This window comes from Canis lupus, chromosome 23 (assembly GCF_011100685.1).
Source record: "Canis lupus familiaris isolate Mischka breed German Shepherd chromosome 23, alternate assembly UU_Cfam_GSD_1.0, whole genome shotgun sequence".
In the NCBI taxonomy this organism is placed as follows: domain Eukaryota; kingdom Metazoa; phylum Chordata; class Mammalia; order Carnivora; family Canidae; genus Canis; species Canis lupus.
The window spans coordinates 46,057,631-46,129,719 of NC_049244.1; the positions used below are offsets into that span (position 1 = coordinate 46,057,631).

General features: G+C 43.2%; 1 protein-coding gene across 2 annotated transcripts; it reads right to left on the reverse strand.

Annotated features, from left to right (window-relative positions):
• Positions 1 to 999: 999 nt before the first annotated feature.
• CLRN1 (clarin 1) lies at positions 1,000 to 39,848 on the reverse strand. 2 transcript variants are annotated; one of them, XM_038570193.1, is made up of 4 exons: positions 39,282 to 39,848; positions 16,400 to 16,579; positions 3,111 to 3,403; positions 1,000 to 2,037 (listed from the first exon to the last, which is right to left on the reverse strand). In XM_038570193.1, the coding sequence occupies exons 1-3, from the start codon at positions 39,532 to 39,534 to the stop codon at positions 3,138 to 3,140; spliced, it is 699 nt and encodes a 232-aa protein (XP_038426121.1). In that variant the 5' UTR covers positions 39,535 to 39,848; the 3' UTR covers positions 1,000 to 2,037; positions 3,111 to 3,137. The 2 variants fall into 2 exon arrangements, with proteins under 2 accessions (XP_038426121.1, XP_038426122.1); XM_038570194.1 differs by lacking the exon at positions 1,000 to 2,037 and having other exon boundaries at positions 3,025 to 3,403; positions 39,282 to 39,549; positions 39,667 to 39,848.
• Between the last annotated feature and the right edge of the window lie 32,241 nt (positions 39,849 to 72,089).

Here is a 72,089-nt window from a genome sequence, read left to right on the forward strand (position 1 = left end):
GGGACAGCGAGGCAGTTAGAAAAGCAGGGCAGACGGCTTGGGACTGGTCTTGAAGGAGCATTTCTGTAGCAACCACACTGTCACCTGTCCTGGATCTTACTGGAAGGAGAGAGGCTGAGGACAGCTGAGAAGGAGGTTAGGGCTCCCGGCTCCCAGCCCCCAGTCTCTCCCTTACCTCTGGTTCAGGATCCCGTCACTGCATGGCCCGGGTCAGTGTCCACCTTGACGGCAAGTCATGCCCACCTCCACGTGGTGGAGCCCAACGTCGCCAGGGCAGGCCCATCCTCCCTCCACCAGCCTCTCCTGAGAAATGGGGGGCGGGGGGAGCTGCCCTGAGACCTGTAATGTGCCCGCCCCTGGCCAGGCTGCTCACACTTGAAGGCTCGCAAAGTGACTTGGGAGCAGATGGGAATATGGGAGGGAGCAAAAGATGTTCGGCGGACCGCAAGGTGCGCGCAGGTGAGGTGCCCCCGGCCCCGCAGTCCATGCTGGGTGCACCTGCTTAGCGCTGGAGCCTCCTCCTGTGGCAGCGGGCGTGCCTTGCAGGTTCAGGGCAGGTGTCCCCAGAGGACCTGGGACGGGGACGGCTTTCACAGCTCCTTGCCCTTCTCCCCCCCCTTCCCCACCCATGTGATGAGCACTGATATCCTGGGAGCCAAGGGCAGCTGCCTGCCCCCGACCAGGGAGATGTGTTTGCAGCCCCGGAGCCAGCAGGGGGCCCCGTGTCCCCGAGAGAACGTGCAACTGCTGGCTGCCACCTGGGGAGGGAGGCGGGTCCTGGCATCACGGGTGACATTCCCTGGCGCCTTGGATCCTCCTAGAGCCACAGAAGCTGTCCTGTCCAGATCCCTCTTCTAAAGATTATGCACTGGGTGTCACCCTATGTGTTGGCAAATCGAACCTCAATAAAAATATTATATTTATAAAAAAAATAAATAGAGGTTATGCAGGCCACCATCCCCACACATTTCATCTGAGACCAGAGAGGAAGACGTCGTTAAGTGCCCTCTTCCGAGGGCCCAGATGGTGTCCTGTTTTATTTCTGTGTCTGTGGCACAATTTGCAAGGACCAGCCGCCCTGCCTCTACTTCCCATCCAGGGACCATTGTTAGTCTGCCTGTTAGGTTCTCATTAGATTTTCAGCCGCTGCTGCGAGTTTTCTCTTCTTCCAGAACAGAGAACAACCAGGGACTTGTTTCCTAAAGAAGAAAGCTTGGTGTTAGAAGTTTTTTTTTTTTTTTTTTTTTTTTCAAAACTCTGAGCAGAGAAAGAGAGGTCACATGAGAATGTGGGGACCCGGCCTTCTGGGATCTCACGCCAGTTGCCCACGGCGGGGAAGGTCCTCGTGCCTTCCTGCCCACCCCCAGCTGCCAATGCTTCTGGGTTTAACTGTTGCGTGAAGACTTCCAGCACTGGGCTCCAGCGGCTCGAGCTAAAATAAACGTCCCCCTCGTTGCAAGCCTGACTTGTGATCTTCTAGAAATGGTGCAGGTCTGGGGCTGGGCCTGCGTGGCTCCGTCGGTTAGGCTCAGGTCGGGACCTCAGGGTCATGAGATTGAGCCCTACGTGGGCTCAGCGGGGAGTCTGCTTGAGATTCTCTCTCTCCCTCTCCCTGTGACCCTGCCTGCCAAAATAAATAAAGAAATCTTTAAAAAAGAAAAAAGAAATTTTCCAGGTGTATTTCCTGAATGAGGACTTAGGGACAGGCATCTGGAAACTAACGGTGTGTTCTGATGGCAGCCTGTGGGCCACAGAGCACCAACAGGGCAAGGTACTTATTGGAGATACAAATAGTCATTTGTTTCTCATAAATTGTCCCAAAAGGGAAAAGGTATTATTTTTTTTTTTTTAAATGAGCGTTTTCAGGACCTCTTGCAGGGAGCCTAAGCCCCGGCGGCTGTGATGAGGGTCCTGGTGGCACATTCTGTTCATCATCTGCTTCTTACTGAGCGCTCTCCTGAGGGCAGCAGGTGGGGGAGAGAAGCAGGGGGGGTCTGTTCCAGGTCCAGTTGTGGTCTCTGGTCAGCTGCAGATGAACTTCATGGATAATTCAGGAAAAAAAAGAAGAAAAGGGACTTGGGTCATGGTTTGTGAGAGCCAGACCGAACCCCAAGACGGAGTGATACCATCATAATCCCAGAATGTAATGTCATTTTCATAATTGGGAATTAGCACTTGAAGACACTAAAGTTAGGAACAACAGCCCCAACGAGTCATTTTGCATTAAGTTTACTGGGAAGAATCATTTCTCATGATTCCTCAGTGGTCCCAGCAATTATGTCTGTTGAAAGCACTGCATTTCCTTTTTTTTTTTTTTTCTTTTTTTTCCTTCCTTTACGGGGGTTTGCCAGTTTTGACCAACAGGAATGGAAAATAAGACGGTGCTTTAAACACACTTAAAACAAAGTATGTTGGTACTTTTTCTCCATGCTCATTTAACGCATTGTCATTTTAGGAAAGTGATTCCCACTGTTTTCCTAGTATCCCTGCCAACAAATGTGCGGATATATCATAAATAGTATTTGTATTAAAATATATTCCTCATGACTTTGACTTCTCCCCGACGGAGCGGGCACTTTACACTTGCTGCGCAGATAGGGGAGCAATTTGTCCATTCTACTCAGCTGCCTTAAAACTCAGTTCCCAGGGGTGCCTGGGTGGTTCAGTGGGTTGCGCACTGGCTCGGGGTCCTGATCTCAGGGTGGTGAGACTGAGGCCCACACGGGGCTCCTGGCTCAGCAGGGGAGTCTGTTTGGCATTCTCTCTCCCTCTGCTCCTCCCCACTTGCCCCCTCCACCCTCACACGCAGGTGCTCACACTCTCTCTCAAATAAATGAATGAATGAATGAATGAATGAATAAATAAATAAATAAATAAATAAATAAATAAATAAATATCTTAAATTTAAAAAAAAGAAGAAGAACCCAGTTCCTACCAGGTCAATCAACCTTCTAAGACCTTCCTCTGCTCTCCCTCCTTTCCAGCCTGTGCCCTACGTAAGCATCATTCATAAGCATCGTCACAGAGGGTTTGGGTGCTTTAATTTGTGCATCTGAAAGGACGGACGAAATGCACCCTTTCCAAGGACCAAAGCAGGGCTGCTCCCTTACTTGGAGGATCACAGAGATATCTGCCTTTCAGTACATTAGATCCGCAGCCACATTAGTTGTCTCCGTGTCCTTCGATTTCGCAAAAGGAAACTGAAATCCAGCAAGTCGTATCAGGAGCCCGTTCAACAGGTGAACAAGAAAGCAGATGAAAACAATCCAGAATGAAGTGGTGTATTTTTCACTTTGCGTTTTGTAGGCGTAAGTCCCTTCTTTATAATTTGCAATTTTTTCTGAGAGGTGGTGGATTTTCACTTCGGAGGCAAACAGTATCATGACCAGACAGCCGCAGGAGCCTGCAACGGAAGAACAAACGCGTTGGCACCGATCTGTCCTGATTGCAAGGGGCAGGGGGAGGGTCAGCGTGCAAACTCAACAACGCCTTGCCTAACATCCTCATTTGCGTTCCTCTGTGAAAATACCCCGTTTCAAATTGGTGATCGTGGGGACTCCGTCGGTCAAGCATCTGCCTTCGGCTCAGGTCATGATCCCAGGGTCCTGGGATCGAGCCCTGTGTTGGGCTCCCTGCTCAGTGGGGAGTCTGCTTCTCTCTCTCCTCTGCTACCCCCCCTCTAGCAATAAAATAAAATAAAATAAAATAAAATAAAATAAAATAAAATAAAATAAAATAAAAATAATAAAATAATAAAATAAATAAATAAATAAAATAAAATAAATAAAATAAATAAAATAAAATAAAATAAAATCTGTTTCTAAAAAAGTGGTAATCATGAGCCTGATTCTCCAACCGAGGGCGCTGGGCCAGGGTGGCGGTTCTCACAAAGACTGCAGATGCTCCTCTCTGCCTGACAAGAAGGCTGAATTGCTGGCCTCCTTAAGAGCACAGAGGTGGGATGAGGCCCCAAAGCAGCCACTGCCATGATGCAGCTTGAGGAGAAGAAATTTCTCTGCCCTTCACAGGCCATGCAAGAAAGCTGTCAGTCCCCAGCTCCCACCTGGCCACGGCTGGAGTCTCTGGGCAAAGGGAGTCATAGATGAGGTGTCGAGGCCGACAGTATCTGTCCTCTGCGTTTCTCACAATACAAGATTTTTCCCTGGACGTGTGGCCTGCCTTGAATAAAGGCTACATTGTGTGGTTGGGGTGGGGGGTGTGAGATGTAGGCGCAGCAACGTTTCCTTGAAGTCTGCCCTTTCTCCCCCCATCCACCTCTTCCTCCGTCCTGTAGCTGAAATGTGGATGCAATGGCTGGAGCTCCAGCAGGCATTTTGGAGCAGGTGGCCTCAGAAATGGAAGCCAGGCACTACAGAAAAATAAGAAAGGAGTCTGGATTCCAGATACCTGGAGCTACCAGACCAACCCTGGACTTCAAATTCTAGGTTTTTGTGTGAAAGAGAAATAAACCTCTATTTTGTTTAATCCACTATTATTATTTCCCCCTCATTGACCGATCATCGGTAGCTTAATCGAATCTTAACTGGTGCAGCTGAGGTCTGGGGTGAGCTCTCTGCAGGACAGACAGACTGAGTGGCGCCCGGAAACCCTGATAGGCCCTCTCCCCTGAGGATGGGGAATGGAGACCCCTAGATGAGTGGATGGTACAGGGGGCAGAGGCAGGCAGGAAGATCAGGAGCACACTGGGTAGCCAGGATACCAAGGACTCCCATGGCTAGAGTTGCATCCCAAGCCACCACATCTGGGTTCCAGTTAGTAGGAAGCTTGCTAAGATGGTCTTCTGATTTAGGTCAAACCAACTGGGCTTCAGACCCTAATTCTTCCACTGACTCTGTGAAATTAGACAGTTTTCATCTCCAAGTCTCAATTTTCTCATCTATAAAATGTGGATAATAAGGATGGTGCACGATTAGTATTTGTCAGTACAATTGACACATATAAATGCTTACTAATTGGTAGCTAGTCCTCTGAACTTTATGGATTCCTTTCAAATCTTGCAAGACCTTTATCATAATCCCTTACCCCACCCCACCACACACCCAAACACCTTATATCAAATAGACCACCCAAAGACCGCATTACAGTGCTTTGTTCCTCCAAATACTCGCCCATTAAGTTTAGGACTCCTTTAGGAGGGGTAAGTGCTGTTTGCTCCTCAATTAAAGTTAATTCAAACACCCTGGGAACAGCATTCTAGTGGCTTAAGTTCCCATTCATTAATTCACTCATTCATTTATTTATCCCACTGGTTACATGCCCAGCACCGGGACAGTGGTGGAGATTTTTAAAGAAAATGCATGAGGTTTCTTGCGAGACTCCTAACTCTGGAGAAACGAACTAGGGGTGGTGGAAGGGGAGGTGGGCAGGGGTGGGGGGTGACTGGGTGACCCTCTGAGGGGGGCACTTGACGGGATGAGCACTGGGTGTTATTCTATATGTTGGCAAATTGAACACCAATAAAAAATAAATTTATAAAAAAAATGCATATGGTTTCTGCGCCAGCAGAGAGTATAACCGGATGGGGTAAGACAATTGTAAGCCAATTGCAGTGAGTGTAACCACTAGGGAGGTACAGGTGGCTGTTACCGAGAGGGTGGGCAGCAGCATGGAAGGGTCTTTGGAAGTAGCGGTAGGAAGTCAGCTGAGCAAAGGGAGGCTGGACCATGTGGGGGGAGTGGGCTGGACATGAGCTGGAATGCAGATGATGGGCCCCCCCCCCATTCTTTTCCCAAAATACAGGTTTAGATTGGGATCAAGGGAGAAAATGGACCGTGTGAGGGTGAGGGGTGAGGGGTGGGGTGAGCAGGGCAGGAGAAATCACACTGCTTCCATTTTAGAACGTCACATAGGACTGGCCCAATCAGCTTGATCATCATCATAATATAGCCCCAAATAACCAAATGATCTAGTTTTCTTGAAACTTCACTTTTTACCTGTCTCAGAGCCGTAGTTGAGAATATTCCTTTGTAAAATTTGTCAGCCTATTTTTGTATTCTGAACTTAAAGCCAGAGCTCTCCGCTGGCAAAACCGTATTATTCCTTTCTTGTTAGATCCAACAAAAAGGCTGCAATGCTGTTTTCTCTTTATCTTTTATTTGAAAATTGTGGAGAAAATGCCATTGCTTTTACCAAAAGAGCCTTCTTTGTCTGAGGAGATGGTGGATTTCAGACAGGAGCGAAACACTGCGTTTCCTCCGTGCTTGAAAGGAAAATTCAAGCTTGGTTTCCTTTTCAAGTTGTTAAATATTTTAAAGGCACTACTTTGTTAAGGAGACAGCGTCATAGTAAGACTGTATTTCAAATTCTTAAAGTAAAGGTTGCTTGGGGTATGTTGAGACTCACAGCCTTTTACCCGTAGCTAATCACCCAAGCGTGTGGGCTCCCAAAACAGTGTGCACGGTCCAGTAGCTGAGAGGACGGTCTGGGGATTGTGCTCTGGCTTCTGGAGCTGACCACGAGGTCACCCTTGCCATTGCAGAGACGGAGCATAGCAACTGAGCTTGAGTCTCTGCCACCCTCGTGACTACGAAGAGATGAGAAGGGAAACAACTCATGGTGACATTAGGACGTCTTTGCTTCCCTCTGGCCACGGCTCTAAAGGAGATGTGGGACCAAGGGTGACTATGAGTTATGGCCCAAAAGATACACACGGAGTGTACCTTCTCCTTGTGGCCTGGCTACGAGGCACATGGAGAGAGGTATGTAAGGGATGGGGGTGATGGCGGAAGTAGGGCTCAGCAATTTTCCAATATGTTCTTTAGTCCCCAGCTAGGGGGCTCCTGCTATGGCTCCCCCATTTGGAGGGATGCCTGCTCTCTCTTTTCTAGAGAGACCCCTTCCCACAGGAGAGGAACCCTTCAAGTCAATGGGATGAGCCCATCTTTGGTCCCTGACCCACCTTCCTAGACCATACTCTTGGGGCCTGGGAATTCCTTCCCCAAACAGCTCTGAGCACATTTGCAGAACTGCATGAGCATCTTCTTCCTTGGGTCAGTCCTCCCAAGGGCAGACTTTCCAGCAGGTGGTGCACAGCGCTGAGGCCTGAGGATGGCCAAGGAGGAGCTATCTCGAGGGCATGGGCACGATCAGAGCTTGGATGTGCATGGGGAGTGTCCACACAGGGATACTCGAGGCCCATTACCGTGTGAGTGGAACCGGGCAGGGGGAGGGAAGTGGACAGACACAGACCAGCTGTCCTCCATCACCCCAGTCAAGTCCAGAATTCTAAACCTGAATCTGACCTTCCAGGTCCTTCTGGAGAGACGTTCGTCAAGGCAGAAGGATAAAACACATCTCGTTGGCTAGTTTATTAGCTTGTAACTTTTAAATGTTTAGACATGGGGTATGTGGGCTTTCATTAATACTCTTGCTCAAGGCCTCACAAATGTGAGGATCGGGCCCGCATGCTTCCTTCTTCCTTCTTCAAACTCGGCTGGGGCCGTTTGGACAGATGCCTCACATGGTTGTCTGACCAACCCCACTCCTGCTCACAAGAAAGGGTAGAGCACACTAGGTGTAGGAAAGCCTGCCAAGACTTGCCCCAGCTAGAATTTGGAACGTAACCAGGCCCAGGACCCAGGCTTTGCTGCCTTGCATCTTACTCAAAGACCGGCCATTTTCCTTTATGTGTTTGATTGCCCTGCCATCTGGCTGGTACTGTAATATTTTTTTACCCCTTTAATGACTGATTACTGAGTTAATCCCTGGCTGAAAAGGATAGCTGAGTTATAGGGCTGTCACACAATGAATTACCAGTCAATTAACAAACATTCGTAATGTGCTAGACACTGCACACTCATGACTGTCCCCTGGCAGCTGTCTGGGACGGCCTCTCTCCTCCAGCCCTTACAGTAGAGGGAACAAAGGTCACAGCCAACAAGAAAGCTGCCTCTTCATCCCTGGCTGACCCTGAGGGTGACCACGGCTTTATGGGTGGGAAACATCCTGCCAGGATCCATGGGAGTCCAGGGTACCATGGGTTTCAGTGAAGATGCATCCTTGCAGGTGGAAAAAAAAAAAAAAAAAAAAAAAAAGCTCTGATACATTCTCTTATTATCACTAAGATTGTATTTTGGGAAATAATAAATTAGAATTTCAATTCCATTTGAAGTAATGGCCAACATTTCCAGAAAGCTAGCACGTCATCCTTAAACTCTCTCATAGATGACAAATATTTGAGGCATTCCATTTCCTCTACAGAATGATAAATTGATAATTTCCTTCTTTAAGGAGTCTTGAAAGATGATAAATGGGGGTGGGAAAGCCGCAGCTTTGCAGGTGTAGGTACTAATTTTCTATGAAATCATGCAATCTCAGTAGAGAGCCAGCCAGCAAAGGTGAGGTCTCCAGCAATAATTTCTTCTGCAAATGATAGCAGTTCTGACTCCACCATGCTGGGGAGACCAAGCATGAGCTGCCATCTAGAAGAGGGGCAGAGGGACGAGTAGAGCAAGTTAATACCTAAAAGTAGATTTTGGGGGTGTGATGGGAGCAATTTAGTCACGCATTTCCAAGGAGCAGGTGTGGATGAAGGAACACCACCAGTGTGGTTCAGCTTTTTCTCTTTGTCTTCTGTACTGGAGAGCGGAGGAGCCTACGTCTGGCTTGAGTCTTACAAATAGTGAGAGCGCGGATTTGCGCAAAGAAGAGATGATCTAAAAACACAATCTTCCTCTAATTTGAATCGACTTTCAGAAAAGGAAAATATCCTTTGCTGCCAGGAAATACACAGAGCTGCTTCGGCTTCACTCACTCATTCAACAAATATTTGTTGGGTGCCTGCTGCACTGTTGCGGGCACTGGGATCCAGTCCCGGGTGTGCGGCCAGAAAGCCCTACCCCAGGGAGCTGACGGTGGAAATGTGGCCATAAATGACAAGATAAGCAGGAACATTCCAGCGCTTAGCAGAGTGTGACATGCACTAAAGGAGAATAAAATAAAGCAGGGAAGGGGGTGGCCAGGGGAAGCGTCAGGGAGAAAATGACATTTTAGTGCCTCTTAAAGGAAGTCGGGGAATGAGAAAGTAGATTATCTGAGGGGAACAGCATTTGGGGGGTGAGGGAACAGTCTGTGCAGAGGCCCCAGGTGGTCTGGGCCGAGAGAGGCAGAGAGCCAGGAGAGAGGAGTAAGAGGGTGAGCTGTGTGGTCGGGGGTGAGGGATGGGGGCTCTGGGGTGGAGGGCACAGCAGGGTGCTGGTGGGTGGGCGGGTGGTGCTTTGGAGGTCATAGCAAGGACTTGGGCTTTGACTCCAGATCAAACAGAAAGGAGGACACACGTGCATGTTTTGAAGAGGATGAGAATCCGTTAGAAAAAAAAAAAAAGGTTGGGAATCTATTTGCAATTGTGATAGAACAAGATTGAGCATCTGCTTGCACAGGGTCATGGCTGGGTACGGGGCCCAGTGAGTTAGACAGTCCTTTTCTGGGGGCACCTGGGTGGCTCAGCGGTTGAGTGTCTGCCTTTGGCTCAGGTCATGATCCTGGGGTCCTGGGATCAAGTCCTGCCTCGGGCTCCCCGCAGGGAGCCTGCTTCTCCCTCTGCCTGTGTCCCTGCCTCTCTCTGTGTGTCTCTTATTAATAAATAAATAAAATATTTTTAAAAATAAACAAAAAACACCCAGTCCTTCTCTGGCACCCTCAAGGTGAGTAACCTGGAGTACAGTTCTCTGGCCAATCTGCGGGCCACCTGCGCATCAAAGCAGAAGCCCTGGTCCCTGGCCAAGCCATTGTGGGCCGGCTCATCTTACTTCTTGCCTTCTGCGGCCTCCTAAGATCTGGGCTGAGAGACTAGCAGAATATTTTCACTGCCCATCCTTCCTCAGGTGTGGTGGCGTTGATGCCTGGACATCCCTGCATCTGCTTCTTGGACTTTAGGTAACAGTTTCTTTGTAAGGATGGAAGTGGAAATAAGGCCCAGAGAGTGTGTGACCGCCAGTTGCCGAATCATATGCCCTGGACATATGACAGAGGCCGGGATGGTAGGAGTGCTAAACCTGATGTGTAACGTAAGCCGTGTTCGATTTTTGTGCCCCTCTTTATTTTCCTGTCCATGTGTTTCACTGGGACTGTGCTGATTTATCTTCCACACCATAGTTGTAATTAGCGTAATGAATTAGACCCATCCTAGGAACAACCCCCTTTTATTTATTTATTTTTTAAAGATTTATTTATTTGAAAGGGAGAGGGGAGGGGGGTGGGGGGAGGAGTAGAGGGAGAGGGAGAAAGAATCTTAAGCAGACCTCACGCTGAGCTCGGAGCCCGATGCAGGGCTCGATCTCACGACCCTGAGATCACAACCTGAGCCCAAATCAAGAGTCAGATGCTTAACTGACTGAGCCACCCAGGAGCCCGGGGAACATCCCCCACCTTTTAGAGGAAGACAGTCATTGCATCCGTTTGCCTTGCTTGGTATAACCCATAACATGATGCTACGTGGAAGAGAAGACACAATAAATACAATTTGCAGTAAGTTCACATTTTGGAGGTTCTCATCACCTCTAAAAGGCCCGAGTCAATAGCTTTCATATTGTGTTCAGTCTCCACTGAACTCTCTAGGATGTTCTGTGATTGATCCATGGCAACTCTTCCACCCAGCCCGCTCTCTTTTCTTGCAGACCTGGGACTCCACCATCAACTGGGAAACTTCTAGAATGGAATATAGGAAGATGGACCCTCATGGATCAGCGCCCCAGTGTGAGACTATGGATCCAGTTACTCCTAGGCTCAGCTGCCTCTTCTCTCCGTCCCTCTCTTTCTCTACCTCCTTAAGTTGTGTACATCTCTCTCTCCCCCGCTGCATTACACACCTTGAGGGAAGTGTATCCCACCCTGTTTGCCCCATTCTGCCTTCCCCTCCCATTTTCTCTTCCATTTATGTTTTCACAAAGCTCACTGTTCAGCAATCCTCTTGAAACATCCCTGTCTTAGAGCCTCAGGAACGACATGGCCTCCTGGTTTTCCTCTCTCTTCTCTGGACACACCTAGTCGGTGTCCTTGGCTGGCCACTCCTCAACCCCCAAAATGAACTGACAGTGTTCTTCAGAGATTGGTCCCAGGCCAATTTTTCTCTATCCACATTCTCTCTCTAGATGATGTCATCCATTTCTATTGCTTTAAATAATATCTATATCCTGACAACTCCTAAATTTATGTCTTTTGTCTAGACCTCTTCTCTGAGCTCCAGACTCATATATCCCACTGGCTACTTGCCATCTCTACTCGGGTACCTCCTAGGGCCTTAAACTTGACGTACCACAAATAGAACATTGATTTCGAATGCTAAGCTCTTCCTTCAACTTCTTTCTCCTTGACCGAATCTCTAAGTCTGTTCCTCCCCTTGTCTTATTCATCTTGGTTAATGCCACCCCTGTCTACTTGCTTAAGCCTGCCTGCATAAGGTTTTGGATTTACTCTCAAAATGTTTTTAGAGTCCATCCATCTCTCTCCATGTCCAAGGCAATAGCCTAGTCTCTCACCAGAGAGGTAAATCAACCCTCTGACATCTTCTTAAAATCTTTCACCAGCTTCTCAATGCAATTAGAGTCAATTCTAAAAGAATTACCATGGTTTTTGAAGCCTGACATTAATAGGCATCAACAAGTCTTCCTAATGATTTTTTTTCCCCATTTCTCCCTCACTACCCACCCCAAGGTACAAGGGCCTTCTTCCAGTTCCTATGGCGAGCTGATATATTCCCTTAGGGTGTTTATGTGTCTTTCTCTTCTTCTTGGGAAAGTCTCTGGGAGTCCTCAGCTCCTTTGTATCCTTAGAACTACTTGCTGACCACTGTACTACTTGCTACCCATCCTCCCTTTTCCTTCATTTTCTAGTCTAGCAGCACATTTATCACCCTTATTGGAGTGATTGTCATCTTTAATTACTTAAGTTTGCTTTTGTTTGACTCTCCCACTAAACTGTGGATTCCATGAAGGCAGGACTGTGAGCCGGATGGGTTGTGGTGTCTATCACCAGTGCCTATTCTAATGGTTGACACATAGTGGGCTCTCGGTCAGGGTTTGTTGAATCAGGGAAACATATGCACCTCCATCAGTGGTTCTCAACATGGGTCACACAGTAGAATTACTGAGAGAGCTTAAAAACACACCACTCAGGGGATCCCTGGGTGGCGCAGCAGTTTAGCGCCTGTCTTTGGTCCTGGAGACCCGGGATCGAATCCCACGTCGGGCTCCCGGTGCATGGAGCCTGCTTCTCCCTCTGCCTGTGTCTCTGCCTCTCTCTCTCTCTGTGACTATCATAAATAAATAAAAATTAAAAAAAAAGAAACATCATTTAAAAAAAAAAAACACACCACTCAGACTCCACCCCCAGAGACTCCAATTTAATTAGTGTAGCATGGGGCCCGGGGGTGAGCATTTTAAAAAAGTTCTTCAAGTGATTCTAGTGTAGAGTCCAGAAAGAGAATCACAGCCCAAAATGAACTAAGAGGGACCATTAAGGTATTGCTAACATCCTAACTCGGGGAAAGATTTCTCAAATCTAGTTTACAATCGACAAGATGAGAAAGAGCCAATGAACTGAGTTGCACGTGTCTCACGGACACTGCTAGTGGACAGAAATGCTGCACGAAGAAGGCTGAGGACTATGATGAACCAAACTGGAAGCCCTGAGAAGTGGAAGCAACATCTGGTCCAGGACAGCAACAAGGTTATCCGGTCATTGCATGAGCCAGCTGCAGTGCCTTAAACCTTTGGTGGCCTAATTCGAAGGTCTGTTCCCTTTCCTTCTGTGTCTCCAGGGTCTGGCGTGCACATTGCAACACATAAGGGGATGCTCAGAGCACTGCTACTCTGGGAGTACGAAAGGAAGACCGCTTCTCTTTTCTTCTCCCTATCTTCATGCCTCAGGATGCCAAGCCTTGGGTCCTCATCCAGCAAGGGAGCAGATAGGCAACCTGAATGATCTCAGCACAAGGAAAGGGGTAATCTTGAAGAGCCCAGGGGTGAGTGAGAGGAGAGAAAGGAGGTCCAAGGAGAAAGGAGTTTTGTGCTGACTATGAAGAAGGCCACCTTAGTAGAGAAACAGCAGAGGACACTCAGTGGAAGAGAGCTGCCCCTCCCCACAACCGCCCCCTGCGCCCCGTGGGCCAGGAAGGGGGTCTCCAGTGGAATGACTCACACCGGAACAAAAGGGCTCCCTAATACAAGCTCTCCCTCTTTGTGTGTGGATCTGTTGGCTCAGAGTTACAGGGTTTGTGATAAGGCTATACGTCTCCCTCCCTCCACATTGAGGGTGTAGAGCTGAGGTCTCTGTGAGTATTACAACGTCAGATAACCATTTCCAAGCCTCCAGAGCCTTCTGGTGACTGTACGTAGATTGAAGCAGAAGAAGGTGGTCTGTGATTCAAGAGTGATCTGTTATCTCCAAAGGTCACAAACCATCAGTCCCTTTGACCCCTACACATGTTTTGTAGGCATGCACAGTTTTTTAAAAAGTTATTGAGACTTTTGTTTTGTTTTTTTTAAATAAGAATCTAGAGCTTAAAAAGCAGATCATGTGCAAATACTACGCCTTCTTCTTCTGCAAGACAGACCGGGAGCCGGCTCCTTCTTTTCCTTTCTCCCCTTCTCCTCCTGCCCTCATCCACAAACCTTTATTGAGGACCTGCTTTTGCAACAAGTTCAAAGATAAATAAGATATAACGTAAGCGCGTTCCCGCATACGTTTCTGAGCTCAGGTTTTCTTTGCATTCGACTTGGCCAAGGGCCGAGATAAGATCTGGGACTTGGATTAAATTCTGCATTCTCTGAGTCATCTTGCTTTTCAAATACCGTTAGTTCAGTCGTCCGTTAGAACTGTCAAATAATTTGTCTTCCAAATGGGCTGCTCTTCTGAATTTCATTCAGAAGCTGGAGTGTGAGATGGCTGTGCCAGTTAATAAGCTGTTGTATCTCAGCTTCAAACCCACTTTTTTTTTTTTCCCTCTGCTTTGTGATGCTGGGTCAAGACTACCCGGGCTCCAATTCTGCATTGTCAGCGGCTTCCCTTTATGCTCTGTCAAAGCACAGCGCCGGAGAGGGGAAGAGGAGTGGGATCCAGGCCTGGGCGGCTTCCCCAGCCCTTTCTGCCCCTCCCCGGAGCTGTGACAGTGTCATCTCCTCCAAGGTCTGAGACCCGGGGCCCCCGGCCTCTCTCAAGCATCTAGGTTCTGCTCACTCCAAGCTCTTCCCTCGGTTCTTGAAGCCCTGGGACCGGCAGCTGCCTTCCTGAGATCCCCGTCTCTGAGCTACCTTAGGGTCTCGCTTTCGTGTTGCCCGTCCTCTAACACCTGTTGAATCGGTTCCTGACAACCCTGGCCCTCAAAGCTCAGCTTGCGTCTCGGAATCACCTGAAGGGCTCATTGGACACATTGCAGGGCACCCCCCTCCTTCCGTCTCCCCACTGCCAACTCTGAGTTTCTGATGCATAGCAGGTCTGGGGGGAAGGGGGGAATGGGGCTGAGAGTTTGCTTTTTCTACCAAGTTCCCAGGTGAGGCAAAGGCTGCTAGTCTGGGGACCCTATTTAAGCCACTGCTGAACATTAGATTGCCTCCGTCAAAATAGTGTGTAGTCTGTTTTCTGGCTGGCCTCTGATGGATTTAATGGTCTTCACTAAAACAGATGCCATCCAGACCTACCAGTTTGGTAGGAGGTGGAGGGGGAGCGGGAGGTGATGTCAATATCCACTTCTCACCCAGACCCACCATGACATTGACTCACTGTCTCGCTCTGTCTGTCCATGCCTTGTACCTGTGCCCTTGCTCCTCTGCCCTCACCTCGAAACCCTCAGCCTTCCTGTAGAGACTTCATCCCACCCCTCTCCGGCTCATGTCCTCCTACCTCGGTGGGCTTGCTCTGCTAATCCCATCCATCTGAATTCTGATTTCTCTCAACTGTGCTAAGTGCCCAAGCTAACACCTTCTTCTCGGTTTGCTTTTTCAAGTCCGCAAACATGTATTGAATTGTTTGCTGTTTCCAGAGCCTCATGCTAGAGGCCCTCGCTGGAGGTACCAGGCTGAGCAAGACTCATACTCTGCCCTCCTAGGGTCACCGTTTCTGTACAATTTAAAACTGTGTTATCTGCTCGTGAAAGACATGGGGAAAATATTAGCAGAACCCCCACTCGGGAGAGGACTGCTTTAGTGAAGTGAATTATTTGATTAGCAGGATGTGGATGAGGCAAGACTCCCAGAAGTGTGCTCAAGTACTAGTGGATAAAGGCCGTATCATGCTGCGAGGTGAGGGACCCCCTGTTAACCCAAGGCTCTGTTTCATAGAGAGGGAGCTCTCCAGGTTGGTGGCTGGAGTTGATTTGTGCTGCGGGAGGGGACTGGTGTCCAGACACAGAGGGGCCTGGGGTCTGGTGGCAGCTAAAGGGCAACGTCGGAGGAGAAGGAAACAGTCTAATAGGGATCTTGAATCTACCGTTTGCTGGCGTGGGTTGTAATCTCTCCATGTCTCCCCTGGGATCATTAAGAGAACCATGGATGCCTCCTGGGAATGTGAGAAAAACACGAAGTCTTTTTGCAAGTTCGAGGTGGGGTGAAACCAGAGCCCTCCCATAGAAGAATGGCTACATGCAAGTTATGTGTACAGTTTTGATTTTTCTCATGTTTCTCTTCTCCACGTAAATAGACCTTAAGCACCTTGTGGCACCATCTGGAGTTTATATTCTTTTCCATCAGTAACAGTTTTTGAGTAGGATATGTTTATTGAAGAGCTGATTTTGAGTTTAGAGTTCATTTTTTCTCAGCTATGCCTATCATTAGCCTACCGGTAGGCCTGAATGTGACAACTCATGTGGGCAGAACACTGGCCCTTTACTTTTTTTTCGATGATTTTCATTTATTTTCCTGATGATGAATAAATAAATGCACATTATTGAACATTTGAAAACATTAAATAGTATAAGAAAAAGTGAAAATCACCCATAATTTCACTGCTCAGCGGTAACTACTGTGAACAGTGTGTATCTATATGGAGGTTAAAAGGAATATATGTACAATATAAATATTTATAGTCGAATTTGGCTCATAAAAATCTTAGGATTATAAATCTTACATTTAGCAAATCTTATACGCTGTTTATTCACTTAACCTTTTGATGCAAGCATGCATCCTTTTGATTACATCTTCAAAGATATAATTTAATGCCAGCGTCATTTATTCATATAGACTATCACAATGTACAACTAGAATTCCCTATTGTTGGATAATTACATTTTTCTCTACTTTCACGATCATATATAATGCTACAGTGGACATCCAGGTATATGTACTGTAATTTTCCATGTAGGTAGCCCTGTCTTTTGACACCTTGGAAAGCACATGTCTTTGTGTCAACGTAGAAGTTCTTTGAAATAGAAGTTGAATTGTGTCCTTACCTGAAATGAAGCTCAAAAGATACAACCCTAGTGGACCATGCAGGGTTTCAAAGGGCTTGCCAAAAGCATTGTACATGAAGAAGGCTGTTCCCACCATGGTTAAAACAACCAGGATCGTAGAAAAGAGGATGACGTTGACATGGATGCTCACGGGGATCACTTTGAGCAAATCTGGGAAAACTAAAGATAAAACAAAGATTAGAAGAAATTTCATTAGTGGTAGTCTGCAAATGTAATTTCAAAAATTAAATCCTTCTTTTCAACTTCAAAAATCACTACAAGCCTTCAGATGAATACATTGTCACTTACTAATTTACAAGGGATTTAGAAAAAGGTTTAAACACAGGATTATTTTATAGAACTCACCAGTAAAGACCAACAAAGTGGAGATTGGAGGGAATTTTTTCTGCCCTTGGTTACATATAATTACTTAAATAAACAACTGCTGGCTTTGTAGCCAAAACCTGTACATGTTGATGACCAAACTTCTACTGTCCTTTCTCAGTTGTCTTTTTTTTTTTTTTTCTTTTTTTTTTAAATCTGTCTTGAAATGAGATTTTCAGTTTGGGGCTATCCAGGGGAGTTCAAACATCAAGAAGTATTTCTATTTCCTTTGCTACCAAAAAAGAAAAAAAAAATGTTTCTAGTCCACACCAAGATTTAAAAATGGGATATTTTTCAGTCAACTTCAATATTCTGATGTCACACAAGCTGTGGGAAAGTAATTTCTGGTGATACAAGAAATATTTTCCATTTAGAAAACGTGCCAAATCTATTTCTAGATTTTGTGTTCAGGGCAAGTTTTTCTTGTTTGCAGAAGAAATGAAATATTTTATAAATGTAGGGTTTCTCTTATCCGGTGAGGCATCGGTATGCATAGCATCAGCAAACCTGGCAAGACCAGTCTGGGGACGTTTTGCTCAGTCCATTTTAGTTTCCCAAACATTGATCAAGTGCATCTTAACTTATTTACTGAGCACCTAGTATGTGCCAGGCACTGTTCTGGGCCCTGGAAATAGAGCCATAAAACAAGATTAGACAAGGTCCATTAGACAAGGTCTGTGTTGTCTCGTGGAGATTAGAACCTAATGGGAATAAACAGACAGCAAGTAAACCAATAAATTCCATAGTTTATCTCCAAAGATGGCCACCGTCAATTCCTTCCCTCCTTCTACGTACGTCACTTCCCTTTAGAGGAACTTATTTTCCCCAATTCTCTTGAACCTGGGTTGGCCCAGATACTTTCACAGAATGCTGCTGTTAATGAAGAAACTAAACAGGGTAATGGAATTTTGAGTGATTGAGTGAATAGATGTGGGTGGTCAGCAGAGTTACACCTGAGCTGGAACCTAAATGCCAGGAAGGGAGCGGTTGTATAAAGATCTGGGGGAGAGCATTCCAGGGTTAGGAGCATAAGGTGGGGCGACAGCAAGTTGGTGAGTCTAGTGAGCGAGAGGAGGTGACGTGTGATTGCAAGTCAGAGATCAGACTCTTGCGTCCACTGGGTCCTGGTCTCCTGACCACGGTAAGGAGTTGGCTTTTAATTCTAAATTCACTGGGAAGCCAGTGGAAAGTTTTAAGTAAGAGAGGGACCCAATCTCCTTAATGATGTGAAAAGATGGCTCTGGTTGCTGATTAGCAGGTAGAAGGGGGTAGGGAGAGGAAGGAGGGCAGGTGTGAAAGCAGGGAGACCTGGGTGTGGGGGGAAGAGCATTCCCAGTGGCAAGAGACAGGGGCCTGGCCTAATGTGCAGCAGTAGAGGTGGTGAGTGGATATCAGATTTGGAATGTATCTTGGAGATAGAAGATAGGACTTGTTGAAAGAAGGGAATCAAGGATAAGCAACTGAATAAACGGTGATGCTATTAACTGACACAGAGAAGTAGAAGGTGTGGATTTGAACATGGGAGTGGGAAGTGAGGCAGGTGTTCTGTTTTATATATTTAAAGTTTGAGTTGCAGCTAAGATATGTGAGTAGAGGTGCCAAATAGGATTTATGTGTCCAGAGGTCTAGGGAGAAGGTGGAAGTATTTAGGGAGGTGGAAATAGGGTGAGGCGAGCAAGGTGCCTGGGGCATGCAATTGAAAGGGACCATCACTCCCTGGGTTTAACCTCCTCTTGCATGAGCCCTGAGAGTGAATATCTCTTTAGATTTTATGACATAGGGCTTCCTTGGCCTCCTCCCTATATGGAAAGCCAGAGAAATGGATACCACCTGTGGAGAAACTGTAACTAGAGGAGAGAAGGGCCCTATGGCTCGCCTACATTTACCCGCCAGGGACAGAAGAGAAACCAACCAAGGAGCCTGAGAAACAGAGATTTTTGAGTTAGGAACAAATCCACAGATGGAAGAGCAAAGAAGCCAACGGAAGAAAACGTTCCAAACACGATGACGTGAATCTATGAGAACAGGTATGGAATTATCATCAAAATATGTTCGGGGGAAAAAATAGAAATGCGTACCGTTCTACCATTTGGGAAAAAGCCAAAGGGAAATGTATATAATAACAAATAATTAATTTAAGTAATTCCCTGATTTAATTCTCTCAACGACCTACCTACCTCAGGGAAAACCAGGGCTCAGGGGTGAGGTAACACACCCAAGATTGACTTGCTTAGTAAGTAGCAGAGATTTGAACTCCTGTCTACTCTTAACCCCCGTGCTACAGCAGCTCCAGGGACAGGCATGCTTATCCAGGCAGACACCATTTCTAGAAGGCTACACACAAAACTTATAACATTGCTCCTGCAGAAGGAGACTGAGGGATACGTCATTATGTAGCTTTTGTATTTTTTTTCTACCACCTTGGAAGCATTCTCTATCCCATGAAAACACAAATACCTAAAATGAATGAATGAATGAGTGAATGAATGATTGAAAACTTCTGTGACTTTTCTAGCTTAGAGGCGGCTTCAGAGACTTATTGCTAAAAAAAAAAAATTTGAACAAATGCTTTCTACAAGTCATTTTTGGAGAAAACCAGAGAAAATTGAACATGGACTGAATAGTAGATGATATTACATAAGTATTATTGATTTCGTTGGTTACGTTCATGGTATTGTGGTTGGAATTTTTTTTTTAAATATTTCTTTTTCGTGCTTGTGCTTTTAAAAGTCCTGATCAATTTTGAATGATGTAGATGGGTAGGTTGATGGGTGAAATAAGGAAATTCCTCAGCTATTTGGAGGAATGGCAGAGTGGCAATATAGATCTTAGAGTTTGCAGGTGCTGAGCCTCTGTTCCCCCCCCCAGAACACAGGACGGGGTGTTCTGTGTTCTGGGGGCACAGAGTGAGGTAGCTGGTCTTGTTCTGCGGTGCCCTGCCCTCCTGAGCTTCCAGCTGCTGAGACCATACCATCAACCCAACCTGCTATTCTTGGCTCGAGATCAGCTATTGATTTTGGTTCTTACCAGCAGTTATCAAGAAACCCGCCTCCATTATCTCCCCACCTACTAAAAGCCGTGGCAACCTCCGTGTCTCTGATAGGGTGGCTACCTGGGGGAAGCCTGTCCCAAAACGCAGGCTTGTTAACCAAAACGAAGCAAAGGCAGAAAGAAAAGTTGCACCAATTTGCCTCCTAGATAGAAAAGCCAGGCGGTAAAATAATAGTCACATGGAGTGTTCCCATTCTTAAGAAGTCTCTTCCAATTTCCACTCTGGTGAGAGAGTGACCCAGCGGGGCACTAATCCCTGCGAGTTATACAGTTAACTTACATTTTCTCAGGTTTTTGGGGTGGTTTGTTTATTTTGTTTTAAAGATATTTATTTATTTATTTATTTATTTATTTATTTATTTATTTATTTAACAAAGAGAGCGCAAGCAGGGGAGCAGCTGAGGGAGAGGGAGAAGCAGACTCCCCATTGAGCAGGGCACCCCATGTGGGGCTCAATCCTGGGATCATGACCCGAGCCTCCCAAGCGCCCTCAGGTTTCTATTTCTGATGAAAATCCCCTGAGTCTATACTGACCCCCCAGAACCCTGGTAATAACCCTCCATTTGCCGACCAACGCTCAGGTGACTTTGCTTGGCGGAAGCTGAGAGCAGACCATTGAAACAAACCTGGGCAGGTGTCACTTGAACCCTATGGGCTATGGTGTATCTGGATTGGTTTGGTCTTGTTCTTTTGGGTTTGGGAGGCTATAATGCAGAGAAAGGATTTGAACATTTTGAGCTGGGGAGGGGCTGTCATTAAATCCGGCAAGTCACTTCTGGCCTCCAGAAATTACTTAATTAGCTGTTGACAAGTGAAAGGGAGTTATTTATTGAAGCAGGCAGCCCATGCCACAGTAGTAGGACAGGACTGGCCTGCGCATTCAGAACCAGTCCTCGGCCTTCATTCTCCTATCACGGATTTCCTCCGCTCTCTGCAGGAGGCAGAGGGCCTCCCTCTCCCGGTCTTCAGACACCCCCAGAGCCCTTCTTTTCTGTCCTTTCATCGCCCAACTTCCTCAAAGAACAATGCATGAGTAATGATGATAGGACTCAAGCAGCCAACAATGATACAGCACTTGCTCTGTTCCGGGTCTTTACCTGTATTGCATAGAGACTCAAATCTTTTCATTCTTACAAGATACAGTGAAACCTAAATGACAGACTTAAATCTTCTAATTCTTACGATAGTATAGATTTAAAAAAAAAAAAAAAAAAAACGACACAAAAAACCAACAACAAGCCTGAAGCATCGAGAAGTTAAATTGCCTAGGCACACATGGCGTTGCTTTCTCTGCTTTTGACTCCAACCCCCCCCCCCATTTTTAAGATTCGAGTATAATTAACACAGTAAAAAAATTCTCCCTTTTTAGTGTCTATTTCTAAAAAAATTCTCCCTTTTTAGTGTCTATTTCTGTGAATTTTGACGCTCAGCCCTGTAACCACCACCTCGATCGACACCGAAAACAATTTCCCCATTCCCCAAACTTGCAGCTTCCCCCCTGCAGTCCACCTGCCGCCTCTCCCCCACCAGCTCCTGCACGTGTAATTTTGCAAGAAACTGCCAATTGGTTTTTTCCGAGTGACTGTGCCGTTTCACCCTCCCACCAGCCGTGTAGGAGTCCCCGTCGTTCCGCATCCTCGCTGGCACTTGGCAGCGTTTTAAAATTGTAGCCCTTTAAATAGGTGTGTAGTTTACCTCCTTGGAGTTTTAATTTGCGTTTTCCAAGTGACTAATGATACCGAGCGTCACTTTGTGAGTTTATTTGCCTTCTATATATCTTCTTGGGTGAAGTGCATTCATATCTTTTGTGCATTTTTAAAATCGGATTGTTTCTTATTATTGAGTTCTGAGAATTCTTTACACATGCTGGATATGAGCTCTTTATCAGATAAGTAATTCGCAAATATTTTCTCCAAGTATGCCGCTGGTCTGTTCATTCTCTTATCAGTGCCTTTTGAAAGGCAGCTCTTATTTTTATGAAATCTAGTTTCTCAATTGTTTTTCTTTTATGTATCACGTTATGGATGTCAAATCTAAGAAGTCTTTGCCTCCTGCAAGATCACAAATAGGTTCGCCTGTGTTTTTCCTCTAGACATTTTTTTAGTTTTAGGTTCCCACTTCAGTCTGTGATCCATCGTGAGTTATTTTTTGTACAGGGTCAAGGCTAATTTTCTTTTTTTTTTTTTGCATATGGATATTGAATTGTTTCAGTGTTTAAAAAGCTGAACATAGACTTAACATATGACCCAGCAATCACATTTCTGGATATTTGTCTAAGAGCATTCAAAAAAAACAAAAAAAAAACAAAAACCATAGGTCCACGCAAAAAACCGTATGCAAATATTTACATTTACAGTGGCTTTATTTGTATTTGCCTCAAATTGGAGACATCTTAAATAACCATCAACTGGTGAATGGATAAACAAGCTTTGGCCCGTCCATAAGATAACAGACTTCTCAGTAATAAAAAGGAACAGACTACTGGTACATACAATAACGTGGAGGGATCTGAAATGCATTATGCTAACTGAAATGAACTACACTCAAAAGGCTGCATGTTGTATGATTCCATACGTATGGCATTCTGGAAAGAACAAAATAATAAGGATGGAAAACAGAATCCGCTTTTGCCCAGGGTTGGCCATAAAGGAGAACATTGACCACAAAGGGGGCACAGGGGAAATTTTGAGGGTGATGGAAGTGTTCTATATCTTTTTTTTTTTTAAGATTTTTATTTATTCATGAGAGAGAGAGAGAGAGAGAGAGACACACACAGAGAGAGAGAGAGAGAGAGAGAGGCTGAGACCCAGGCAGAGGGAGAAGCAGGCTCCATGCAGGGAGCCCAATGCAGGACTTGATCCCAGGACCCCAGGGTCACACCCTGGGCTGAAGGCAGACGCTCAACCACCGAGCCACCAGGCACCTGAAGTGTTCTATATCTTGACTGTGATGGCACTTACTTGCCTTTATTATGTATTCGTCAAATTCATGGACCCGTGCACCTAAGAAGGGGGAATTTCACTGTATGTAATCATATGTGTAACCTCAATAAACCGGAGTAAAACCAAAAAAGAATGGGAAGGGTAAGGCCTGGGCTGAGTAGGCTCTTCCAGACGTGAACAGGGGCCTCAGCAACGGTGACCATTTGGCCCAGAGAGGGACGAGCTCCGTAAAAGAGAAGAAAAGTAACACAGGCCCAAGAGCCAGGCGCCGGGGCCTAGTCCACCGTGTGACCTTGAGCAGGTGCAAGGGTTCCTGTTTCTCCTAGAAGACAGAGTGTTCCACGGGGCCACCGGGGAAGGGACCGGGACACTTGGAATGCAGGAGAGCTTCAGACTGCAGCTCCTTTGCTAAGTCTTATACCCTAACCCTCGATTTCCTTGTCTGGAAATGAAATTTTACCTTTCTCTCAACTGTGCAGGGCCTCCGCGGCCTCAGAGCGAGCAGTACTAGCTCAGGGCAGGTGCTGGGTGGACGTCTGGCGGGGTGCCCCCTCCGGGCTGGCTCCGCAGGGTTCACGGTACCTCCCTTACCACCTGTGCAGAGGTGACCCCCCCCCCCCCCCGCCTCATAGTCTCGCCCCTTCTTTAGATCAGTCCCATCAGCACGCAGGTAACTCACTGTCCTTTTCTCGTCTTAAATAAGATGGGTGGCTCAGTCGGCTAGGCGCCGGACTCTAGATTTCAGCTCAGGGCCTGGTCTCGGGGTTGTGAGCTCCAGCCCAGCATTGGCCTTGGCCTCTCCCTCTGCTCCTCCTCCTGCACGCACGCGTGCGTGCTCTCTCTCTCTCTCTCTCTTTCAATCAATAAAATCATAAAAGCAAATCTCACCAAAGCCCTCCAGCTATTACTCTTTTTTTTTTTTTTTTCCTATTTCCCCTTCTGGCAAAACCTCCCCAGGACTTAGCTGCGCTCTGAGCATCTCATCCCCTCCCTCCACATTCCCGCTTGAATCCACTGCACCCACCCTGCATCTCCCAAGGCCCCGAGGAGCTTCAAGCTGCCAGACCCAAGGGGCAGTCTCTGCCCCCCTCTCTGTCCCCCTCTCACCTGATCTATATCTGGCTCAATGGCTCACTCCCTCCTCCTGGAAATGCTTCCCTCCCAGACATGACACGCTCAGGGCTCTGCTATGTCACTGGCTGCTGTCCTGACCCACCTTGTGGGTTTGTCCTCGCCTCTGGATCCCTCTAGAGGATGACTCCGTTCTTGTACCATCTCTCTTCTCCCTCTTGGCTCACTTCCTTGGAGCTCCATCCAGTAGCATGGCTTTTACTGGAAAAACTTTCAGACTGGTATCTCCAGCCTGGATTCCCCTTGAATCCCAAACTTGTAGGTCCTCAAAGTCTTACTGAACATCTTGACAGAGATATGAGGCGTCTCACTGTGTCCCAAACTGCACCCATAGTCTTCCCTTCCTCGCACTTGCTTCCCTCAGCCTCCCTCGCCTCAGTTGCCTTGGCGTCGTCCTGGAGTCTTACTCTTGCACCTCATGTTAAATCCATGAGGAAAACCTGCTGGCACTCCCTTCAGAATCTGACCGCTCCCCTCCATCCCCACTGCTCCATCCCAGTCCAGGCCACCATCAGCTCCCACCCAAGGGCTTCCTGACTGGTCTCTCTGCTTCCACTCCTCCTTACGATCTCCTATCAGTGCAGCAGCCAGAGAGATCTTTAAAAACTGAATGGGTGTATGTCAATTCCCTGCCTAGACCCTTCCAGTGGGTTCTTCTCCATTCAGAGTATAAGCCAACTCATGAAAATGGACCTGTGGTAGGACTCCTTGCCAGACCTCTGACTTTATCTGCTACCCATCTCCTTAAGCAGTGTGCCCCAGCCACTGGCCTCCTTACTGTACTTCAATCGCACCTGGACCATTTCTACCTCAGGGCCTTTGCACATACTGTTCCCTCGGATATTCCCCTAGGTATCCTCATGGCTTGCTCCCTCACCTGCATGCCTTGACTTAAATGCCACTCTGTCAGGAGTGCCTTCCTTAACCACCGTATTTGAAGTTGTCACCTCCTGCCCAGACGTCTCCCCTTTCTAATTCTCCAACCCCTCTCCTTGCATTTCCTTTTCTCCTTAGCAGTTATTAACCACCTGACCAATTCTATATTTTTGCTTGTTTCTCTCATGACTTGTTTGTTGGTCTGTTTTCTTCACTGCTGTATTCCTAGCACCTAAGCATGCCTGGCACAGTGTAGATCAGTATTTGTCAACTTTTTTTTTTAAGATCTTATTTATTTATTATTTATTTATTTATTTTAAGATCTTATTTATTTTTTATTTATTTTTATTTATTCATGACAGAGAGAGGCAAAGACACATGCAGAGGGAGAAGCAGGCTCCAAGCAGGGAGCCCGATGTGGGATTCGATCCCAGGTCTCCAGGATCAGGCCCCGGGCTGAAGGCGGAGCTAAACCACTGGGCCACGGGGGCTGCCCTTTGTCAACCTTTTAATTTCACTATTGCTCATCATTGCAGGAGTCCTTTCAGATATTTCTCCTAATCACCCTTTCCCAGTGAAATTTTAATACCGCAGTTATACTGTGTATTGATTTCTGTGTTGGATTTACACCTGTGCTTCATATACATACACACTTTTTAAAGAGTAAGAGCTTTTTTTCTCACCGCCAAGAACCCATTTTCACCCCCTTAGGGGGATTATGGCAGCCATTGAGAATGAATGATGTAACTGCTGGACACATGTATGTTGGATGGATATATATTGCTTGGAGTAGGATGTGGGGATGGAGTCTGATGTGGTTAGCAGGTCTGGGGTTTCTTGGCAGAAGTCAGTGGTTTCTACTAAGGGAATTAGTGCCACAAAGTCAAAAAAGGGAAGGAAGAAGATGAAGAGAGGACACTCCATTTGGTGACCCAAGGCCAGAGGAGAAGAAGGGGGTTGACTGCTTTAAGTGTAATGGGAATTTCTGGTTATAAACTTGAATTTAACCATAGAGTCAAGCAGTCACCGTTGACCTTGATGTAAGCTGCCGATGGTAATAGAAACTGGATTGAGAGAGTTTTTGGAGAGAATCTGGGGCAATGGAGATAAAATACAGTAGTCACCAGAGGGATAATAGGAACCTTTTTTTTTTCTTTTTTTTAAAGAAGTTGAAAGACCTAGTTGGTAACTGGAATAGAATTTCAAATCTCTTTATTAAAAGAAAAATTTTAATCCAACATATTTGGGGGATTGTCAACCTGTTACATGGAAACTGATGGCTGTTTAATAACAAGGTTTAAAGTTTGGAATTTGTAAAAGAATTCATCTCAACCCTGAACATAGCAAAGCCCTTTTTTGTTAGCAAGGCAGGAGGATTAGGAGAAGATGGACATGCTCCTCACTGTGTTTCTGTTCAAATGTCCAACTATTCATAGAGAAATGTTTAAAAATAAATGAGCAACATTATAACAATGAAATGGAAGTTAAGATAATCCTACCGCTAGAAAAGTAAGATTTTCCTTTATTTTTATTTGCTTCAAATCTTTGTCCATCTTAATATTCATTTCCTATATTATAATAATGCAGTTTTGAGGTTATATTCTGTACTTCCTATATCGAATATAAGCATTTTTTTCATGTCAGGCATGTTGCCATCGTCACTCATGTAGGTACCAATATGGATTTTTCCATCAAACTATAGGCTGCTGTCTGTCAGGCTGTCTTTCCATTGTTTCAGTGTTCTGGCTAACACTGTAGCAAACCTCTCCAAGCACATTCCTTCTTTTTTTTTTTTTTTTTTTTTTTTTTTTTAATCATGGGTGTGGATGATGAGCAGGACCAACTTTTTTGGATGAACTTCCAGGCAAGGAATCACTCGGATCAGAGTGCTTTCTAAAAGAATGCTGTACATGTATTGATAAGACATAACCTCAAGAAGGCGGGTTATATTTTATAACATCCGCATTAAACTCCTGGTTCAAAGCTCGATTTCTCTTCCCTGCAGTCTGCAGGCAGAGATTTCTGACAAGATAGCTATTCAGAAACAGAAACCTAGAAGAAACTAGTCATTGAGGTCACTCTCCTAATAGCAGAATAGAAGGCACCTGTCACAGAAGGGTGGAGGAGGGGGCAGGAAATCCACATTGCATAACCAGCCCAGTGCACAGAGCAAGGCTGTCACACCCTCAGTTCTACAGTTTGCAATTACAAAACCGAGCTAAGTCACAAGGGAATGGCCTGGAGTGAAAACGCAGCCCCAGGGGAGCTCTCCGTGGGAAACATACCCTCCTCCCACAGTCATTTGGGGGTGGCTTCTGTTCTTTGGGCTCCGTCCCTTACCTCTGTGCCCCCATTCCAACCTGGGCCCCTGACTGTGGCCTACCACAGCCCAGCCATTCTGCAAAGTCTTCCCCAGTCTTTGGCTCTTCCATCCCCCGTCAGATATTCCAGGCCTCCTCCGCTCATGCCTCCCTGCCTCCATTTCCTCCCCCCGTTTGTGTGCCTGGCTTACAGAAGGCCCCAAAACATCCAGTGAGTGGAACGCCTCCATTTCAGAGAGAAAAGTGAGGTTATCAGGGGGACTGCCTCACCTTGCAGCTCCCCACTGCCAGTTTTAGGAAAATTTTTTTCCTCTTGTCCATGGTTTGGCCTTCTCCCTGTGTTGTCAGACTCCTCCTTTTCTACCTCATGGGTCCCTCCTCATTCCATTACCTCCCCTGTCTCTCCTCAGCATACTCCTCCCTACTACTTTATCTCCTCAGGATAGACTCACACTCAAGACCCTTCTGTGCACAATCCACGTGGACACACACACACACACACACGGGCATGCACGCATATGTTCCTAGCCATGGGCCTCTCTAGGAGCCTGGCCACAGCCTTGCTCTGAGTCCTTGCCCTCCATTCCCTCCTCAGCTCCTACAAGGGCCTCTCTTACCATCCCTCTATCAGGACTGCTTGAGAAAAGGTCCCCTGTGACCTTACGGTGTTAAAATTCAAGGGACTATTTTCACCGTCTCTTAGTCGATACCTCAGTGGCATTTGAGGCTGCTGACAATTCCTGCCTTCTGAAAGTTTCTCTTCCCTTGGCTTCCCCTCTGCTGGTCCCCCCTGTAGCTCACTGATCCTCCGCTCCTCAGCCTGCCTTGCCAGTCCTTCCTCCTCAACCCTTAAGTATTTGTGTTTTCTAGAACCCACCCCTTTACCTTCTTATTTGATTCGCCTCCCTAGGAACCTCTCCTTGCATTGGAGCTCCTGCTACCACCTCTAATCTGCTGGTTCCCACCTCTCCGCCTCTACTCCAGGCCACTCCCATGACCTTCAAATCTGCCCAACTGACGGACATCACGGGTTGCTGGCCTATACGTGGATCTCACTAAATATGACCGAACACAATTTCATCTTCCCTCTAAACCTTCTGTATTCCTGATCTCAGGGAGTTGCTACAGCTCTCTATCCTGCAGAAAGTGGGGCCCATCTCCTATCACTAAGTTCTGTTGTTTTGGTTTTTTTTTTTTGTTTTTTTCATCTGATTATTTTGGAAATATTTCCCCTCCTTTGCAGCCCTCTGGCAATGCTTTGGTTTGGGCCACCAAATATTGGATGGAGGAGCCTCTTGACTGGCCTCTTCACTTCTCTTTTGGTCTTTGAATCCATCTTCTGCTTCATCACATACCCACTTACTTCCCTTGAGTGGCTTCCCATTGCCTACAAGGTCAAATCCAGTGCCTCGGGACAGCAAAGTCTCTCCTGTTCTGGTCACCACCATCTCCCCAGCCTTGTCTTTCTTCTCCTTTCTCTAGTATCCTCTGTACTCCGGCCGCAGTAGGCTCTTCGTAACTTGCTCATGATATTCCTTTGCTCAGAATGGCTTCTTCAATGCCATCAAGTGAACTCTACTTCTAATTCTGAAGAAGTTTCTTCCAATTTCCCTGTGCCTTGCCCTGACAAAGAGTAATTCTCCTTGTTGGAGCTTCCTGAATAAAAACAATAATTGCAATCGTAATTAGTGCTATTCAACCTTCTACAATTCCGGTTCTTTCCCATCCGGAGCTCATGATAGGATTGCACATCCTGGCCCCTTTGCAGTTAGATGTGGCTGTGTAACAACCTTGCCCAATAAGGTATCAGTGGAAGTGGCATGGGTCAGTTCTGGGTCAGAGGATTTAGTTGCCAGAGTGAGAGCCTCCACAATCCTCGGTCTCTGTTATAACAACTGGCGACATTCCAGATGGTGGCTGCATCCTTGAAAGGACCGGCAGCTGATCTCTGATGCATATGTACTATGAGCAAGAGATCGATCTTTGATTTCCCCATGACGTATGAACTTACTTGTAATTAAAGCATAACGTAGTCCATCTTGACTGACGTACCTGTGTGGCTTTTACAAATTGTCAGTTATTTAAAAACACTCTTGCTACATTCTTCATTATTTATAAACAAGTACCCTCTTTCACTCCCTTCATATCTGCAAAGTCTGGAATGCTTAGGCACATAATAGGCCCCAGTGAAGTTTCCCCGCCTTGGGGTGGTAAGGGCACACATACCCTAACTTACAAAGAATTTGTATAAAGTCATGCTGTTTTCAATAGATCATTGGAGAGTAATAAGAATAAGATAAAAAAATCATTTGTTTTTACAAACTGCTAAGTATGTTCCTTTATTACTTGCCATTAATCCATGTTTTATTTGATACCTCGAAATGTATGGCTTTCATTTCGGTGGCCTTAAAATTTATTTCTATCTGCTGGGTTCCTCTGTTGTATTTTATCCTGAAACTTTGTTCCCATTTTTAGCCATTACTGATTCCAGTCTAACAGTCACATTTTTAAATTTCTTAAATAGGAATTTAGTATGTCCAATCTAAACCCGTATTTGGGCATTAACCAAGAGTATCAGGTAGTTGGAATATCATGCAATGCCAAAGCAAGAAGAATGGAGATGCTGGTGGGAAGAGAGACAAATAGGCATTAGCTGAAAGGCCACATGGCAGGTTAAAAAACAAACAAACAAACAAAAACATAGCATTTGGAGTTAGGAAAGTTGGGGATTAATCTGGTTTTGCCATTTACTTCTCACGTGGACCTCTGTATGCCTCAGCTCCCTTATGTGTAAATGTGAGTTGCGACAGAAATAAGTCACAGAACTTTCAAGAGACACAAGTGAAGTCATTTATATGGATGCTCTATGTAAATTGTAAGGAATTGCATAAATATATTTTTTAACATGATTAGAATGGCAGGGGCGTTGTATTTCCACCAAGAGCAACAGGAGATCTAAAAGCCCAATGCTGTGAGAGTGTCAGCATTTTCAAATCTCATGATCAGTCATTGGGGGTAGGAGGGACTCCTGTGGCTCACAGGTGGTCAGAGCACTTATCTATTCACTGAGACCAAAGATCCCTCCACAGGAGTCCCTAGATACATGGAATTCAGGCAAACTTTCTACCTTGTAGCTCAAATTTTTACTTTTTCCTTCTCTCCCTGACCAGGCGGTGACTATTTCTGTACATAACCCAGGAACTTTAGATTTATAGCTAATTACTTATTTGGTACCTGTCACACACTTTCCTCAGCATCTGATATACCTTCTCATTCTCATTTCTATTTCCCTTGTGCAATTCTTGGGCATTCTCTGTAATGACTTATCTTGAATGATTTTTAGGCTGATGGCACACCTCTAAAGAGGACCCCTGATATTCTCTTTGGAAGGACCAGAGCCATTTCACAGAAGACGGGCAGGTAAAGGTCAAAATGTTAGCTTTATTTCTGCTAAAGTGTTGGAAAGTGTGGCTTAGATCTTCCATCAAGTTCTTTTGAATTAGGCAGCCTCATCCACCCAGGCATAGGAGGGGCTGGACAGTTTTTTTTTTTTTTTTTTTTTTTTTTTTTTTTTTTTTTTTTTTTTTTTTTTTTTTTTTTTTTTTTTTTTTTAATTTTTATTTATTTATGATAGTCACAGAGAGAGAGAGAGGCGCAGAGACACAGGCAGAGGGAGAAGCAGGCTCCATGCACCGGGAGCCTGACGTGGGATTCGATCCCGGGTCTCCAGGATCGCGCCCTGGGCCAAAGGCGGGCGCCAAACCGCTGCGCCACCCAGGGATCCCTGGACAGTTGAAAGCCTCCCAGTCCAGGGCCAACCTGCCTCCCCTATCCCTCCCCTATAGCAGGCTCCTATAACTGGTGGGCAGACTCAGAAAGAGGGGAAGCCTCTAGGGCTGAGAGCCAAGTATGTGATTTCTTACTCAAACTCATCGATCACATCTCTGATTCCCGCTGAGGCCAGGAAGGTGTAAGGAAAGTGGAAATACGCAGCTAAAGGAGTAAAGCTAAGGATCCCCAAAACTTAGCATGTGTGGAAACCATGCTAAATACCTCTGCTCCTTCCTGCCCTCCTTCTGGTGGTCTTGCCCTTCCCTAATGTGGAGGACTCCTGACTCCTCACCGACTTCCACCCGTCTTGGCCATCATCCACCTCAGTAGTTCTCAGCCTTGGATACACATTAGAATCACCCGAGGAGCTTCTAAACCATTCCAATTCTCATGCCCTCTGCCCCTGCCCCAAGATCCTGGTTCCATTGGCCTGGGATGAAGCCTTGGCATCATAGTTATAAAGACTCTCCAGGTGATTCTAAAGCGCAGCCAGGGTTACGGACCATTGACCTGATGGTGTAGGTTTCATCAACCCTTTTCACCTTCAGCTGGCCAGATGTAAAATGCAGGTAACACCATCTGGGAGGCTCTCAGAATGAAGCCAGCCTCTGATAATGATGCCAGCAATGGTGCAGCAACTTATTCCTAGATTAAAGCCATATGGTAGCTTCAGAGGTCCTGTTTTCCTTCTCAACTTGTCCTCCTCCACATAAAAGATGTGTAAAAAGAGAAGTTGTATTTGGCCCCTTGGTGCTCAGCTATTCATTTTCTTGAAAGGGAATAAGAAGGAAGATTTCTTTCTTCTTAACAGAAATGCTCTTGATCTGACTTTGCCCTCAGCCCATCTGCAGCCAGTCATTATGAAAATCCAGTAAAAGACATTCCCTGACATAAGCTCAATGCATCCACCTCCTTTAATATCCCCCATAATCTCACACCCAGGTATTGAGGCAGGCTTCCTTCTGACGGCTGCATAGTCAGGGAGAATGAAATCCGTGACCCCAGCACTTCAGAGGAGGAGATGTGATGGCAAGATAGAACCGTTTAAAATACCATTTTTTTTTTTCCAGTATCTTGCTCGAATTCCTCTCAGCCAAAGTCTATCTACCTGACTCAACCCGATTCAGAGGCAGCCCCACCAGTGAGTCTTAATCACCCATGGTGGCTGCGGGACGACAGCTGCTTTGGTGCATATGTGTCTCTGATAACAGAACCCATTTAACTGCTCCAAATCCACAGGGTATGATTACGTTGGGGTAATAACTCCCGAGAATGGCTTTGCTACAGTTATAACATGCTGAGAGGGAGCGAAATACGAATCCTGCATAAATTAGCCTGCCAGGTACAGTTTGCTATTACTCAGCTCTATCATACCTGTAATAAAAGTGTATCATCTCCCAACCAGCCTGGGTGTTTAGGTGCATGACTAGATGAAAGGCTAATTTGTCACTGTTTAATTTAAATAACTTCTGTTTTAGAAAAAGGTCTTTAACTTTATGAAATCTCTGATCTTCTTCAGAGATAAAAATGAGCTTTTTCATTTTTTTTAATGAGATTTTAATTTACGCTGTAATTCTAATCCATTGGCTCAAAATAAAACACCAGATTCTGAAGTGCATCAAATGCTGCGTACCTGCTTTTCTTTTTGTTCCTGCCTGTTTTGAAACCACTCATGACAACTCTGGTAAGAGCCTGCCATTTTGGTCACTGCTGCGGAAAAATAATGGTTGCAGTCCAGGTAACTAACTCTGAAGATCATACCATGAAGATTTTCACTGGCAGTGAGCTTACATCAGCTAGCCACATGTGTCATCAGATACCTCCACCTCCAGCATGAATTATCAACATTAATATGCTCACATAAGCCAAAGATCAGCCATAAGCATGTGACCCACTCAACCTAGACTTTTTTTTTTCAACCTAGATTATTAAACAGGCTTGACTTGATGATTTTACCTTCCAAAGGTCAAAGATTAGGGCTTAGATAGACATCAGGGACACGGAAATGAACTCAACTCATAAAGCCAAGTGCTAGCACATGGATATACAAGATCCAGCTGCTGAGAAAATAGCAGCATCATTGTCTAAATAGCTGGTGCAACTGAAGTTTACTCTTACGCTTTTTCATTTCTTTGCATCCTTTGTGCAGATTGTAAGGAGACAGATGTCATACACATCCTATGTGTCTGAATTTCAATCTCAGGATGGCTACCTACTTGATCTGTGACTTTGAAACAGTTGTGACCTCTCTGAGTTTATGGTTTCCATTTTTATTCAAGAGGAATAGCATCATTGCACCTCCCACTTAAGGGCTGGAGATGATCTAGGCACCATGCCTGGCACCTCTGAGGCACCCAGTAATTGGGCAGCTGAAATAAGTATTTTTTCCTTCTGAGTTGTCTGAAAATCCTTGGGGAAGATAAATTACTCTCAGAGATTAGAAGAGAAAGCACAGCAGCAAATTGTAAGAATGATTTGGAGTCCTCCTCCAAGGGGTGAAGTTCACACGTACCAGGCTTAAGTTCCAGAAGCTCCATGCTTCATGTCTCAGGTGAGCCCAGGTCAGTGACTTAATGGCTTTTAGAGTAGAGAGTAATTTCGAGGTACGGAAGGTGTGTGCTTGAGTGTGTGTGTGTGTGTGCACATGCATGTGTGCATGCATATTTGCAAAACTATAATTGTCGAACGAAGCTGATTCTGTGAGGAATTTTTCCTGGTAAGGCTACCGGAAGTAGTTGCTAGGAAGGAAGGAGAAAGATCTTTTCCTGGCTGAGACAAGGAGAGCCAGAAGTTCCTTTCCTCCGTGGCCTTTTCCCAATATTTCTCATGATTTTGAGGACGATGTCTGCTCAGTTCCTCCTTTGGGTAAAGAAAACCCTGAGTGTTAAACATAGTAGTCATTCTTAATTTCTTGCTATTATCAGTTTATGAAATCAAATGCAGGAAAGAGGAGTTTTTCCAGTGAGGATAGAAGAGAAGTTTCCAGGAAAAAATGGAGGAAGTAGAAGGTCAGCCTCTCCCTTGTATTTTGACCTTCTCTTTTGCTTTCTGAATGATACCATCTAGACTATGTGGGGGTTTATGGCTGCCCCTGCTCTCTGCAACCCGCTAACCCACGTCCCTAGAATTCCAGAACATTCCATTCTTCATTTTCTCCTCCTTTTACCTGTGGTTTCCCACACAAATAGTAAAAGGTTTGGATGGGGAAGAAGAGAAGCACGCGCTTTGATAATAAAATTCATTTGGGTCCTGATGAATGGTGGGCATTTCAGAATACTTTAAAAATCATGAGCTTTGAGGACCAAAGAGTAAAGGCACACAAAACTCACCACTTCAATGATAGTGGCTGGAATCTGTCAGCAGAAGCTTCAAGCGACGGAGCAGAAGGTCAAGTGATTTTAAAGCTGGAAGGACCTTGTCTAGGACAGATGGCCCCTCATTATATATAGATCATAAAGCATTTGAACTAGAAGAAATGTTAAAAATCACCTAGTTTCACCTCCCATTTTACAGATGCAAGAACAGAAAACCAATGAAATGTGATTTGTTCCGAGTCTAATCCCCAGTGAGGCAACACAGACCTCCATAGCTTCTGTTGACCCAACATTTACTGAGCACCTCTTTGTGACATGCACTGTGCTAGGTCCTGCCTGAGGGAGTTCTAGAATGAATAATACCCAGCCCCTGCCTTCTGAGGGCTCAGGATCTCCTTGCAGAGAAATACACATTCTCAAATACTCATAATCCAAGGTGACTTGAAATAACAGAGTAAACATCAAGGTCAGTGAAGGACAAAGTAGGAGACAATTATTTAGCTGAGAGAAGTTGAATATTTTTCTCTTCGTGTTAGTGTTCCTCAACCATTACTATCTTTTATCCCACAATTACCTCCTCCCTCCCCCCCCAGTGGAAGGAAAACAAAATCTCTATGTGCTGGACTATTTGAATGGGTGAGTGAGACTAGACAAGAGGATCCTGAGCTAAAAGGCAGGAGGGCCCACATTAGCTAGGTGAAATGACGAGACCATCTTTCCCCTCTCCTCCCACCAGGGAATCAGTCTTCCCTGGTGAACTCTATAGGTTCTCCTCCCACTAGACCACCCATTAAGGAAGGGAGGAAGGGCAGGCGGTGTTATCAGAAGGGGTACCTAAAGACCTGGGGTGACAGCAGAGAAGAGGATGTGCCGGATGGTGACAGGGCAGGTGGCGGGGTCACGCTCACCGGAGACCGTGGAGGTACAATGCCAACTCTCGGTGGTGGTGGCAAAGACCCCAGTCCCAACTATTCTACCCCAAAATATGTTTGAGAAGCTACCTGCTTGCTGACACAAGTAGTTTCAACATCCCCTGTGTAATCTGGGTGAGGTACCTCATTTGGTAAAGAAAGCCTGCTTTTTAAAAATATAAAGTAGGCTAAATCTCTGTTAAGCTTTTTTAACACATTTTCAATCATAAGGTCCCAATTAAAATGCTTTAGAAGCATGACTAAAGTTGTAAGCTGTGACACACGATTGGTTAGATTTTAGTTTTCACGTTTCAAAAACACACACACACACACACACACACTCCATATGTTTTTACCAGCTCATTGAACTATCTTGGCAATAAATAGATCGGCATATCTAGGAATGATTGATGCCATATGATTCCTGGGTATCATAGTTGATGTTCTGCGGTGTTTCAAACCACCAAGACGGAAACCCACCCACACATACCACGCTCAAAACCGGCAGTTTTCTGTCTTGATGGCTACAGTTAGAGTTTAAACAGCATCATTAAAATTTCACAGGTGACATATCAAGAAAAATTAAGCCCACCAGTTGGGTTTCCTTGAAAGGAAAACAGTCCTTCATTATAACGAATGAAATTGTGCGCTAGGTATGAATGCGAGTGACCTCTAGAAAATGAAGCGCTGACCCATAAATGGATGAGAATCAGCCAGAGTAAACGAGGCAAACGTTTTCCCAGCATAACTGTGCATGCTGGCAGAGAAGATTCTTGTTATAATTAAAAGAGATGGAGTGGTCAACAGGGAACATTTAATAGGAACAAACATGACAACATTGCCTAACTATCTTTCTGGTCCATTCTTTATCCTCATGTTATACTATGTGTCTGGGTTTTAGAAGTGACACATGCATTCCCCATAAAAATAACACATAAACTTGTACGGCAGAACCAAGCAGAAATTCATTTAGAATATGGATATGGACACGGTCAATGCCCAATTTACTCAGAGTAAATCTCTAGCTAAATCGGCGCTGTCCGGTTGTGAGCTGTTAGCCACACCGAAATGGCCAGCGAGCATTTGAAATGTGGCTAGTTTGGATTGAGAAGGGTTGTAAGTGTAAAATACACACTAGATTTCAAAGACTTAGCATCAGAAAAAAGAACTAAAGGTAAAATATCTCCTATCTTATATTGCCTGCATGTTAAAATGGCATCTGGGTATCTTGGGTTAAAGAAATGGATCAGGGGATCCCTGAGTGGCTCATCGGTTTAGCGCCTGCCTTCAGCCCAGTGCCTGATCCTGGAGTCCCAGGATCAAGTCCCACATCAGGCTCCCTGCAGGGAGCCTGCTTCTCTGTGTGTCTCTCATGAATAAATAAATAAAATCTTTAAAAAAAAAAAAAAAGAAAGAAAGAAATGGATCATTAAAATTCATTTCACTTGGTTCCTTTTACTCTTTTCTTCTAATACAGCTCCTAGACCTTTTAAAGTTTCTCATATGCGGCTTGCATTTTTTGGCTCGCGTTGTATTTCTGTTGACCAATACTGATCTAAGTGAAAACTTTGGTACGCAAAGTAGCATTTAGCCATTCCACAGAACTGAAATGTAAATTCATATCAACTGACAATAACACGACAACATGAAGAAAACTGGCCACGAAGTGATTGGGGCTTTGATGAGTTGCCTTTTCCATTCCTCCTACCCTGGAAAGTTTCTTAAAATCCACATGTTTGCTTCATAACCTTCTAAAGGGAAAATGAGAAAGGAGGACATTCTGGGAAATGAGTTGGGCCCTAATAATAAGTTGGGCCCAAGAAGTAGAAAATCTTCTTCCCTGAGCAATTTGAGGGCCCGGGATTTTGCTCAAAGGGTGCTATTATTGAGAAACGGGGTTAGGCCTCTCCTTCTCTCATATTAATGAAGTCCTACTTTTCTCTCGGGGAGATAATCAGAGGGCTCCCTTCCTTCAAGAATATGCTGTTAGAACATCACTGGAAGGGTGATGGCATTTCGAATGGGAAGATATGGACCACGAAGCTATCTTGCAATACGAGTGTAAACTTGGAGGGTGTGGTGTGGAAGCTGTTTATTTAAATGAACATTATGCTTTTTAGGGAATCCTTTGGATGTATTCGGTTTTCCCCACTTTCTCTCCTGTTCCACTGAAAGAAATACTTCTACGCTTAGGCAGAAAAAGTGATATTGTAAGTACACCTTGTTAGGTCTCATTGAAACTAATGAGGCTTTGACAGGCCCAGCACCTAGAGAGGGTCTATAGAGAGGCTGTCGTTACAGAACCAACAAACAAATGTCAGATCTTCTTCACAAGGCTGGGGGGAAATGTTCAGAGTGTCATAGGGACGAATGAAATTCTGTGGTAGTGGGGCTTAAACCATACCTTCACCTGACTCTGAGTCCTCACAAAAGCAAAGGGAAGGACACCTGATTAGAACAACTGCATCCCAGACCGAGCCAGCAGAGAACACAGACATAAATAAAAAAGTCACACATCAAACTGCTGAGGAATGTAGCTGTGTGAGGATTAAATAAGACAAAATATGTGTAGTAAGTGTTCGGAGAACATATTGTTTCAAAACCTGTCCTGTGGTATGAGTAAAGTTCATCTCTATTTCACTGTACCAAATGCAAAAGCTCCTGAAAATTCACTGTCTGTTCCCTGCTTTTGTCTAAACTCATTTGTGAGAAGCTTTACTCGCGCTTTAGCTGCCAATGACTCATGGTTAAATCATTTCACTCATCTTTTTTCCTTTTTTATTTTTTAATACAGTTGCAAATCATGTGATAGTCTGCTTTGTTCTCTTCCCCCCCTAAGGAAAGGGAAGCAACTCTAACAGCCCCATTACCTTAATGAACTAAAGCCATTCAGTGAAAAGAGTTGGTATTCATTTCATCAAATCTAGGGATGATAATTTTTTGAAAAGCTGAAGACTAATTCTTGGGGATTTTTGTGGAGCCCTGTGACAATTCATATCACCTAATAACCAACGTGAGTGAAGGCTGGTGTCCAATGACTGTTAAGAAGATACAAGGAATGTTGCAGAAATAGAAATAGGCCAGCACTGAAATTTAATTAGACACTGCATAGGTTAATAATAAATTCAATTAATTTAGCTTTCTACCTATGCTAGAGAAAAAAAAAATACCCAGGCAAATAATAATTCATTTTAAATGCCTCAATTGGTAACCTCCTTTCCTGAAGAGTGATTTATGCAGTAATTTACTGGCTGTTTCTTCGTAAGATTGTTCCAAACCAGCCCTTTTGAAATAATAATAATTTCTGAATGTGTGTTGTGAGAGATATAACAAATGACTTCTTATTAATTTTCATTTAATGGGTTGCCTATTCACATGGTAATTTTTAAAAATTCCCTTCTTAAGATAAACAGGTTATAAATACTGTGGGTAACACTTCCATTTCACAAAAATTGAACAGGAGAATCTGTCTCATAGTACCTACATGATTTGAAGGTCAATCAGTTGCAAATTTTCTATACTAAATAGGCATCTATTTCTTTCCCAGTTAGCATAGCAGATCATTTTATATTTCTATGGCCAAGTGATTCAAATTGGTTAAAAAAGGAAAAAAACAAACAAACAAGAATATTAGCAGCAGGAAAGGTCCTAGCAGAGATCATACAGAGATAGACAGGGTACAAAGTCATGAGCAAGGTGGAAAAGCAGCTACTGAGCCCTTGACACTGATTCTTTTTTTTTTTTTTTTTAAGTAAAAAATGAAGCTCGTCTCTCCTAGCTATTCCTCTAAGTTGCTTCTCCCCTTTTAAAATGACACCAAAACTTCTAGCATAAATATTGATGTTTCAGAATTAAATTGCTTATCCTTTCAAAGTTGAATTCCATAGCGGCTCATTAACCATATGCTGTCATGATAAAAACAGAATGAAGTAATTAATAAAAACAAAATCATAAAAACCAGGGAGAGGAAATTGCTTGGAAAAGACCTGGGCATTTCCAAAGGTTCGTGTCTGTTTTAGAAGGCCTGTACTAGACAGGGCCAGGCTCTTAAAAAGATCCCTTGCAACCGTGGAAAGAGTACGCCTAAAGTATTAAATAATTCAAATGCAACTGTTACTTACGTGAGAACCGAAAGGGCCTGGCTCCCAACCCGCACTGCCTGATGCCCTCTCCGTGGAAAAGCCCGTACTGCATTTCACCCATGAACTTGTCCAGCTCCTGCCCGGAGGCATTGACCAGCAGAGCCCCCGTTTTGCACAGGAAGGTGGCTTTGATCCACAACGGTGTCCCCAGGGCTGTCACCACTCCGAGGGCGCACACGAAGCTTAGCACCCCAGCTGTGCAAAAAACGACTTTCTTCTGTTGGTTTGGCATGATGAGAGATGGCTTCTGTGAAGGTGAGGTTCAGAAACGAGACCTTGGTGACTGATGAGAAGTGACTGGCCCTTTGGCTGCATTTATTAGAGTGGCTGAAAGGACAGATCCCAGCCCCATAGGCACCCTCACCGTCGTCGGTGGTTCTGGCCAGGAGAACGCCAGGAGGATGGAGGCTGCTTCATCACACTTCCTTGACTTTTCTCCTTTCCTGCTGCTGTTTCTCTCTAATTTGAAATCTTTGGGCTAAGAATCTGTGAAACAGAGTGTTCACACTGCCTTCGAGTATCTCTTGTGTCACTTGGTAACAAAGGTCTAAGATAGCAGATGGAATCCTCCCTGTAACTTGATAAATGCCTCCCCTTTCCCCAGCCTTTTGTCTGATTGGGTGAGTTGAGACTTTCAGAAACAGGCTTGGCTCTGATGGTAAATTTTCAGCCACTCGAGCAGCTCATTTATTGACATATTTTTTTGTCTTTGTTTTTGGTGGGGGGTTGAAGAGGAGTTTGGATGGAGGGAGGATGATCCGATGTCTACTTATTGGCAATTAATTGATTTTGAAAAATGTTCATTGTAGCAGGATAAAATCTCAAACTGGGGTAGACCAACCATCAGGGCTTGTCATCCTAACTTCTTTTCTCCCAGATCCATGATTTAGAATCAGTGTGTCAATAGAGAAGTCGATTCCAATTTTTCCTGGCACCCAGGTGCAAATATCTAGATTTCTAAAAGCTTTCCTTCACAACGCTTGGCTGCTTCAGGACTATCGCAAGGAAATGAGGTTCTGGGTCTGAGAAGTATCAGAACCTATAAAGAAGACAAGAGCATTGTCATGGAAAGAAGAGATTGTGCTCAGATAGCCGGCTCTAAGAGTTCATCACAGAAAAGCAAGGATCCCAGCAGAAATCATGAGTTAGGGAGACAAGAGACAAAGTCATGAGCAAGATTAAATAGCAAAATGAGTCCGGTTACATTGTCAAGATCTGAAAACTAAAGTCCAGAATTTAGTAATAGCTCTTTATTTTTTTAAAAAAAGATGTTATTCACTTATTTGGAGAGAGAGAGAGACAGGAGGAGGGGCAGAGGCAGAGAGAGAATCTCCAGCAGACGCCCCACTGAGCATAGAGCTCTACACATGGCTCTATCTCATGACCCTGAGATCATGACCTGAGCGAAATCAAGAGTCAATGGTCAACCGACCGAGCCCACTAGGTGCCCCATAACAGCTTTTTAACTCAATATTCTCAATAAGATCTTTCCTTCTGCAGATACAGGTTGTGTGTGTGTGTGTGTGTGTGTGTGTGTGTGTGATGTATGTTGAATATCTATCATATGCCACATTATTGTGCTAGGTTCTGACATACAAAGTTAACTTTTAGTGAGAACTTGGTATGTATAGTACATTGTTAAGTATTTTACCTAAATCATCTTATTTAGTCCTCACACCGTACAAAATGATGATGAGAAAGGTGAATGGAAAATGATCTCTCCATTTTATAGATAGGAAACTGAGGCTCAGAGAGACCAAGCAACTTGCCCAAGAGAGTACTGGAGCTGGGATTCAAATCTGGATCTTCTTCTTTTTACTTTTCTTTTTAAGTTTTTATTTATTTATTAGAGAGAGAGAGCACAAGCAGGGGGAGAAGCAGAGGGTAAGGGAAAGGAGGAGGAAGATGGAGGGGAGAGAATCTCAAGCAGACTCCACATTGAGCTGAACACAGAGCCTGATGCAGGGCTCCATTTCCCAAAGTTGAGATCATGACCTGAGCTGAAACAAAGGGTCAGACCCTTAACCGGCTGAGCCACCCAGGCAGCTCTCAAATCTGGGTCTTCTAATTTTGAGGTTTATGCGCTATTCTAAGCAAAGTCCTTGGCCTTGAGGAGAAGACTAGCTCTTCATTTAGGGTTGTGTTGGCCTGGGAGTAATAAGGGCAGAGTAGCCCATTATTCACCGTGTATCTTGGTGCTTAGAGAATATCGACATCTGCAAACAGAACTTTCCCAGTTGGTCAAAAGCACATATTGTCTCTATTCACTTGATCCACCTTAAGCATGTCTGCTTAAGAGAAATTAGGTGCCAAAGTATGTCTTCTTAAAGATAGACAATCAAGGGATCCCTGGATGGCTCAGCAGTTTAACGCCTGCCTTCAGCCCAGGGCGTGATCCTGGAGACCCGGGATCGAGTCCCATGTTGGGCTCCCTGTGTGGAACCTGCTTCTCTCTCTGTATATATCTCTGCCCCCTCCTCTCTCTCTCTCTCTCTGTCTCTCATAAAGAAATAAAATCTTAAAAAAAAAAAAAGACAACCAAGTATAGAACTGATCCCCAAATACCAATGTCCCTTCAAAGGAAAAAGGGGGCAACACTAACCATGACCACAGAGGAACAGAACACACCCTAGATTCCAGATGGGCACCCAAAATTAGGTTTAAAATATAGGTAAGTTTTTGGTTTTTTATGTCATGGCCCTTGAGACGCACAATAAGCAACTCACCACAGGTTATCTGCTTTCCAGTGAAGTCTCCACTGGATTTAGAATAATTGCCATCATTGTCCACTAGCAAAACAAGGGAGCAGCGATGGCCCCAGTAAATAGTTATCTGGGGATGCACATGCTGTACCCCGTCCCGAAACCTTAGTTTAAGATGTCTGAGAAGAGCTATGCTAATTAAATCAACATATTCTGTAATTGGAAGAGACCAAACACTTCTAAGCCTGGGAGCAGAAATCACAACTTAATCGATATTGTTAGTATGTCTACAGAAAGGACATGGTAAGAGAGGAATCGTTGACACAGGACAGTGGATTAATGAACCAGACCCAGCCACGTGTATGTAAAGAGGTCCAAGAAAAAAAGCCCTGCCTCTGGGTGTAGAGAGCAGTTCGATCATACCAGTTCTGTGTGCATCAGTCGGTGACGTTTCCTGGGATCTGGAGAAACGTGAGCAAAAGAAATATAACATAGTGAGTTCTTTTATCATAAAATTGTGTCCTTAATTTTTGTTCTTAAAATTTCTTGAAGCAGGGAAGGGTTCGTAGCAGGTTCTCTGGGGGATGAAAGGCAGGCATGTTGGGTTTCTCAGTAGAGGGATGAAAGGAGCCACAGCCTTGAGGACATGAAGGCTGGTTGCCCAGGTTAGGGCATGAAGGGATGTAGGGGACGAGTCAGGACAGGTAAGCCAGAATCAAATCATGGAGGTCATTGATGTAGCTATAAAAAGTTGGACTTCATTCAGGGGACAAATACCCAGCTATAGAGAGTTTTTGAGGGGCACCTGGGTGGCTCAGTGGTTAAGTCTTTAGTTCAGGTCATGATCCTGTGGTCCTGGGATTGAGTCCTGCATCAGACTCCCTGCATGGAGCCTGCTTCTTCCTCTGCCTCTGTGTGTCTCTCATGAAAAAATAAAATAAAATAAAATAAAATCTTTAAAAAAAAAAGTTTTTGAGCAGAGGAACAGCTGGCTTAGGGTTGTGCTTTGAACTGATAAATCTGATTTTTTTAAAAAAAATCCCTTCTTTAATGAGATAGTAATAGTTGAATTTTTAATATCCTTGCTTGGCAAATTAAAAAATTGCAAAGCCTATCTGTTCCAAGTTTCAACATCCCACTGGTTGCAAAGGCATGGACTGTTGTGTGGAAAGGATGAGTTCTCAGGCTCTTGGTAACTGGATGGATGGCCTCTACTCTAATCCAGTGGTTCTCAGACTTGGGCGTTCATTGGAATCACTTGAGGAGATTTTAAAAATACTAATGCCTGCATCCTATTCCTTGAGATTCAGATTTATTTGATTTTAGAGTGTGGCCTAATGTTAAAATACCTTAGGTGATTGCAATGGACAGTCAATGTTGAAAACTGGGGCTCTTCTCACACAGCTGCCTCCTAATCACTAACTAGGCTTTGTAGGCATCTCGATCCTGGAGTGCATTCAAACATGAACATCCAGGCACTAGAGAGGAATATTCTTATTATAAATTAATAAATTGGTGCTACCATTTATAACTCAAATCTCCTGAATTTTGTTCCATACCAAGAGCATGATCTTGCCAAAAATGCCCTGATGGGCCAGGTCTCAGCATATCTAAGACTAAAAACTAGGCCCTGGACCATAGATTTACCCCCAAGTCACCATGAGAATGTCAACGGTGATGTGTCCGGGTTGTGAAGCAGCCCCTCTTGGGTCTTACGCCCCCACCCCACCTCCTCTCTGCATCTTCCTTTCAAACTTCAATATCAACCACCCACAGGCTGAATAGGCTGAATAGTAGTGTGTGTGATCCACCCTCTGAGAATGATATAATAGAACCTGGCAGTCATTATGCTTGACAGCCTCCTTTTGAAATTTCATCTTAAATGTCTTGAATGACAGTGATGACACCATTTTCCTTGCAGTCTCTCTGAGAATTTGAGTCATTAATGTCAGCAAGTTTTCACCAAGTATCCTACTGAAATCTTTACTTCTCTCAATCTTAATAGCAATACATTTGGTGACATAAGAAAATGAAACTAGGCCTTTCTACCCTCCTTCATGACCCCCTTCAGGTGCTAGCTGATGATATGATTCTTCGGTGTGGCTGGAAACAATATAGACAAAGGAATGCAACTGAAGATTATGCTTTTACTTTCAACATAACATTTATGCCTCTTCTCATACTAATTTGGCTTCCTTGGTATTTTTTCCTTATGGTTGTTCAAAAACAAAAGCAAATAAATAAATAAAAATAAAAACAAAAGGTTCAAATCCAAAGGTGTGGGAATTCTCACCTGATTTGCTCCCCAAGAGTAAGAGACAGCATGGTGCTGTAAGGAAGAGCACTGGGGAGAAAGATGTGACCCAAGGTCTGGTTCCACATCCAACACTAAGTTAGGAATTCCCTAATTGCCCTAGCATTCATTTTACTCCCTTATGAAAAGAGAGGTCTTGGCTACATAGGCGATTCTTGAATTATTTTTAACCAGAGAAACCATTTCCTCAACTGAACTTTTGGGTAGAATAAGAGATAAAAATTGAGCTTCTATACTGGAAGGGGCAGGGATCAAGTAGCTGTGCTATGGGCTCCCCTCACTCCTTTTTCCCTACAAGCCCCCATTTGCAACCCTAAAGTCAACTCTGAGCTGCACAATGATAAGCATGGGCCAGATGATCCTTAAACTAAAATTTTTTTTGCAAGTGATAAGATTTCAAATTTGCCCATTTGCTAGATTATTTCTCTTTTTTTCTTTGCTACACTAACCTGGTCGCTATTATAGAACATTGTATTGCTTAGAGATACTAGATGGTTGATTATTCCAATTACTAATTTTTAGATTTTTTAAATGAGAATTTCTGGGGTTTTGTCCAATTTGTCACCGGTAATACTGATTTTGATTTTCTTCCAAATGGATCATTATACTCCAAGGCCTCTCTAAGAGGGATTCCACAAGGGTTTATCAAGCTTCCTATTCGAAGACAAGAGGCCTTTGTGAATCTCTTTCATTTTTCTCATCTTTAAAGCAAAATCTGGCAAATTTGATTGACGTTTCTTGACTAATTCAAGTTGCTGGTGATCCTCAAGTAGCATTGTAATTCTCTAATGATTGTGAGGGGTAAAAAAAAAAAAAAAAAAAAGAAAAAACACTCCACAGAAAGAATTGATTGATTTATTAGGGGGAAAATTACCACATGTGCTAGACCTTGATTGCAGCTAATATTTGTAGAGCTAATTGCTTGAACTAGAGGATTAAAAGGGTTGAGAGAAGGGAAGAAAAAGAAAACAAAGTTCTTCTGGAATACAGATGAAGCTACTGTGGATTTGGACTGAGCGGGTGAATTCAGTGCAGGGATTTTCAGAGTTGATGATGATTGTGAGGACTTTTAAAGTAAGTGCAGGAGCTGGGCTTTCCACAACAGAGCAGCCACGAAGAGAGCCGAGGTGGAGGAAAGCTGTCATCCCCATCAAAGAAGATCTGTGACACCCTCTGATTTTTCTAGGTTTCTTGTTGGTCTCTCATGCAGAGGCTCTGGAGATTCTTAAACTTTAATTACCAGCATCCTGACAAGAAAGAGGGAAAAGTTACCTAAAGAAGGAGAGAAGGAAGTCACCATGTGAGACGCCTCCTTTAACAAAAATAGATAAACCAGGGGCCCAGGGTGGCTCAGTGGTTGAGCGTCTGCCTTGGGCTCAGGTTGTGATCCCAAGATCCTGGGATCAAGTCCTGCATCAGGCTCCCCACATGGAGCCTGCTTCTCCCTCTGCCTATGTCTCTGCCTCTCTCTCTGTGTGTCTCATAAATAAACAGATAAAATCTTAAAAAAAAAAAAAAAAAAAGGATGGCCCAGATTCCTAGTACAGGAAAATTGATAATCTTCCTCATTGATACAGCCTGGGGGAGATGTGTTGTGATGGCAAACTTTGGAGCAGTTTGATTCCTGTCTCACTATTATTGTATAAATATTGTCTTTTGTGTGGGTGCATGACACTTGAAATACTGATAATTTCTTTAATTACTTACATCAAAATAATAGCAATATTAACAAAAACACAAACCCTATCGAGGTTTACTCAATCCTGTGTGCTCTCCATGTATCAACTCATTTCTTTTCAGACACACCGGGGCAATTATTGGGTTTCCTGCCCCTCCTCTGTTAAGATGTACGAGGCTGTAGGATGGCTTAATTTTTAGTCAGATAGATTACAAAATTTCCTAAAATATTCCCGTGATGAAGAACTGAATAATAGCACAATGAGGCAGATTTATATCTCATCAAATCTCTGGAAGCGAGGAGTGTTGACTTACAGAGCTATGCTAGCTAGAGCCATCTTTGGACCGATCCACCCGTGCATTATTATCAGTGACTTATAAAAATAGAACGTGTATCTCATACAAAAATTTAGCTTCCTATCAAACCTTTATTTGAGCCCTGACGATGGGCAGAGACAGTGAAAAATAACGGAGGACCAAAAGGAGATTCAAGATTGTCTTCATGTTCCTAAGGATCAAAGCAACAAGATGTCTTCAGGTTTAAAAATGTAATTGCCTGGGGGAATCTGGGTTGGCAGGCCTTCCTGTGAGAAGACAATTAGCTAGACAATGAGCTCGACAGGAGCCAATAGTGTGAAGTGACAATTGCCAAGTGTTACTACAGGGAGATATCCACCTTTGGGGTGATTGCCCAGCCCTAGGTCCTTCCTTGGTGAAATTCCTTTAATACCCCCAGATAAGGGCTCTGTGGCAGCTACCTTTGTGCTCTAACTCATGCTTCCCAGCCTGCTATGGTTAGGAATGGATGTCTGGGCCATTCGGAATCCATCTCCTGAAGGTTGACAAGTGATCCTGAGAGACGCAAGGTCAAAGCACCTGGAGGCCAGTCTGCAGAGAGGAGGAGGAGGCAGTGTCTAGTCCCAGAGAGAAGGCCTTGAGTTGCTCTCTCTTCCCAAGCTGTCTCCTTCAGGTTTTCTACCCGCTGTCACCCTTCTCCTTCCCAGAAGTCAAATGTAGGGCTCTGCTTTCGAAGCATTCTTACTCTCTTACCTGTTTGTTTTCTGAACAAAGCTCCTGGGAAGCATCGACTTCAGTTCTTCCTGCCATCTGGTTGTGGGTGCAGTGCACCAGGTGAGGCTAGCTGGACAGTCATCTGAGCAAAGGACACGGGCTGGCTGCCTCGGACCCCACGTGTGGTGTGCAATCACATGCATGTTGGTGCCACCTTCCCCAGTCCTGGGGGATCTGTGTCCACCACTGCCCTAGCTGTGTGGGGAGCCTCCACTCAGGCTGGTCTTGTCTGCGCCCTCCTTCGTCAGGCATGGGCACGCCCCTATCTTGAGGTCACTACCTCACAGGTCCCCAGGGCCTCACCCTCCCAGCGTAGAGGGATCACAAGGCTCTGGACTGCTGAACTTCCTGGGATTGACTTTAGGAGAGGAATGGAGGGGAGGCGGAGGGCCCAGAGGAGTCCTGGAGCACAGATAGGCCAGACTCCTGTGTGTCCAGTGCTGGCAGCGTGCTGGCTGCTGTCCCGTGGGGGCCTCATTGGCCTCTCTGAGAAGGACTGCATAACAGTGTGATTATGGGACTTGACTGCCATTCTGGGCCCCAGCTCCAGCTGATGCTCCCAACACACCTGAGTATTGTGTCCCTCCCTCTTCTTCACCTTCCCAGACAACAGTGTCCTTCAGCAAATCTGCAAGGGGTATGCAGGCCCTACTCAGATCTGACTCTTTCTGCCCCCACTCAGGGTAGATCACACATGAATGAATCCTTCAAATATTTTCCCTTCTCTCTGTCACTCTCTTTTTCGGTCTTTCTTCCCTAGTTTAGTCAGCAAAAGTAAATATTTCATCCATGCATGAGAAGATCCTGAATGAAGTGGATATTTATGCACCTTAGAAAAAACACTACTGTCCCATTGGATGGTAAAACCTAGGCTGGTCATTAAGGCATGAAGTGTTAAAACTAAACATTATAAACCTGGTGGCCAAGATGTTTCATTAAGTACTTATAAAGCAGAGCAAAACTTCAAGATTAAAAATCCCTTTCCAGGAAATTCAGATTGAAATGAACGTAAATCTTTATTAATTTTCTGACTCCTCTCTCTATATTCTCTGTGCATGGTCCTTATTTGAGAAAAATAACAAAGGCAAATTGCAGACAAAACAACGTAGAGAGCTATGAATGCTTTATCTTTAAAGTCTCTTTCCAGGGGTACCTGGGTGGCTCAGTGGGTTAAGCGTCCAACTCTTGATTTTGGCTCAGGTCGTGATCTCAGGGTCCTGGGATTGAGCCGTGGGTCAAGCTCAGGGCTCAGTAGGGAGGCTACTTAAGGATTCTCTCTTTTCTTCTCCCTCTGCCCCTCCCCCGGCTTATACTCACCTTTCTCTCTCTCAAATAAATAAATAAATCTCAAAAGAAAAGAAAAGAAAAAAGACAACCACATTGTATCAAAAAATTAGAAATTTATTATAGATCCCAGTGTAAAGCCTAAACTATAAAACTTCTAGATGGAAACAGGAGAAAATCTTTGTCTGAAGTAAAATATAAATAAAATTTATTTTAATTTAACTTAAAATCTTTGTGAACTTAAGGTAGGTAAAGAGTCTTACACAAAAAGAATATCAACAGTAAAATTTTTTTAAAAATTGATAAAATTTCCTGCTCTTTGAGAGCTACTATAAAAAAAATGAAAAAATAAGCCATAGACTGGGATAAAATACATTAAAAAATACATATGTGATAAAGGATTTGTGTACAGAATATATACAAAAAACCTCAAAACTCAGAAAACACCCCAATTTTTAAAAAGTGGACAAAATATTTTAATAGACACTTCATCAAAGAAGATATATGGGTGACAAATAATCCCGTGAAAATATGCTCATTATCATTAGTCAAAATAAAACCACAAGAGAATACCACAACCCACTTATTAAGATGATTTAAATTAAAACAAACAAACAACAACCTGACAATACCAAGTCCTGGCAAGAATGCAAAATAACTGGAACTCATGTTGTATGTTGATGGGATGGCAAAATGGCACAGCTGCTTTGGAAAAGTTTTAGAATTCCTTAAAAATGTAAACACTCACTTATAATATAACCCGTAATCAGACTTCACATATTTACCAAAGAGAACTGAAAGCATATGGCCGTGTAGAAACATATACACAAATGCTTATAGTGGTTTTATTTGTAATTGTCCCCAAATGGAAATAACCCAAATGCCCACCAACTGTGACTAGATAAACAAACCGTGGTACATCTGGAATACTACTCAGGAATAAAAAGGAACAGGGGCACCTGGGTGGCTCAGCACTTGAGCATCTGCCTTCGGCTCAGGTCGTGATCCCGGGGTCCTGGGATAGAGACCCGAGTCGGGTCCTTTGCTCAGCAGGGAGCCTGCTTCTCCCTCTGCCTGCGTCTCTGCCTCTCTCTCTCTCTGTGTTTCTCATGAATAAATAAATAAAATCTTTAAAAAAAAAAAAAGAATAAAAAGGAACAAACTACTAACAAGCACCAAAACGGATGAATCTCAATTGGTTTTGCCAAGTGAAAGAAGAGACTCAACTGTATGACTTCATTTCTATGACACCTGGAAAGAGCAAAACTATTGGGATAAAAATTATATCAATAACTATCAGAGACTGGGACCCCTGGCTGGCTCAGTTGGTTAAGTGTTGCCTTCGGCTCAGGTTATGATCTCAGAGTCCTGGGATGGAGCCCTACTTGGGCTCCCTGCTCAGCGGGGAGTCTGCTTCTCCTTCTCCCTCTCCTTCTCCCTTTGCCCTTCACCCTGCTTGTGCTCTCTCGGTCTCTCTCAAATAAATAAATAAAATCTTAAAAAAATAATAAACATCAGGGGCTGGAAAAGGGACTGGAAGGTGTTGACTCTTAAGGGGCAGGAGGGAACTTCATGGGGTGATGATTGTTGCGGGGTTACATGCCTGAAAACTTCTGTTGACTTTTGTTAAAATTGGAACTGTGTACCTAAAAAGAGAGAATTCTACTACATGTAAATTAAACCCTAAAAAAGGGAACACCATTTGAATATCTTGCAATGCCAACACTCAGCATATAGCTCTCCAGATATTTTCTCATGCAAGAAGTTAAACGTGAATTAACCTCTTTCTTAGAATAGAAAAACAGGATATTCTAGTCAACTTAATATTTTGCTTAACAGAGTTATTGTGTATACTACTATGCACAGGAATCACTGCTTCCAAAAGAATTATAATTCAAGAAATATCTCTTTCAAAATTTGTTCTGCTATAAATACTGAATGCGTTTTGGCAGACGTGGCACAGTCAGGAGACCTGGGTTGGACTATGTAGGTCCTGTGACCATGGGCAAGTAGCTTTCCTCTTTGGTGTTTATTTTTCCTACTTTCCACAAGTAGATTTGACATGATTCATACTTTTTTTTAAAGGTTTTATTTATTTGAGAGAGAGAGCATGAGTAGGGGAGAGGGGAGAGGGAAAGAGAGAAGCAGACTCCCCACTGAGCAGGGAGCCCAATGCAGGGCTTGCTCCCAGGACCCTAAGATCATGACCTGAGCTGAAGGCAGATGCTTAAGCAACTGAGCCACCCAGGCGCCCCAACATGATTCATATTTCTTAACCTTTCCTCTTCCTGTATGGGTGCAAATAAGGGACACTCTCATTGGGAAGAGCTTTCTTCTGCTCAATCCTGAGCCTTTCCCTTCTCGTTAATGGCACCCCTGTCACTGTTCAGATCAGGCCAAGACTTAAAGAGTTGTTCCTGATTTTTGCCACCATCCCCTACTCCGCCACAATCTATCAGCACTTTCTTGCAGTGCCACTTCCAAATGTACCCTGATCCTGACCATGTGTTACTGCGTCTCCTGCCATCACCCTTGTGTTGATCACTATTGTCTCTGCCCTGGACTCTTGTGTTTGCTTCTTAACATCTTCCCCTTGTGCAATTCATTCTCAATTCAGGAGACACAGTGGTTCTTTATAAATGTAAATGTAAATCAGATCCCACCCCACCCCTGATGGATGCATTCTGGTGACTTCCCATTGCACTGGTAATGCAATCTGGACTCTACTATGGCCTACAAATCCCTCTGTGGTCCACCCCATCTACTCAAGACATCTCCTCTTATCACTCTCTCTCAAGGCTCAGCACATAAGTCTACTTTCTGTTTTGGGACTCTATGTTTAGGTCAACCTCAGGGACTTTGCCCTTGCCCTTCCCTCTGCTAGAAATCATTGTCCCCCGGAACTTCCAGTAGTTGGTTCCTTCTCTCTTTGCAGAATTCAGCTCAAATAATGACCTCAGAGGTTCTTTCTGGATCACCCTACCTAAACAGCACCCTACCTTGACCAGCTGCTCTCTATCCCATTGCTCTGTTTTATTTTCTTCATGTTGCCACCTAAAATTGTATTATATGATTGATTTGTTGGTCAATGTGACTACTGTCTTTCCATGTAAATGTGAGTTCCATGAAAACAGAGAACTTTCCTTATTCCCCATTATACCTTCTGGGCAGGGGACAGATATCTCCTGACACAGGGTAGATCCTCAATATCAATAAATACCATTAACTGCCAGAATAAGTGAATGTATATATGCAAACTGACCCCTAAAGACAAAATGTTTCTCCAGATCAGAAGTGAGAAGAGCAAGCAAATCCGGCTGTAATAGTCTGTCTAAAGCCTTTGCAGAGTAAATGGCATTAACATGTCTAAAGAGAATAATGTGTCAATCAGACGAAACAGCAAAAAAAAAAAAAAAAAAAAAAAATTGAAGAGACTGTCAGAAAGAAAAAAGTTAGCAACGTACATTCAGTTCCTGGGAGAGGGAGCTTTGGGTCCCTAAACCTGATGTATTGGGTCCCTGACACGGGGATGTCTGGCTGATGGATGGCTAGATCCTTTAAATAAGAGACTCAGCAAACTCTGTTCTCTGACCACACTTGTCTGTCCTGGTAATCTAGTGTATGTGTGGATTCTTCTGTTGAGTAGAAGGTGCTGTCCAGCACAGGCGATTGGTGTGTCCCTTTGGAAGTTCTAGTCTTTTTGCTTTGAATAAGGAACCTGGTGTGTTGATTTTATTCTTCAGTCTTGTGTGATCTTAGTGGGAGTCTACCTGTATTCTCAAAGCCCTAGCAAAATCAAGCTAATGTATCGGTAGTGCTGAGGACCTGACTCTGGAATACAGTGCCTTGGTAAATCACAGCTCTGGACCACCGCCTTGCACATTTATTTTCTTCTAGTTATGACTCTTTCCCTCTACTTTCCTCCCTCCTCACCCTTTCTTTCTATTTTCTACCTATCTAGTCTATCTATCTATCTATCCATCCTATCTAATCATGATCATCATCTGTTTCTTAGGGTCTCAGAAGGAATCTTTGGCTCACTCAAATATAGTCATCTGAGCAAGAGACTTTAACAAAGAGAATTTACAAAAGTACGGGCAGGGTTTAGGGCAATGACAAGGGATGATGCCATCTGCTCTGAGAACTGAAAGGGTCCGAGGAGGATACAGTTTTTAGAATCTACGGATAGAGAAGGCCATGTGGGGAGGGCCACCAGACAGCAACTGTGCTCTTTTGCTGACTTCTGGAATCTGCCACGATCCCACAGGAAAAGGGATGGGACAATAACTATTTTGCCTTGACTCTCTTCCTTTTCTGTCCTCCAATCTTCTAGTGCTCCCATGGGCCAAATCCAACTGGAAACCAAGGGTTAGCCTCTCAAGGCACAGGGAAGGTTGGAGAAGAGTAGAAAATGGATATGAAGGGGCAAATGTAAGAAATCCTGCTGACTATCAATATCTATCTATCCATCTACCTACCATCTAGCCTACCTGAAATAGTAAAGCATATAAACGGTTTATAAAATTAAGTGGTAAAAGTATAAAGAGGGAAAACCAATTATTCTCCTATCCCTGACCTTTAGCCTCCCAGGCTCTCTTCTGCAAGGTAATTTCTTTTTTTTTAAAAGATTTTATTTACTTATTCATGAGAGACACACACAGAGAGAAAGGCAGAGACACCGGCAGAGGGAGAAGCAGGCTCCATGCAGGAAGCCTGATGTGGGACTCGATCCCAGGACCCTGGAATCACGATCTGAGCCAAAGACAAATGCTCAACCACTGAGCCACTCAGGCATCCCTGCAAGGTAATTTCTTATACAACTTTTCTGTTATATCCTCTGGCCATCTTAGCATAGATGTAAATACATCTTTCCTCTACCACCTGCTTCATAAACCAATGGTATATGCCCTGCAAACTCTTCTACATCTGACTTTTCACTTAATAAAATGTCTTTGTGAACATTCTAATGGAAACATCCATATGACTGAATCTGATTGTTTGACAGTAACAAGTTCAATTTTTAATAGCTCCATTTGGAGTGGGATCTCATTGATGATGCAAGTGCCCTGTCCACACAGGTAGCCACAGTCACCTACTGCACCTTCCCAGGATGTACCCATTCTTTCCTTAATCCCAGACCTAGAAGCAATTCTCCTCTGCTTCCTCATTGGACACCCTCTCCTGGCAACCACCAGTCCAAGATACAAAAGGCTAAAATTTCTAGGTTTGGACTCTCCAAACACCTGGGGGTGGAACCAAGAGCTTACGATCTACTTTGTGCTATAACCAATCTGGGCAATTTACTCTCAGCTATGGAGCAGCTCCAAATATCTGATTTGGACAAGATTTTCTTGCCTAAATATTTTTGAAATCATTCAGTGTCCTGTCACTCCAAAGCAACACCCTGGTTAAGCAGTCCTTGAATCTATACTACCCAATAGGAACCAGAAGTCAGGGAGGGTCATATGTTTAACATGGGAAATAATAGACTGTGCAGGTGGAATGGGATAGTAACATGAAAACCTTGAAAAAGTGCCTAGCACATAATAAATGCTCAAGAATGTTAGCTATTCCTTATTTAATAATTATTGTTCATATTACTTTCTGAACTGGGGAGATGCCTCATTGGAAACAGTTAAAACATGAAGCACATTTTAAGAAAAACCAATAGACCAAGAATTAACATTTGCTACATATTAGTTTCTTTTTTTAAGATTTTATTTATTTATTCATGAGAGACACAGAGAGAGGGAGGCAGAGACATAGAGGGAGAAGTGGGCTCCATGCAGGAAACCTGAAGTGGAACTCGATCCTGGGACTCCAGGATCATGCCCTAAGCCAAAGGCAGATATTCAACCACTGAGCCACCCAGGTGGCCACCCAGGTGTCCTAGTTTCTATCTTTATATCAAGTTAAACATATTTAACGTAGACCTACATTTTTGAAAGACCTTACTATGTGCAATATGATGTATTTTACCTCCCTGAAAACAAGGTAGACTGTTTTTCCTCTAAAAATTTGAATATATATATTTATATTTATAATATATCATATAATATATATTTATATTATTTATATTATATTATATATTTAAATATATATATATAAAGTTGTGTATGTGTGTGTGAGTGATTCTATTCAGGTGCAGTTGCATATGCCATCAAAATCATCTCTTCACATCCTGTAACATATGTCTTATTTTTAATTTGTAGAAGTAACATTAGCCAGGTGACAGGAGAAAGAAAAATTTCTGTAGCTAATTCTCCACGGAAAAGCTGATGCACATACGAATAGTCCCGTTGGCATTTCCAGGGCATTGAATACCAAAGAGAATATATTTTATAGTTAACTTTGGGGATGAACGTACCTGTATTATAGGGGAGTTGTTAACAGGGTAGGTTTATCAATTTCATTGCTGGTACATTAATATTGCGATGTTGGGCAGCAATTTTTTGGTTTCTATGAATGACTGTGCTGCATGGCTCTGTGACAGAGCCCAGAATGAACTCCCGGAGATGTGGTTTTTGGAAGAAGTGTCATCACTGAAACTGTCCTGCTTCCTGAAACTTTGCCCAGTGCTGCAATACTCATGGTTGATTGCAAACATTCTCTCTAGAATCTTGAATGATTTGGCAAGATGTCTTGTAGCAGAAGTGCTCTCTGTGTTTAAAAAATTAACTGAGTTGGGCATGAGCACGGAGGACCATCTGAAGGAACACACCAAAATATTAACAGTGTCTTTGCCTCGGGGAATGGCACTGGGGGAAAGGGGGAAGAGGAGAAAGGACTTTCACTTGTTACTTCTTCTTCTTCTGCATTATTGAATTGTTTGCGACCTGCATCTATTCCAGAAAAGAAGTGCTAGTCTCTACCATGGTCTCTATCATCCACTCTGTTGGCCAGCTCAAAACCAGAGAGGCAGATTTGCCTTTCTTTTTGCTTTAAATCCCCTCATCTGATCAGTGATTAAGCCTTATGGATTTCTTTCCTAAATCCCTCTCAAATGCACCTCAGCTCCTCATCACCACAGTCCTGCTTAAGGTAGGTGCTCCTGAGCTCTCCTCTAATGCAGCACGCTCTGACCCTGACTCCTTGTAACTCCATCTAGTGTCCTCTCAGCATCTCACAGGCACCCCAACCTGGCCCTACCCCAAGAGCAAATCTGACCAGGTCCCTTTAATGTTTAAAATCCCCTGCTCGTAAGCCTACCCTACTCTAACCCCTACTCCACTTTTACAATTTTGATTTGTTGGGGCACCTGGGTGGCTCAGTGAGTTAAGTGTCTTGACTCTTGATTTTGGCTCTGGTCATCTCAGGGTTGTGGGATTGAGCCCCAAGTCAGGCTCCATGCTCAGTGGGGAGTCTGCTTGAGATTCTCCCTCTCTCTCTGAGCCACCCACTCTCTCTTCTCTTAAAATTTTTTTCTGATTTGCTTCCAATGATAAATCTGACCAAGAACACCTGTGCTGCCAAAAATGAATTATTCCTCAGCCTGGCATGAGAAATTCTTGCGACCCTGTGTGCCCATCTTCCCAGCCTCACTTTCTGCAACCAGACTCCTGCAGTTCCCCAGACGCTTCACCCGCTGTCTCACTTGTCTTCCTGATGGCTGTTCCATGACTTGGCTTCCTTTGAAAGCTCCTGCTCTTCATTCCCATGTGAAGTCTTCCTCCCTCCATCTGGGAGATGGAGTTGACTCCTCCTTCTCTAAGTGACTGATTAGTGTATTCTCACACTCTATGATAACGACTTAACCCCTTCTCCCCAACACTGTTGTGTCTTGTTTATTTTGCTTCTATGTTTATATTTTTAATTTTGGCATGCCTAACATTTCCAATGGGATGAACTCTTTCTTTGGAATGCTGATGCTGAATAAATGAATGAGTGAATGAGCGAGTAAAGGAATGAATCTAGACAGCATAGACTAGAAAATACTCGATATGTGATCTAGTTTCATTTCAAATATTCTGGCTTAGGTCTTATTTTTCTCTCACCTTAATGGCACATTGGACACTCCCAAGGTCTGTGATTCTAACATAATTTTCCAGCTCCTAATTTCATTAGACACCATGTTGTGATCATGGGGAGTCTAGGAGCAACCCTGGAGGCCAGTGCCACCACTAATGCTTTTTTTGCTCCATTATTGTCTTCATCTTCGTGATGGTTCCACTTTGAGAGGTTGCCTAACTTCTCTGCACCTTAACTTCTTCTGCTGCTGCAATAAGAGATGCATAATGTGGTTACCTCATAGAGTTTTGGTGAGACTTAGATCAGATAATGTATGAGACTTTTTAGAACAATGCCTAGCATATGGAACATGTAATAAATGTTCAATAAATATTGATGATGGTGATGATGTTTCCTTGACATTATTGAGTGCACTTGGCACTTTTCTGCATAGGAGGAGGGTAAATTATGAGGCCTACTGTGAACCGCTATATTCTATAAAGATTAATAAAGTACTGTATCATTGTGTTACATGATCAATATAGAGGTTTATAAGCATAGACAAATTCAATCGTCTGCAATGAGTTAAGTTTCAAAAGCAGTACAGTGAACCAAGGCAAATTAAAATATTAAGTGACTACGCTCATATGTCTAAAAAAATTCCATCACTAGAAATGTTATCATTATTGGAATACTTTGTCCCTTTGAAATGTTAGATGTTCTAACAACCAGAAACATACAAGTCACGTAAACCTTAGAATGAGTGACTTAACTACATCCTCTCCTGAAAGCAGTGACGATGGGCAGAATGTTGGTGCTGGGGGCCTATGGGACAGAGGCAGAATAGAAGAGTGGCCTGCAAGGAATTGTCAGATGTGACAATTCAGGGAATGCAGCCCTTTTTGCAAGGCTGCAAGCTGGGCCAACTTTTTAAATTGCAGACTGGCCTCAACCAGCATTCTGCTCAGGGACAGCATTATTATGGTTGCTGAAGGCTCATGCCCAGGACTGCTCGTCTGGGTTGTGACTGCCTAGCCACCCACTCTCTGACCAGCTGTCTTATTTTCCAGATCAGCAAGGATCTTAGTTGCAAGTGACGGAAATGCCAATCAAACACTGGCTTAGGCATCAAGGGAATTGTTTGGGCTCATATAAGTGGAAAGATCAGGAATAACGATGGCTTCAGGGTTCAGAAGAACTCATCCTGGCTCAGTTTCACTCCATCCCTTGTCTCAGCCTTTTACCGTGTTGACCTCCATCTCAGGCTTCATGGCTACATGATGCCAATCACTTCAGTCTCTCAGACATCCCCTCAGGTTCAAGGGACATGGGAATGGAGCTCACATTTGCTTCAGAAATCTCAAAAAAAAAAAAAATTCTCCTTGTGTCTCATTGGCTCAAACCAGTCAATGTGCCCATCTCTGAAGAAATTGCTGTGCCCAGGGGAAATACAAACTCTGTGGTCCACAAATAAATGGAAAGACATCCTGTGTTCATGGAGTGGAAGACTTAATATTATTAAGATGTTGACACTGTTCAAAGTGATTTACAGGTTTAATGTAATTCCTATGAAAATCTCAAAGGCATTTTTTTCAGAAATAAAAAATTTCATCCTAAAATGTATGTGGAATCTCAAGGGACCTTGAATAGCCAAAAGAATTTTGAAAAAGAACAACATTTGGAGGACTTACACTTCCTGATCTCAAAACATATTATGAAGCTATAGTCATCCAAATAGTGTGAAATTGACATAAAGACAGACATATAGACCAGTGAAACAGAACAGAGAGCTCAGAAATAAGCCCTTGCTTTTGGTCAACTGATCTTTGACAAGGGTACCAAGACCACACAATGGAGAAAGGAAGTCTCTTCAACAAATGGTATTAGGACAATCGGATATCTGTGTTTTAAAAAATGGAGTTGGACCCTTATTTTACACCCTATACAAAATTAACTCAAAATGGATTTAATCAACAGAGTAAAAAAGCAACATAGGGAATGGGAGAAAATATTTGGAAATCATACATCTGATAAGAATTTAATATTCAGAATATATAAAGAACTCCTACAACTCAACAATAATCACAAAATCAAATAACCTGATTTAAAAATGGCCAAAGACTAGAATACATAGTTCTTCAAAGATGATATATAATGGCCAACAGGCATATGAAAAGATGCTCAGTGTCACTAATCATCAGAGAAATTCAAATCAAAACCACAATGAGATGTCTCTATAATTCCTCACACCCATTAGGATTTCTACTATTAAAAACAACAACAACAAAAACAGAAGCAAAAAACCAAAACTATCTAGAAAATAGCAAGCGTTGTCAAGAACATGAAGAAATTGGAAGTCTTGGGTCCTGTTGTTGGGAAAGTAAAATGGTGCAGCCACTGTGGAAACTGATACGGAGTTTTCTCCAAAAATTAAAAATAAAATATATGATAATATATATGATCCAGAAATCCCACTTCTGGATATATACCCCCCAAAAAATCCAAAGCAGAGTTCTGAAGAGGTATTTGCACACCCAAATTTATAGCAGCAGCATCCCCGATAGCTAAGAGATGGAAGCAAACCAAATGTCCATCCAAAGATGAATGAATAAGCAAAATGTGGTCTATGCATACAATGGAATATTATTCAGTGTCAAAAAGGAAGTAAATCCTGTCACATGCCATCCTATGGGTGAACCTGGAGGACATTCTGCTAGGTGAAATAAGCCAATCATAAAAACCAAATATTGCATGATTTCGCGGACATAATATTTCTGAAGCAGTCAAATTCGTAGAGACAGAAAATAGTAGAGCGATTACCTACCAGAGTCTGGGAGGAGGGGGGAAAGGAAGTTGTTTAATGGGTATAGAGTTTTGGTTTTGCAAGATGAAAAAGTTCTGGAGGTCTGATTCACAACAATGTGAATATACTTACCACTACTGAAATTGTACATTTAGAAATGGCTATGACGGTAAATTGTGTTTTCTACCACAATTTTTAAAAGTACCTGTCCTGAGTCCCATATTAATTAAATCAGTAAGGTGGGGATAGGACTTCGATATTCTGTAAGGACTCCCTGGATGATTTGATGGTACAGTCGGGTTTGCCAAGTAGCTGCCCTATTCTCTAATCTTGAATCTAATCTGTCAGCCCAATTCTTCCTCTTTAGCCAGTTACTGCGGTGGGTAGGCTTTACGCTTCCACGCAGAGTAGTATGGAGTCAGAAATTTGCTGAGCACCTTCATTCAGAGCTGGCCTGGGATGCCAATTCTAGAAGGGCCACCAAATCATCATCCTCGTAGATGAGACGTGGGGCATTAGTCACCTCCGGTTTCCATACACAACCCTTTGTGTAACTTCTAGGTGACCCAAAATAGGAAATGCCTGCTGTAGCTTCAAAAGAGATCTCAGGCAACAGCAGGCTTTCCCTTAGGGGTTATTAGCAGAAGGAAGAGAGCAGGAGGAGAGAAAGAGACGGTGGTAGCCCAGAGTGCTGCCCCAAGAATGGAAGCCACAGTGGGCAGCAGGAGAAAAGTGGCCACTGTGATGGGGTGGTTAGGGTAGCACAGAAAGTCCCAGAAGCCAGAAACAGAAAGCTTCAGGATGGGAAAGGGGAGACAATGTAATTCCTTTTTGTCCCAAACTGGACCTATTTCATTTGTTTTTAAATAGCATAAAAACTGCTGGGGTGAGGGTTAGGGAAGAAGAAACCGTTTTTATTGGGATGAGAGTAGGGAGCAGGGAATGGAGTTTTTGTGCAGACAACAGTAATCAATATTCAAAATCTTACTTCTTAATTCACCGATGGATTAAATTCAGACTTTAGCATAATTTAATTAAATGGACTATTGTTTTTCTTTCTCACTGGTTTTAGTGAGAGCATTACAAGTATGAGGTGAGCAGGATTAGGTTCTATAATTGAAGCAGCTCTATCTGCCTCAAAGCCAACGAGGCCTGTATAAACAGACCGAGAAAGCTTTTACATGAGTTTCATATTCAGCAGGGTGTGGGTGCACAGATGGGTGCACATTACCTGCTTGCTTTCCAGTTTTCAGAAAGCCGGGGGCAAAATGTTGGACGAGTTGTAAATTTTTTAAATTATGGTTGGGTTTGTTCATAGGACACATTAGCTCGGCGGCGTTGGAACGTGACTATGTAATTTGTGCTTCTGCAAGACTTTCTTCCAGAAAATGTGTTCAGATTTTATTTTCAATTGAAAAGAGGACTGATACTAACTGTCTGTTATGTGATAATAGGCTAAGAGTTTCAGATAGACCATCCTATGTTAATTCCCACAGCAATACCCATTTTACAGTTGAGGAAACAGAGACTTGTGATGATTTTTGTACATTTTTCAAGGGCGCTTGGCTGATAAAAAGCCAGTTATTTCTGGCTCCAATGCCAATATTCCTTCTGGTGGTTAACCCAGATTTTGAAGGCAGTGAAGCCAAGGCGTATAATTCCTTTGATTCAATTTTCACAGAGTCACATTTAGATACAGATAGAAATCTTAGTCCTCAAACTCAGAGGTCCGATCACTTCTATACATCAACTTAATCCTATGTTAAGCCTCCATCCTGATAGGCATTCTGCTAATTTCTGTTGAAGTGCTCACGTCCCAGGCCAAGTGTGTCCCGCAGGGACACATGCAGCTATTTCCATACCATGCTTTGGCCTTGCTGCCCCTTGGCACACCATGGCTGAAGGTTGGGGCCCCACCACTGAGGTCTGCTCCAGTGCCTGGGGCCTTTATTCTAAGCAAATCCTTCTTTAATCATGCTTCCCAGGAAAGTAGTCCTCTCTCACCTCAAATTTTGGTCTCGACAAGGGGCTTAGGCTTTTACAAATAATGGTCAGAAAAGATGAGTGATGGCTACCTCAAAAAGTTGCTGTAAAGACTAAAGAAATTATCTATTAATGCTCAGCGCAGTACCAGAATGCATGGTACATGCTCATAAATGTGAAATGTGATTACATATTTTGGAATATATTTACATGTATATTTTTCTCTAGTTTTTGCCGAGGTGGCTTACAAAATACATTTAAATACATTGGATTTGTAATCACTTGCGTGTAAGCAGAGCTGATACTGTTTTATGCCCCACAGGAACAAAATTTTACTATTCTGTTTCACACAATTCCCATCAAAAAAGAGGGGGAAAGTATGATGATGCTACAATTGAATGCAATGAATTACACACTATATTCTTGCCTCTTCCATTGTGTCTAGGCATCGCTGAGAATTCAATCCTCCCCTTACAATCTTACACATATGACGACTGGAAGAATTTTCCGGAAACTAGCCTTGGCTCCGTTTCTTTCAACCCTTGTTTCTCCCCAACGGCCACATCTCCAGTGTGATGTGTTATAGGTCAGTGTCGCATCATGATCTGATCCCTGTCCCTGAAGATTTGTTCGTGATCAATCAGCACAGTGGATAGAAGGGGCGTTCCCGGAAGCCTTTCCTACACCAGAATGATTGTAAGCCACCCAAAAATATCCCACTGGCTCCAAATTAAGTGTGATCCCAACTCAGCTTCTTATTAGCCAGATCCAGAAAATTCCCACCGATCACTAGTGCCCCCTGATAAGAAGGGAAACGTGATGGTAAGGAAGTTTGAATGGAAAGAGATACTAATCTGAATTAAGGTCAATATATCTTAACATTTGCACATTTTTTCAAAAGTATGAGTTTTGGAAGGTTCCCCCTAAGGAACTTGAAAGATGTCTCTGCAGGTAAGAGGCTCTGAAGCTTCAAGCTGATTATTTTCATAGTAAATCACAAGTATTGCATGCTGTGCTTCCTGCGGAGGACAAAAGACCGTGCCTCACCCATCCAACCAATGATAACCGCTGTTGGCGGTTGAGTTGCAAGGCAGGTGGTAGAGACACCTGTGCTGACTCCTGTCCACATGCCCTCTCCGACTCACCCACACCTTCTCCACCCTTCTCTGACTTGCTGCACACCCACGAAGCTGACCCCTATGTTTTGTCCTTACACACACACTTCCTTGCCCTGGCTTCCTGGTGGCTTCGGCCAGCACGAGCCATTGGCAGGAGTTTGGTGAGTAAGAAGAAGGACAGCCTGGGATTCCTATCACCCTCCCTCCCCCCAGTTTTCTTCTGGTGCTGACCCTTCTGCATACACCTAGAGCTCCTCGGGCTGCGGAGCTTGCTGGGTACCATGATGCCACTTCCACCCTCTGCTCTCATCAGGCCTCAGAGGAGGTACCAACTTCCTCCTGCCGTTGGCTCCTTGTTAGGCTCACTCTACCCTGTTGGTTTCCTTCATCTGTTCACACGTCCATAACCAGGCCCTTCACAAAATCCTTTGAGCCAGTCCTTCTGGGTATCTGTTTCCTGCTGGATTCCCAATGGATGGATACCTTGTTCTGACCCCAAATACTATGGCCGATGGTCGTGTGTGGCTGTATTGCTTTCTCTTTCCCCCTGGTGCCCTGACATAGAAAGTGTTGCTTATTTTCTTCACAGAGTCACAAAAACTGTACTTAAAGTCCTTCGCTCCTCCCGTAGCTCATAGCACGGTCATAAACCTGTATGGGCTTGCTGTGTCCCTTGCAAAAGAGCTCTGCTTGTTGACCCTGCTGTGAATTTCCCCTGGGGGTGACACGTCCCTCGGAGTATTTAGCCTCTCTTTAAAGTTTCCATATGTGTTTATGTAACCACTTAGCTCTGTCCTATGTAGCTCTAGGGAAATTTGCTGCACTCATTGGAGGTTGAATTGTCCCATCATATTACATAAGATGAAAACCTGACCCCGTTCGACTGCCAGAGCAATAGCCAGAGAAGACATTAAGGGAGAACTGATTTTCAATCCAGAGATCCCTTTCCATTCATGAGTCCTTTAGGGTTTCACCAAGGCTGCACAGATGGCTGTTTTTCAAAACGAATATAGTGTTTTCTACCCTTAGGAAATACTTAATCTGGACAATAGAAATGTTTCTGAGAGTGGGGAGGAACACAGGAAAAACACCAGCACTTGTTTATCTTTATTAGGAGAAGGCGGGGGGCAGGGAATGAGCAGATATAGAACATTTTTATGTCTTCTTCTTCCTACAGCTGCAGGTGAGATCTCCAGAGATCGCCTTTAAAGGGCACTAGGCCAGGACTCATTATGACAATACTGCCTTTGAAAAACACTCCTTAGGTTCTTGCCCCATCGACAGTCATGGCCACTGGTGGAGACGATGCACTCCCTGAATATTCCAAGGGGGTCGGTCTAGGCCTAACTGTTGATCGTTTGTCTCTCCAGCCAGTATTCGTTGGTACCTGTGATGGGGGATGCCCTGTTCAAGCTGCTAACGATCCTGAAGGGAATATGACAAGCCCCTTACCCTCCTTACAGAGGAGCTCACATTCCAGCAGGAGAGACAGAAAAGTAAACAACTAGGCAACTAAGAACATATATATATATTATATTATAATTTTAGTGATTAGGGCCCCTAGGATCAGGATCGCCAAGTCAATTAATTATAACCAATAAATATCTTCATGAGGTTAGTGTGCAGAAAATAATTACCATAGGGGCACCTCGCTGCCTCAGTCTAAAGAGCATGGGATTCTTGATCTTGAGTTTGTGAGTTTGAGCTCCACGTTGGATGTAGAGATCGTTAAATAAACTTTAAAAAGGAAAGAATTATCGTAGCAGGTCTGAGGCTGCCACACTTAGAAAGACCTCTTGCAAAGTGAGCCGTTGGCTGGTGTCTAGGAATTAAATGGTAAACTGTTCTCTACGCTGATGGAAAACAAAGTGGTAAGAGTAGCCCGGTAGGCCTCCACTGTCTGAACACCTGCTTTCCCTCTGGTGGTCTAGAATTTCGGTATGTGCTATGCATGGGGTGGCTATGTGACAAGCTGCTGGTGAAAACCTAGACACTGAGTCTCTGACGAGCTTCCTTGGAAAACATTTCACACTTGACGTCACAACTCATTGTGGGAGGAATTAAGTGCATCCTGCGTGACTCCACTGAGAGAGGTTCTTTTGTGCCTGGAAGATTGAGCCTGCTTTTCCTCAGACTTCACCTCAAGTGCCTTTTCCCCTTGCTGACTTTGTATGCTTTCACTATCATCAACAGTAGCCATGAGTGTGATTATTTGCTGAATTCTTTGAGTCCTTCTAGTGAATCACTGAACGTAGGGATGGTCTTAGAGACCCATGACATGATTGAGAACTCCAGAGTTTCTAGAAACAAGGGGATTAAGGAAGTAGTCAAGTTGAAAGATGGTAATAGGGTAGCTAAGAGCACCATGTAAACACTGGGCGGGGGTGTGTGTGTCTTTTTTTAAGATTTTATTTATTTTGAGAGAGAAGAATGCATGTGCTTGCTCGTGAGCTGGGGGAGGGGTAGAGGAAGAGGGAGAGAAAAGCTCCAGCAGACTCCATGCTCCAACTAGGGGGTAGATCTCAGGACCCTAAGATACAACCTGAGCTGAAATCAAGAGTGGGACACTCAACCGACTGAGCCCCCAGGTACCCCTAGTTTGGGTCTTAATAAAGCTGTTCCTTCAAACAAGCAAACAAAAAATAACCACAATAAAGAACTGGGGTAAAGTCCCAAGAAATATTTAGAGGAAGCTATCAGCATCCAAGCCAACGGACACCCTGGCACTATAGCCACACCTCATACTCAGAGAAGGTCATTTTTGTAAAATGATGAGATGAGCAGATTCTTATTTACGGACTTTTTAAATCATATTATTTTGGTTTTATTCCATCATGATAAGTGGTGGGAAAACTGGACTCTTTAATCTCCACCTCTGTTTAACCCATCCCCCACCAACCTCCCCTCTGGTAATCGTCAATTTGTTCTCTGTAATTAAGAGCCTGTTTCTTCGTTTCTCTCTCTTTCCTTCCTTTGCTCGTTTGTTTTGTTTCTCAAATTCCACATTTGAGTGAGATAATTTGGTATTTATCTTTCTCTGACAGAGTTATGTTCCTCAGCATTCTACTTTCTAGCTCCATCCATGTCACTGCAAATGGCAAAATTTCATTCTTCTTTATGGCTGAGTAATACTCCACTGTACGTGTACACACCTGTCCTTTAGCCACTCATCAGTCGATGGACACTGGGCTGCTTCCAGAGTTGGCTATTGTAAATAATGCTGCAATGAACATAGGGGCGCATCTATCCTTTTGAACTACTGTTTTTGTATTCTTGGGGTAAATACCCAGTAATGTGATTCCTAGATTATAGGGTAGTTCTATTTTTAATTTTTTGAGGCACCTCCTTACTGTTTTCCAGAGTGGCTGCACCAGTTTGCATTCCCACCAACAGTGTGCAAGGGTCCCTTTGTCTCTGCATTCTTGCCAACACCTGTTGCTTCCTACGTTTTTGATTTTAGCCACTCTGGCAGGTATAAGGCGATATCTCATTGTACTTTTGATTAGCATTTCCCTAAAGATGAGTAATGTTGAGCACTTATTCACGTATCTGTTGGCCATCTACATGTCTTCTTTGGAGAAATGCCTATTTATGTCTTCTGCCCATTTTTTAATCGGATTATTTGTATTGGGGGTATTGAGTTGTATTCGTTCTTTATTTTGGATATTAAGCCCTTATCAGATATATCATTTGCAAATATCTTCTCCCAATCAGTAGGTTACCTTGTAGTCTTGTTAATGGTTTCCTTCTCTGTGCAGAAGCTTTTTATTTTGCTGTAGTCCCAATAGTTTATTCTTGCTTTTATTTCCCTTGCCTCAGGAGACGTACCTAGAAAAATGTTGCTACAGCCAATGTCAGAGAGATTACTGCCTGTGCTTTCCTCAAGGATTTTTATGGTTTCAGGTCTGACATTTAGGTCTTGAACCCATTTTGAGTTTATTTTTGTGTATGGAGACAGAAAGTAGTCCAGTTTCATTGTTTTGCATGTGACCGTCCAGTTTTCCCAACACTTTTTGTTAAAGAAACTGTCTTTTTCCCATTGGATATTCTCTCCTCCTTTGTTAAAGACGAATTGACCATATAATTATGGGTTTATTTCTGGATTTTGTGTTCTGTTCCATTGATCAATGTGTCTGTTTTTATGCCAGTACCATACTGTTTTAGTTACTACAGCTTTGTAATGTAACTTGAAACCTGGAATTGTAATACCTCTGGCTTTGTTTTTCTTTTTTAAGATTGCTTTGGTTGTTCAGGGTCTTTTGTGGTTCCATACAAATTTTAAGATTCTTTTTTCTAGCTCTGTGAAAAATGCTGTTGTTATTTTGGTAGGGATTGCATTAAATCTGTAGAATGCTTTGAGTAGTATGGACATTTTAACAATATTTATTCTCCTAATCCATGAGCATGGAATAGCTCTCCATTTGTTTGCTGTTTTGAATTTCTTTCATCGGTGTTTTATAGTTTTCAGTATATAGCCTTTCACCTCTTTGGTTAAGTTTATTCCTAGATATTTTATTATTTTTGGTGCAATTGTCAGTGGGATTATTTCCTTAATTTCACTTTCTGCTGCTTCATTATTAATGCATAGAAATGCAACAGATTTCTGTACATGGCTTTTGTAGTCTGTGACCTTATTGAATTTGTTTATCAGTTTTAGTAGTTTTTTGGTGGAATCTTTGGGGTTTTCTGCATATAGGATCATGTCAACTATAAATAGTGAGAGTTTTACTTTTTCCTTACCAATTTGGATGCCTTTTATTTATTTTTCTTGTCTGATTTCTGTGGCTAGGACTTCCAATACTATGTTGAATAAAGGTAGAGAGAGTGGACATCCTTGTCTTGTTCCTGACCTTAGGAAAAAAGCTCTCATTTTTCCCTATTGGGTATGACATTTGCTGTGGGTTTTTCATATAAAGCCTTTATTATGTTGAGATATGTTCCCTCTATACCTACTTTGTAGAGAGTTTTTATCGTGAATGGCTGTTATACTTTGTCAAATGCTTTTTCTGCATCTATTGAAGATATCATGTGCTTTTTATCCAGTCTCTTATTGATGTGATGTATCACGTTGATTGTTTTGCAAATATTAAACCATCCTTATAGCCCAGGAATAAATCTCCCTTGACGATGATGAATGATTTTTTTAAATGTATTATTGGATTTGGTTTGCTAATATTTTGTTGAGTATTTTTGCATCTATATTCATGGGACATGTGGGCCTGTAGTTCTCTTTTTCTGTGGTTTTATTATCTGGTTTTGGTATCAGGATGATACTGGCCTCGTAGTATGAATTTAGAAGTTTTCCTTCCTCTTGTATTTTTTTGGAATAGTTGAGAAGAATGGATATTAGCTCTTCTTTAAATGTTTGGTAGAATTCACCTATGAAGCCTGGTGGTCCTGAACTTTTGTTTGTTGGGAGTTTTTTGATTACTGATTCCATTTCATTATTGGTCAGTTCAAATTTTCTATTCCTTCCTGCTTTAGTTTTGGTAAGTTATATGTTTCTAGGAATTTGTCCATTTTTCTTAAGTTGTCCAGTTTGTTTGCATGTAAGTTTTCATACATTCTGTTACACTTGTTTGTACTTCTGTAGTCTTGATTGTTGTTTCCCATTTTTCATTAGTAATTTTGTTTGTTTGGGTCCTCTCTTTTTTTTTTTTTAATGAATCTTGCTAGAGGTTTATCAATTTTGTTGATCTTCTCAAAGAAGCTGCTCTTGGTTTCACTGATCTGTGTTGTGTGTGTGTATGTGTTTAGTTTCTGTATCACTTCTTTTTGCTCTAGTCTTTATTATTTCCTTTGTTTTGCTGGGTTTGAGTTTTATTTGTTCTTCTTTTTCTAGCTCCTTTAGGTATAAGATTAGGTTGTTTCTTTGAGATTTTCTTGTTTCTCAAGATAGGCCTGTGTTGTTATAAACTTCCCTCTTAGAACCACTTTTACTGAATCCCACTGAATGATTTTGGACCATGTGTTTTCATTTTCTTTTGTTTCAATGTAATTTTTTTATTTCTTCTTTGATTTCTTAGTTGACCCATTCTTTGTTTAATAGTATGTTATCTAACTTCCATGTATTTGTGCTCATCTCACATTGTTTCTTGTGGTTGGTTTCTAGTTTCAGAGCATTGTGGTCAGAAACCAATGCATGGTATGACTTTGACTTTTTTTAATTTGTTGAGACTTATTTTGTGGCTTAATATGTGATTTTTTCCTGGAAAATATTCCATGTATACTTGAAAAGAATGTGTATTCTGCTGTTTTAGGATGGAATGTTCTGAATATGTCTGTTAAACCCATCTGGTCCAGTGTATCATTCAGAGTCACTGTTTCCTTGTTAATTTTCTATTTGGATGATCTGTCCACTGATGTAAATGGGGTGTTAAGATCCCCTACTATTATTGTATTACTATCTATTATTTCTTGTTATTAACTATTTATGTATTTGGGTACTCCTATGTTGGATGCATAAGTATTTACAATTGTTATATCTTCTTGTTGGAACATTCCTTTTATTATTATATAGTGTTTTTCCTTGTCTTTTGTTACAGTCTTTGCTTTAAAGTCTATTTTATCTGGAGGCCCCTGGGTGGCTCAGTTGTTAAGCATCTGACTCTTGATTTCAGCCCCGGTTATGATTTCAGGGTCATGGGATTGAGCCCCACCTTGGGCTCTATGCTCAGTAGGAAGTCTGCTTGAGATTCTCTCTCTCCTCTCCCTCTACCCTCTGCCCCCCACCCCCACTTATGTTCATGCTCTCTCTTTCGCAAATAAATAAATAAATCTTTATAAAGTCTATTTTATCTGATAGAAGTACTGCTACCCCAGCTTTCTTTTGGTATCCATTTGCATGATAAATGTTTCTCCATCGCCTCACTTTCTTTTTATTTTATTTTATTTTTAAATGTTGAAATGCCACTGATACAGGAATAGCCCAGGAGCTTTAGAGGACTATTTCTGGTGGTATCTACCTACTTACCATCAAATAGGTAACTTTTTTTTAACTTTTTGGCAGTGGTTTTTTGTTTTGTTTTGTTTTAAATTCAATTTGACAACATCTAACACCAGTGCTCATCACATCACATGCTCTCCTTAGTGCCCATCACCCAGTTACCCCATCCCCTCACCAACTCCCCTTCTGCAACTCTTTTTTTGTTTCCCAGAGTCAGAAGTCTCTCATGGTTTGTCTTCCTTTCTAATTTTTCCCCACTTAGTTTCTTCCCCTCCCTTCCCTTATGGTCCCCTTTCAGTATTTCTTATATTCCACAAATGAGTGAAACCATATGATAATTCTCTTTCTACAATTGACTTATTTCACTCAGCATAATACCTTCCAGTTCCATCCATGTTGATGTAAATGGTAGGTATTCACTTTTTCTGATTACTCAGTTGAGTAATATTCCATTATATGTATCACATCTTCTTTATCCATTCGCCTGTGGAAGGACATCTCCATTCCTTCCACAGTTAGGCTATTGTGGACATTGCTGCTATGAACATTGGAGTACAAGTGTCCCAGAGTTTCACTACATCTGTATCTTTGAGGTAAATACCCGGTAGTGCAATTGCTGGGTTGTAGGGTAGCTCTATTTTCAACTTTTTGAGGAAGCTCCACACTTTTCCAGAGTGGTTTCATCAGCTTGTATTTCCACCAACAGTGTAGGAGGGTTCCCCTTTCTCCACATCCTCTCCAAATTTGCTGTTTCCTGTCTTGTTAATTTTAGCCATTCTCACCAGTGTGAAGTGGTATCTCATTGTGATTTTGATTTGTATTTCCCTGACGACAAGGGATGTGGAGCATTTTTTCATGTGTTTGTTGGCCATGTGTAGGTCTTCTTTAGGGAAATGTCTGTTCATGTCTTCCGCCCATTTCTTGACTGCATTATTTATTTTTTGGGTGTTGAGTGATAAGATCTTTATAGATCTTGGATACTAGCTCTTTATCTGATATGTCATTTGCAAATATATTCTCCCATTCTGTAGGTTGTCTTTTAGTTTCGTTGACTGTTTCTTTTGTTGTGCAGAAGCTCTTTATCTTAATGAAGTCCCAATAGTTCATTTTGCTTTTGTTTCTCTTGCCTTCATAGCTGTATCTTGCAAGAAGTTGCTGTGGCCAACTTCAAAAAGGGTGTTGCCTGTGTTCTCCTCTAGGATTCTGATGGATTCTTGTCTCACATTTAGATATTTCATCCATTTTGAGTTTCACTTTGTGTCTGGTATAAGAGAATGGTCCAGTTTCATTCTTCTGTATGTGGCTGTCCAATTTTCCCAGTACCGTTTGTTGAAGAGTCTGTCCTTTTTCCATTGGATATTCTTTCCTGCCTTGTCAAAAATTAGTTGACCATAGAGTTGAGGGCCCATTTCTGGATTCTCTGTTCTGTTCCATTGATCTGTGTCTGTTTTTGTGCCAGTACCGTATTGTCTTGATGATCACAGCTTTGTAATACAGCTTGAAGTCAGGCATTGCGATGCCCCAGCTTTGGTTTTCTTTTTCAACACCCCTTTGACTACTTGGGGTCTTTTCTGGTTCCATACAAACCTTAGGATTATTTGTTCCAACTCTCTGAAGAAAGTCCATGGTATTTTGATAGGGATTGCATTGAGTGTGTAAATTGCCCTGGGGAGCATTGACATTTTCACAATATTAATTCTTCCAATCCATGAGCATGGAATGTATTCCCATCTCTTTGTGTCTTCCTCAATTTCTTTCAGAAGTGTTCTGTAGTTTTTTGAGTACAGATCCTTTACCTCTTTGGTTAGATGTATTCCTAGGTATCTTACAGTTTTTGGTACAATAATAAATGGGACCAATTCCTTAATTTCTCTTTCTTCAGTCTCATTGTTAGTGTATAGAAATCCAGCTAGTTTCTGTGCATTAATTTTGTATCCTGTCACATTGCTGAGTTGCTGTATGAGTTCTAGCAGCTTTGGGGTAGAGTCTTTTGTGTTCTCCATATATAGTATCATGTCATCTTCAAAGAGTAAGAGTTTGACTTCTTTGTCAATTTGAATGCTTTTTATTTTTGTTGTCTGATTGCTGAGGCTAGGACTTCTAGTACTATGTTGAACAACTGTGATGAGAGTGGGCATCCCTGTCATGTTCCTGACCTTAGGGGAAAAGCTCTCAGTTTCCCCCCATTGAGAATGATATTCCCTGTGGGCTTTTCATAGATGGCTTCTATGGTATTGAGGCATGTTCTTTCTATCCTTACACTTTGAAGAATTTTAATCAAGAAAGGATGCTGTAATTTGTCAAATGCTCTCTCTGCATCAATTGAGAGGATCATATGGTTTTTGTCTTATCCTTTATTAATGTTATCTATCACATTGATTGATTTACAAATGTTGAACCACCCTTCCATACCAGGGATAAATCTCCTTGGTCGTGGTGAATAATCCTCTTAATGAACTGTTGGATCCTACTGACTAGTATTCTGGTGAGTCTTATGACATATGTGTTCATCAGTGATATTGGTCTGTAATTCTTTTTGATGGGGTCTGGTTTTGATCACCCCATCACTTTCAATCTGCAGGTATCTTTAGGTCTGAAGTGAGCCTCTTGTAGGCAGCATATAGATGGGTCTTGTTTTTTATCTACTCTGTCACCCTATGTCTTTTGAATTATTGTTTTAGAGAGAAAGTGAAAGTATGGGGATACGGGAGGGCACAGGGAGAGAGAGAATCTTAAGTAGATTCCATATCCAGCATGGAGCCTGACCTGGGGCTCAGTCTCAGGTCCTGAGATCATGATCTGAGCCAAAATCGAGTCAGACCTTTAACCGAGTCACCCAGGCACTCCTATCCTATGTCTTTTGATTGGAGTGTTTAGTCCATTTACATTCAAAGTAATTATTAGCTTTATGTATCTATTGTCATTTTGTTTCTTGTTTTGTG

Coding starts and splice junctions, on each gene's coding strand:
- CLRN1 (XM_038570193.1), bottom strand. CDS start 39,534: ATGCCAAACCAACAGAAGAAAGTCGTTTTTTGCACAGCTGGGGTGCTA. Junction 16,580..39,281: donor CAGGCCCTTTCGGTTCTCAC/GTAAGTAACAGT, acceptor TTTTATCTTTAG/TTTTCCCAGATTTGCTCAAA. Junction 3,404..16,399: donor TCTTTTGAGCTTCATTTCAG/GTAAGGACACAA, acceptor CTTCCGTTGCAG/GCTCCTGCGGCTGTCTGGTC.